Here is a 69,690-nt window from a genome sequence, read left to right as displayed (position 1 = left end):
GCTCTCAGGCTGTCTGGGAGGGTGTTTTCCCAGAGAGGAATGCACTTGTCAGAAGGCGAGTGAAGGACACTCACCCTTGTCAGAATGGGGGGCACTGTCCAATCCGCCGAGGGTCTGAGTAGAACAGGAGGTGGAAAAGGATGAGTCCTCTTTCTCTCTTGCTGAGCTGGACACCGTCTCCCGCCCTCAGACATCAGAGCTCCTGCTTCTTGGACCTTTGGGCTCAGACAGGTTTTCATCACCAGCTTTCCTGGTTCTCAGCTTCCACAAGGCACATGGTGGGACTGCCTGGCCTCTGTGTTTGTGAGCCAGTTTCCACAGGGTCTCTCCTCTGGGGTGTATATATGTCTACATCCTCCATACCCGCTGCTTATATACATCTACATCCTCTGTATTTGCTGAGTATATACGTCTATACACGTCTGCATCCTCCGTACCTGCTGCGTATACATGTCTGCATCCTCCGTATCTGCTGCATATACACGTCTGCATCCTCTGTATCTGCTGAGTATACACGTCTGCATCCTCCGTATCTGGTGCGTATACGTGTCTGCATCCTCCATATCTGCTGAGTATACACGTCTGCATCCTCTGTACCCTGCTTGTGTACACATTTGCATCCTCTGTATCTGCTGCGTATACATGTCTGCATTCTCTGTATCTGCTGTGTATACGTGTCTGCATCCTCCGTATCTGCTACGTATACACGTCTGCATGCTGGAGACAGACCTCTCATCACACCTGCCCTGTCCTCTGCAGCCTCCTCCCTCCTCTCCTGATGTGTGCAAGGTCCTCACCTGTCGTGATGGTACCAACTGTGGAACCTAAAGAACGTCGTCCACTGTGGGGGGATAGCGTCTGCCCGGCCTCCAGGCAGAGGACCCCACGCGCGTCCAGGTTAATTACAGGCACCAAAACTTAGAGGATGAGATGGCCGGATGGCATCACCAAGTCAATGGAAATGAGTTTGAGCAAACTGCAGGAGATAGCGAAGGACAGGGAAGCCTAGAGTGCTGCAACCCATGGAGTCACAGCGAGTTGGACACGACTGAGCAACTGAACAACACACTTGGGTTTAGGAAGCCACCTGCTCCTAAGAACGCTCTCCCAGCATTTTGTCTTCCAGGGACCCTGCCCAGCCCGGTGGCTGCCCCCTCGGACCGTCCTTCCCTCCATTGTGAAGAGTCCGTCCCCTGTGATCCGAGACGAAGGGATCCAGGCCCCTGCATCGGGTAAGTGACACTGCCAGAGGGCAGCAAGAGGGCGTGTGAGGAGCCCAAGGACAGGAGGACCTGAGCAGCAGCTTCTGTTTCCAGGGACGCACGGGGCAGTGTGGCTGGAACTGGGGCTGCCCAGGGGTGAGGCCAAGGGGGTCTCCAGACCTGGGAAGGGCCCCTGTCACTGGGGAGGCCTGGCCTGAGGAGGACGCTGCCCACTCTGCCCCCTCGGCTGAGCCTTCCGGGCGGTGGAGCCCGTCTCCAGGCCGGCTCAGCCATGCTGCACCCCGCTCTGCTCCGGCGCCAGCTCCACTCTCAGTGTCTTGGCCCCCGGGGCCTCTCCACTCTCCTCCCAGGGGCGCCCCTGAAGCCACTTCAGCCTGTGCTTCACTTGTAGTGAAGTCCCAAGGCAGCTGAGTTCAGAGACACGATTATACATTATGGAGAAGTGGCAGCTTGGCACCGCATGAGCTCCACGGCTTCTGCTGGTGACCCAGGCAAGCCTGGCCTCTCCCCAGAGCCAAGGCCCCTCAGTGCCCACAGCCCAAACCAGGCCCGGCCCTGGCGGCTCCCACCGGGGCCTCCTACAAGGTGACAAATGTTGGTGACCTGCCTTCCTCATCTGTCTGTGGCCATCACCAAGATGCCCCCAAAGGCATCCCAGACAGTTAGTTCTTCTTTCCTTTTCCCTTTTGCTTTTTTTCCAAATATTTATGAAGAGATTTTCCATTTATCCTCACATCTTCTCCACCGTGGGTGTCGGCTGGGAGGGCTCAGACAACAAACTCCAGAAGGTATTTTCCCCAAAGCAGCATCTGGCTCCATTGGCAAGTGCAGCGGGCAGCTTGCTGGGAACTGGCCGAGGCAGATGGAGGAGGAGCCCAGGGCGGTGGCCCCCAGCCAGGCGTGGAGGGCCCAAGCTCCCCGAGAGTGGGGCCCGTCCACCTCTTGATTCCCACAACACTGAGCCCCGGTGGGAGCCCCGAGGCATCGCGGGGCCCCCCCAACCCCCATGTGAGCCCTGAGCCCCCATGGGAACCCCGAGGCATCGCGGGGCCCCCAGCCCCTGTGGGAGACCTGAGCCCCCATGGGAACCCCGAGGCATCGTGGGGTCCCCAGCCCCCATGTGAGCCCTGAGCCCTCGTGGGAGCCCTGAGGCATCGTGGGGTCCCCAGCTCCCATGTGAGCCCTGAGGCCCCATGGGAGCCTCGAGGCATCATGGGGTCCCCAGCCTCCATGTGAGCCCTGAGCCCCCATGGGAGCCCTGAGGGATTGCGGGGCCCCCAAACCCCATGTGAGCCCTGAGCCCCCATGGGAGCCCCGAGGCATCGTGGGGTCCCCAGCCCCTGTGGGAGCCCCCCTTCGTTTCTCACCCTTCAAGCCCTCTGACTGCTGGCACAGCCCCTCCTCTCTCCCAGGTAAACCGTGCAGGTGGGGGGGACCGGCAGGATGCCGGAGGGGAGGGAGCTGGCTCGGTCCCCATGTGCCCAGGCCCTCCCATCGCAGGGCCTTCTGGAGTCAGAGCCACAGCTCCCCTGTTCTCCCACCTGCCAGGTGGAAAGGCAGGCAAAGGCAGGACAGTGTGACCCACCCCAGGTGGAGGGGCACCTCCTAGAATCTCTCAAATCACACCCGATGGACAGCTGCCTGCCCTGCTGACCCCAGGGCACAGCCGGCTCAGCTGATGCCAGGACTGCCCCCATCATTCCCTGTGAGTTACCAGAGACCGAGCCAGGCTGCAGGTGCCAGCGGCGAATTCAGCTGGGAATCAAGTGCTTTCCAGGAGGACTTGGGTCCAAAGCTATCCTGGCCCTGTGCCCTGAGCCTTTGCCCGCCTGTGTATTAGGAATCCCTTGGTAGCTCAAAAAATATGATGCCCAGAGTGCACCCAGAGGGGTCAGGGCCTAAAGTCCCTAGGCCCTAGGACATTTCTAAAGTCCCCCTAGGCCATTGTCAAGGGTGTTCAGAGTTGAAAAGTACTGCGCTGCAGGAAGAACAAGTTCCTTGGAGTGCCAGTCCTAGACCAGGACTCAGCTCTCCTATCTGCTAGCTTTGACCTTAAATAAGTTACCTGAAGCCTCGGTTTCATCATCCATAGAATGGGGATGACAACGTCTTTCCTGTTACAAAGTGCCCAGCAGATTAACTGCTCAGTAAGTTAGAGCTTGTGTTCACCCTCATCCATCATGAACCCGCCTTGTGGGATAGAGACTGTTGAACACACAGAGGAGCCCAGCAAGGCAGCAGGTCAGGGGTGAGATGCACAGGGCATCTTCCTGCAGACCTGCCCTGGGCTCGAGGCCGTGAGTGGGCAACTCTGCCACCCAGCGGTGCTGCCCCCAAGGTGACCCAAGTGATAGCATTCCCTGCAGGCTCAGCACGAGCCCAAAGAAGACACGTCCCTGAATTGTAAAAGCTCAGAGCATTGGAAACAGCCCCTCTAGGAAGTCCACTCATTTTCCATCCTCTGTTTGTGTGGAAATGGTCTGGTATCAGATCCAGTGAGTGAGGAGGCAGAAGAGAGTGCCTGCGAATTCGCTGTACTGCCAGGGCGGGACAGAGGGGTCCCTGAGGGCATGGCCCTTGAGCCAAGGAGCAGCTACTACTGGGCGGACACACCCAAGACCCCAGAGAGTCTTCAGACCACTTCCAGAGGACCCCAGAGGCCTGGCTGCCTCGTGCACCCACACGACAAATGTTACTTCATAGCTCATGTCATCTGCATCTAGCAGCGACTCTGCTAAGGTCCCCCCCCACCCCGCCCGGGTCAGCGGGGCCCCTGACTTGTCTCCGGCGGCAGCTGAACGAGGAGGAGCTGCTCGGTGCCGCACAGCAGCAGAGGAGCGCTAACCCCAGGGCTGTTCTGGCACCAGCCCGGTGCTCTGGCCACGAGATCTCCAAGGGTTCTGGCAAAGGACAGCAAGGACTGTTTTTGGCCGCACAGCACAGCATGCCGGACCTCCCAGGACCAGGGATCAAACCCATGTCCCCTGCAGGAGGTGCGCAGAGTCTTAACCACTGGACCACTAGGGAAGTCCAGGACAGCAGCGATTTTAACAATGTCTTTGTCACCCGGGAGATCCACGTGCAGAGGTTCCTATGGGGACAGAATCCACATTCAGAGGTTCCTGCAGAGTCCCACTGAGGAACCTCCAGCATTTCTAGGTTGGATACATTCGCGGGTGATGGTCTACGTCACAAAGAGCATGTAAGTCTGGTGAGGTCCACGATTGTTGATGATGCTATGGAGGGACTTAAGCCAGATTTTTAGGGAGTATTGACAAACAAGATAAAGCCACCACTTAACAGGACATATTTGGGTCAAAATTATAAGTGCAGGCTTCAGAGCCTGACCGTGAGGTACAGCAAAGGGCTCCATCCTGAGCAGCCCAAACGGGATGATCTACCTCCTACGAGCCTCTGCCACCGCTTTGGTAAGATGAGACCCACCACAACCTATTTCAAAGTGTTCTGGAGAAGCTCAGATGCATTAATACAAGCTAAGGACCAAGCCTGGTGCTTAGGAAGCTGAGGAAAGCTTAGCCTCTGGCCGCATTGTGTCAATGCCGTGTTCTGGCTTCTTTAATTTGAGCAAAAAGCCCGCGAGGCAGAGGCCTGGCTCCCCATTTTACCAAGCCCCAGAGTGGGGCGGCCACGAGCCCCAGGCCATATAGCTGCAGATGGCAGAGCAGGACTGGAAACCTTCAGTGACCCGACTCCACCAACCTCCCCTTCCCTCTTCAGAGGAAGAGGCCTTGGAGAAAAAGACAGCAGAGACCCCTAACAAAGAGAGTGGGAATCGCCATCAGGAGGCAGAGCCTACATTCGATTGATTTCCATGATTCACAAAGAGGTCTGGAGGATAAAACAAGTTCATCCACACAGGGGCAAGCGCAGCTCCAAGGGGGCCGAAAGTAGCCACAGCTCCGACCCCAGCAGGCAGCCTGGAGCTGCAGGAAGCAGGAGATGAAAAGCAAGGTGGCGTCAGGAGTCGAAAGTAGCCCGACCAACTCTGCACCACAGTTTCCATTCCGCTGCAGGTGCTCGACAGCAAAGTTCTGCAGGAAAAGCTGCCTTTTCTTCGAGCTCCCGCACAAGGCTGTTATATTTTAGGAATTAAAAGCTGTGCTTTGATAAAAGCACAAATGATCCATGTTTGCAGCAAAATTCACTGTCACTGACCATCTTCCCCACCCACATTCACAAAGGTTTCCGCCTCCTGCTCCTCCTCTCATACCCTCCTTGGAGTTCTTCTCAACCCTTTGAGCTTCAGCTCGGTTTCAGAGGCTGGCTGCGGACAAAGGAATCTCTCAGCCTGTTTGTCGAGTGTTTTGAAAAGAATGTTCTCAGAATAACTGGCTAACTGTCAGCGTGCTGGGCTGAAAGCTTTGGCCAAGTCAGCTTGTTCGTGTCGAAGTGCTGATCCATGGGGCTGGGTCTCAACAGGTTCCGGTTGTTCGTATCAACATGCTGATCCATGGGGCTGGGTCCCAACAGGTTCTGGTTGTTCGTATCAACATGCTGATCCATGGGGCTGGGTCCCAACAGGTTCTGGTTGTTCGTATCAACATGTTGATCCATGGGGCTGGGTCCTGAATAGATTCTGGTGAGAAGAGACTGCCTTATGGTATCTAGTTTGAAGACAAACAGGTCTGAATGAGCCCACATGCCCAGGAGGGTGGCAGCCCAGCGCCGGAGCTGGCTCAGAGAAGCCACGGGCCCCACCCCAGGGGTGGCCCCTGCCCTCTGCTCTGGCAGCACCAGTGAGCATCTGGAATCGGGGGCAGCAGCGGGAAGGAAGAGACAGATGGGGGGCCCCTGGGGCTGGTGGCTTCCATCACCTGCTGTCAGTCCAGCTCACCACCCACCTTCCCGGGAAATGCAGAGTCGTCTTCACCCCACCTGGGCTGCAAGGGGCAGGCCTTTCTTCACCGCTCCACACTGCTGTGACTTTGAACCTGATTTCATCTGGATAACTACAGGAAGGAGGTGGAAGGAAGCAGACGTGCCCAGAGGGCTTTGGAGACTTCGCGGGCTGGGGTGCAGTAAGTAGCTGACAGAGCCTGGCCACACCCCAGGCGGAGCCAGTTCAAAGCCCAGCTGGGTCGCTGACTCTCTGTTTAGCTGGAGGCTTATCTTCTGCATAACAGGGTAAAGATCTGCCTTCCATAGTTGCTGATGCCCACATCAGAACCGGCATATGGAGGGCAGCTTCCTGCCCTCTGCACTCCTAGGGCAGCTAGTGTGGAGACAGCGACGTGCCCACTGCTCCGCTGTGGAGGGAGGTGCCCGGCTCCAGTCACCGCGCCTGGGATAGACGCGATCAGCAAATGAAGTGGGGGTGAACCTGAATACATAAAGCCAAGTACCATTTTCTCCTCTGCCCTGTCTGTCAAAGGATCTTGCTGACATATTGAAGAAAAAGAAAACGTCACCCTTGCCGAGCGCCTGATCTGACGGCGGGGAGGCTGTGGGACACGGATCTGGAGGCATTCTTCTCGGATCCGAGCAGATCAGATGGGCTGCCGATAAGCCTCCACACTGAGCCGTGCCCCGGAACCTTCTAAGACTCATCCCCAACCCTTTGCTATGAAAATGCAATACCACCCTTTATGTCTATTCATTCACGGTATCTCCTAGCCTCTCCATATCCCCCCATTAAGCCTTGGGAAATCAGCTGAACCATCGCTTGGGGCATGGAAATGAAATATTACAAAAAGCTGCCACACAAGGTCATTATTTCTGGAGGACAAAGGGGGAGAACAAAGCCTTTGAGAAAGGCTTTTGGAGCCACTTCTGCAGACCAGCCGCCGAGGGCACCTCCTTTCCTGCTGCCTGTCCTCTGCCTACGACTGCCCGTGCAGCCTCCTCCAGCTCAGACGGGCACCTTACAAGCAGGGAGCTGCCCACTGCTGTATTCCTCTCCTAGGGCGCTGCCTGGCTGCATCACCCTGGAGGTGGTGTTATCAGCCGGTTCTGAGCTCATTAAAACTTTGTCTTCACGAACAAAGTACAGTGAAGAATTGTGTAGTTGTTGTTCAGTCACTCAGTCATGTCTGACTCTTTGCGACCCCATGGACTGCAGCACGCCAGGCTTCCCTGTCCTTCATTGTCTCCCAGAGTTTATTCAAACTCATGTCCATTGAGTCAGTGATACCATCCAACCATCTCATCCCCTGTCATCCCCTTCTCCTCCTGCCCTTCAATCTTTCCCAGCATCAGGGTCTTTTCCAATGAGTCAGTTCTTCTAGCCACGTGGCCAGAGTACTGGAGCTTCAGTTTCAGCAATCAGTCCTTCCAGTGAATATTAAGGGTTGATTTCCTGAAGACTTGAAGAATTGTGGGGACTACCTAAATGATCTGCTAAGGGGAAAGGCACCACTCTATGTTGGAAAAGACAGCTTTGGAGGGGGGTCTGCACGCCCCTCCACCTGCTCGGCTGTCCAGAGAAGTCACGACAGGTATGATGACTTGTTCCCCCTCCCCCAAAGGAAAACGCATCCCGCGCAGCTCCCCAGGGAAGACACCAAGCACCCAGCCTCTCTAGAACAAGGTCAGTCCAGAGCCTCCTCCCCAGAAACTGGAGGACATGTCCCCCTCAGATCTGGAAATGTCACTTGGGAGAAGCTCCAGGGACCGCAGGCAGGAGTTAAATACTGCCATTTAGAGCTCTCTAATCCGGCTGAGCAGAAATTTCCAGATTTAAATTGTGCTCACCCAGGCATGAGGAACGGTCTCAGACAGTCTTGAGTTTGCTCCTGTTCCCTTTGCCAGCGGTCAAGTCCTTATTTGACTCCACAGTCTACGCCCTCACAATCTCCGGACAAAGCAGGCTCGACAGTTGGGTGTCCACGGACAGAAAGGCAAACCGCCAAGCTCCCACCGGAGTCCACATCCCTTGAGTGAATTAACAGGTAAAAATAACAGTCAAGCAACCCTCGACAAGAACAAAGAGGCCGCTTCATGTTCTTGGGAAACTCTGGCCTTGAGGTCATCAGGGTCTGAGCCGGATCTTCCAAGGCATGAGGCCTCAGGGAGGTCACCGTCTAGGGCTGCAGTTTACATTTTCTGTTAGTCTTACTATTATCCACCATCTGAGACCGTGGGAATTTGAGACACAGAGGAGTTCAGTGATGTCCTTGGTGGTCACCAAGAAAGGCAGGGAGGGGAACACCACTACTTATGCTGTGAAGGGTCGCTAAGTGGACGCAGTGCGCGAGGCTCTTTATTTGATCCTAAAACAGCTCTGAAAGGAGGACGGAGCCATGCCTTCCTCCCCACGGCCCCGGCCACCAAGGTCGCCCTGCTGGTGGCGGTCTTGGCTCCTAGACCAGTGCTTTCTCACCTCTTCATACACTCCTCTGAGGGTGGCGGGGTAGGAGCTGGTGAGTCCGGGCTCCGAGGGACAAGGAGTTCTGTCTCCATGGGACTAACCCAGAGGTCGCTGGGTTGGAGAAGGCCCCCCACCCATCCCCCCACCTTTGACCTAGGGGGACACTAGGGAAAGCGACTCACCCCACTCACCGCCCCCCACAGGTCAGATCCGTTTCTCTCTTTCATTCATTCCTCACAAAGCCCCAGAGGAAGGCTGCAGGAAGAATGGAACACAGGAGCTGAAGCTGAGTGACCCAGCACATGACCGAGGGAGTCAGTTTCCAGTTACACCACGTTCCTAGACGCCTGCATCCACAGGGCTGCTTTGGGGGCTGCAGGGGGTGTGGGTGGGTCCCCCACTCCACAACAGCAATGCCAGCTCTTACCTACAGGGCTAACTGGTGGGAGAACTGGCTTATTTACACTGGGATGGGCTTCCCTGACAGCTCAGCTGGTAAAGAATCTGCCTGCAATGCAGGAGACCCCAGTTCAATTCCTGGGTTGGGAAGATCCACTGGAGAACGGATAGGCTACCCATTCCAGTATTCTTGGGCTTCCCTTGTGGCTCAAACAGTAAAGAATCCACCTGCAATGTGGGAGACCTGGGTTCGATCCCTGGGTGGGGAAGATCCCCTGGAGAAGGTTCCGAACGGCTCCCCATTCCAGTCTTCTGGCCTGGAGAATTCCATGGACTGTATAGTCTGTGGGGTTGCAAAGAGTTGGACACAACTGAGTGACTTTCACTTTCCTTTACTTTTCTGTTTTAAGATTTAATTTGAAGCAAAGATTTGCTGCTTAAAAAAAAAAAGAGAGAGAGAGAAGAGAAAGAATAAGAAAAGAGAGTCTTGAGACCCACATGTCTGGGAGCTTCTGAGAAGAGAACCAGCAGTTATCCTTGTGGGTGTTAGGGACAGGTCGGTAACCCTCTTCTGGCCCAGAGCAAGCCGCCCCACACCTAGTGCACACCTTCACACACACCCTGGGCACCAGGTGGCAGGTGAGTGAAAGTGAAATACACATAGATGATTCTTGTCCTCTGAGACTTGGAAGAAGTCAAACACCCAAAGGCAGAGAAGGGACCGACAAATGGTAATTAATGCAACCAGTCTCATCTTGGAATTTCCCCCTATTATTTATATGCTCTATTTTCCCCAATCAGAATGTCATTTTCCAGGGGGCAGGAAATATTTCTTGATTAAACACGTATCATGTATCTCAGACTTGGGAAAGGCTCATAGTCTCATGGAAGAGAGACCAGTAATTCCAGCATGGGGTAATTAACTTTCTTTGGGTCGTAGGGGCCACGGAAAGTGGAAAAAGAGGGTGAAATCTGCATCTTCCAGGAAGAGAGCCGTTCTCCATAGACCTTCCTGGGGTCCAGGGCTGCTTCCTACAGAATGCTGCTTCCCACAGGATGCAGGGCAGTGAAGAGGACCACATGGGCTCTGGGAGGGGAGGAAGCAGAGACAGGTTGGACATTCAGATGCTGGCCCCCAAGGGCTTCCTGGAGGGAAGAGTTCCGACCTGGGTCTTAATGGAGGAGGAGCTTTGCGGGTTCTGGAGAAGGGAGCTTGTCCAGGTTGGAATCCTGCCAGCAGCTAAGGCAATTAAGTGAAGTCAGCAGGGCCTGAGGCAGAGGCTGGCAATAAAGGGAGGAGGTGAGGAAAGCCAGTTAAGCTCGAGTAGAGTGAAAGGGAAAAAGAAATAAAGGTATTGAAGGGGGAGCTGGGGAGAGAGGGAGCCAGCAGTGGGTGGAGATGTTTGAATCCAGCACAAACGGGGCCCTCTGTACTGGCAGTAAAGGACCGTCAGAAACCAACGGCGGGGGTCACGCAGCTTTCACCACGGCCGCCCCATCCGGCCTCAAACAGGGACCTGGTGTCCCTCCGGAAGGACCTCCGGCTGCCACCTCCCTTCTGCCTTAGCCCCGGAGTCGGGTCCTCCAGACCCTGCCCACTGGGTGCAGGAGCCACCTGGCGGGGGAGGGGGGCGGGGGCCTGGCCCCGGCCTGGCTTGGCCTGGAACACGTCTCCCGGCCGAGACCCACATCTGGTGCTTCTGGAAATCTGACCTGAACTCTCCCACTCCCGCGCTCACGCGTGTACATTCATCGCCAGGTAAAGGAGCCGTTATGTGCATGCGAAGCGGCGGATACAAGAGCGCGCGCACACACACCCCACTATTAAAGAGTCCCCAGGGCCATTTAAGGAAGATGGGGTGTCCTGGGCTGGGAAAGCCGGGAGGCTGGCAATGCCGGTTCCTCGCGCTCCTCCTGGGGACCGGACAGTAGCTCCCTTAGCTCTCGGGATGTGAATGAGCTGGGGAGAGAGGCCGCAGCGAGCGCGGAGAGGCGGGGAGGGGGGCGCGCAGAGCCGGGAGCGCACGCCCGGCGGGGCCGAGGCTCGAGGGGCGGCGCCGAGCGGCGGGGCGCGGGCCGGGAGCGCGGCGGCGGCGGCGGCGGCGGCGCGGAGGGCGCGGGGCGGAGGCGCGGGCCGCGCGGGGAGGGCGGGCCGAGAGGGAGGAGCCCCGGTCGCCGCCGCCAGCCCGCCCGGCGGCCCGCGCAGCCCGCACTCGCCGCCGCGCCTCTGAGTTTGAGCCCCGGCGCGGCCGGAGCGCGCGGCGCGGCGCCGCCCCCCGGGCCTCGGCCCCCAGCCCCGGCGCCCCCGGCGCGGCGCGCAGAGGGAGCAGGGCGGGCGGGCGCGGCGGGCCGGGCCGGCGGGCGGCGGGCTATGAGGCGCCCACCATGGTGCGATGCGACCGCGGGCTGCAGACGCTGCTGACCACGGCCGGAGCCTTCGCCGCCTTCTCGCTCATGGCCATCGCCATCGGCACGGACTACTGGCTCTACTCCAGCGCGCACATCTGCAACGGCACCAACCTGACCATGGACGACGGGCCCCCGCCCCGCCGCACCCGCGGCGACCTCACCCACTCGGGGCTGTGGCGCGTGTGCTGCATCGAAGGTACGGCCGGCCCGGCCTCCCCCCCCCCCCCACCCCGCGCGCGCGCCCAGACACACGCGCGCACACACACACACCCGGCTCCGGGCGCCGGCCAGGAACGGGTGGGCGCGGCACTGGCTCCGCGCGAGACACAAAGGAGCCAGAGCGAGCGGGCGGGTCCCGTCGCGGCCACGGGGGGCCCCCCCAACACACGGATCCCACAAACTCTCCACTGGCACACGCACACCCCCTCGCACATTGACACAATGAAACACACAGAAACTCACGCGCGCGCGCGCAGCCCGAGACCAGAGCGATCCCGAGGGGCCGCGCCGGGGCCCACAGGGGAGGTGGAGGCTGGCGAGGGGGCGGGAGGAGGCTGAGGCTGGGGGGAGCGGACGCGAGAGGAGGGGAGGGAGGAGGGGGAGAGGTTGCTTGGCAACCGGTGTCTGTGCGATTGCTATGGGAACTGGCCATTCTGGGGCGGGGCCGGCCGGGGGCGGGGAGCGCGAGGGCCGCTCCGAGATCGCTCCGGGCCCCGCCGAGGGGTGGGAGTAGGGGCTGGGCGCCGAGGGGGTCTGGGAGACCCGGGTCTCCCAAGCCTGATGTCTGCCGAGACCTTGCTCCGCCATGTACTCTTCCCGGGGCTGCTGGCCGCTCCTGCTGGCTCGATGGGGAGGCGAGTGGATGGGGAGCGTCACCAAGTCCCCCCGAGCAGGTCCCGAGGCCGGGGTCTGCAATTACCCGCGGACCAGGGGCGGCCTGGAGGGGCGTGGCCGCCGGGCGGGGCAGGAGGGACGCGACGCTGCGCTCCCAGGTGCGCGGCGGGCAAGCTAGTAGGTGTTGTAAGGATGGATGCCTCCGGGGGCCCGGACTGGGTGCCCCCGGGCAGTGGAGACCGCTCGCTCCGGGGGACCCCGCCAATGGCGCCGTGCGCCGGAGCTGAGCGCCTCCCGCCGGCCCTGCTGCGGAGCTTGCACTAACAGGTGGCCGTCGGGCGGCGGGGTCCCAGCCGGGTTGTGGACGGTCCCCGCTTGGTCTGGGCTTTCAGGTCGGAAAAGGGGTGAGGAGCTGGGGGAGGGTTCCTCCCCACGATCCTCGAACAGTCTCCTCTTTCTTCCTGGTAACCTTCCCGTGTGTTCGCTCCGCCCTCGGGGGGTCGGGAAGTTCGCCTTCAGCCCTACTTCTGCCTGCGGCCCCAGCCCCTCAGCCCCGGCGCAGAGTCCGGCATGGCTGGGACTTCGTGGAGGAGCGCGGAGCTCGGGAAGAGGTGGCCCTTCTTCTGGCTTTGGGGTCGTGGTCACGGAGGCCGCGTAGAGAAGGGCGGCCAGGTGAGGCGGCCTTGCACCTCCGCATCCTGCCTGTTCTCGCCTGGAATCCCGCCCCCCTCTCCCTCTTCCTCTGCCCCGCACAGCCTCCCCACCACACACATCCCCTTCCAGCCCAGGCTGCTTTGCCTTTTGAGCCTGAAGCTTATTGCCAAGGCCTAGTGGAGTCTTCTGAGAGCAGGAATGTGCAATCAATAGTTTGGGAAACAGCCCCGGAAAAGCCCCAGAAGGATCTGTGGGCTCACGATGACACCCCCTCTTTTCTTTTGAAAAACATCATTCCTGGGGTGCAGTTGATCAGATCGCGAACACCTACTCCTCTCATCTGGAGGACGCACCCACGTCACTCCCCGCCACAGCACCTGAGTTAGACACAGAAGGAGGCTGCCGGCCCCGAGCTCTAACTCACAGGCTCTGCTGGGCGCTGGGTATGTACATGATCCTGTTAAGCCATCCCCCGGTCGTCACCCACACCCACGCATTGACCCCAGGCCTTCCAGTTTTCCTGTCATAAACTGGAACTCGCTTCTCCACACCGGCAAGCCTGGCCTCTACAGACTGGCTCGCATGCCTCCTTTATTAATTTCTCATCCTAATTAGGATTGATGCTGCACTTAGCATCTTGCCAGCTGCCTCGAGCCGTTTGCACTCGATGTTCATCAAGAGAGCCCCAAGCTGATCTGGGCAGCTGGCTCCACTGGCAGAGGGAGGGTGGGGTGTTGCCATCTGGGGGACTTTACTGAAAGAGCGGGGCTGCCTCTGTCACCACCAGGAGCTCAGGGGTTCTGGGGGCCAAACCAGCCCACCCTCAAGGGCCAGGACATCCTTGGACCCACCCAGGGCTGGGAGGGCTGGTTCAGGATTCCTCGGTGTGCTCAAATCATCCTGACAGTCCATCAGCCCGGGCGAAAACTGACAGCTTATCTTCTAAAAGCACTTCGTAGAATCCAACAGCCTCTGCCTCCTATGACCCCCCAACACCCTGCCAGCAAGCATTCAGGCTGAGACCCCGCTGGCACTCCCTGGGGACGTGGTCTCCTCAATATTGGCTTGTTTGGGTACAGGGCATTATTTCCACCTGCTTTCTAGCCAAGTTCCCCAAAGGGTTACATGGGGGGAAATGAAAAGCTCAAAGCTCTAAGCTGAAACTGAAGAATGGCTGCAGCAGGTAGCTAATAAAGCGCCAGTGGTGAGTGTGGGGCTCTGGAGGGTTTGCTGACATCTCCCAAGCAGCAGGTCAGCGCCCTGGTTGTTTCCCGTGGATGGTGGTGTGGGCAGGAGCGCCCCGCCCTCAGTTCCTCAGGCGTCCTTGCCGTCTGGCAGGGCCGTGTGCAGAACACCGCTACTCCCACCTCACCACGCAGACATCCCCTCTTCCGCCCCCAAAGCCTGGGCTCCCCACGGCCCCGTGTTAGGCAAGCGTCCCAGTCCTCTCGTGCACGTTGTGCGTGTTCCCGCACAGCACACTCGGCACAGCCGTGAGGGTGCTGTCTGCAGGGAGGAGCAGGTGTGCCGAGAGGCACCAGGTAGGAGCCTTTGTCTCACTGCAGAGCTCTTCCTACCGCGTCATCCTGCCCTTCTCCAAACTTCTTCTGGGTTCCCATTAAAAATAGAACCAAGCACCTTCCAGGCGGCACCGTGGTAAAGACTCTGCCTGCCATTCCAGGAGTCATAGGAGACGAGGGTTCGATCCCTGGGTCGGGAAAATCCCCTGGAGAAGGAAATGGCAACCCACTCCAGTATTCTCGCCTGGGAGATGCCATGGACAGAGGCGTCTGGTGGCTACAGTCCATGGGGTCGCAGAGAGTCAGACACGACTGAGCACACACGTACACGTGACTACCTAGCGGAGGAGCCCAGCTCTGAGACTGGCTTGTGGCAGCATGAAAGCATTTGGAAGTGAGAATGTTCAACTGACACACACACTGGGTAACACACACACTGTCCCTTCTCTCTCTTCCCACCACACTGGGGACCAGCCTGCTCCCCCCCAGCCAGCCACCCACTCCCTCTGTCCCCTAGACCTCCGCCCCCTTCCTTCTTTGTGTCTTTGCTCTCAGCCCAGCGCTGGGGACGTGGGAAAGGAGTAACAAGTCTTTGTGGGCTTTTCCATAAAGCTACCACCACCCCACATTTGTTCAGTCTCTAGTGCATCCTGGAATCAGATGAGGTGTATAAGAGAAACAAGCATTCCTGAGTGTGTGCTATGAGCTTGAGACGGAGTTGGGGGCCTCCTGTAGACTCAGGAAGAGAAGAGCAGACTCAGGTCTCCGAGTGCAGCAGCTCGTGTTGGCAAAGCACCCGCGACCACGCTGAGATCAGATGAGGTGTAGAAGAGAAACAAGCATTCTGGAGTGTGTGCTATGAGCTTGGGACGGGGTGGGGGGCCTCCTGTAGACGCAGGAAGAGAAGAGGAGACTCTGGTCTCCGAGTGCAGCAGCTCGTGTTGGCAAATCACCTGCGACCACGCTGAGCTGCTGGATGCTGGAGGGACCCAGTCACTGTGGTGCCGTCAGGGGAGCTCCGGGCCGAGAATAAAGGTCCTGGCAGAGTTCAGCGCCCCCGCGTCTGCCAGGTTCCTGTAGCAGGACTGCCCCCAGCACGCCCACAGCACATCTCCAGAGCACAGCCTGGGTGCCGGGGTTGTCCATGCCTGCTTCATGTCAGCTTGTCCCAGGCGCCTGCTGGGGAGGTGGGGAGACCCTGGACCCTGCAACCTTCCCACTCCACCTCAGGCAGCACCTCTCACACCAGGGACCCAGACCTCACTCACCATGCACACTGAGGAAGAGAAGGTGTCAGTACTGCCCCAGGGCAGGGCAGGGGGAGGCCAGCCAGGGAGGACCGCCCAGCGACAACCACCCAGGCCCCGCCGCCCAGGGACGCGCTTCTTGCGTCTGGAACCCTCTCTCGGCGGGTCAGCAGGAAGCCCTGCCTTACACCACGCTGCTGACACGGATCCGCTCAGGGAGGTTTGGATCTGAATACCGTCCTTCGCCCACCCTGCTCCAGGCTCGTCCTGTCTGTTTTGCGTCTGTCTTCTCTTGCGCTGACTCATGGGCAGCCTGTCCAATCAGTACCAGGGGTGTGGGCAGAGAACAGGCTCCCCACAGTGCCCAGCTCTCCAGCTGGACCCCTGGCCCCTCCTGGTCCCCCAGGTTTGCTCGCAAGTCATCACACTGGCCTCCAGGACCCGACATTAGTCTGTGTAACTGCCAGCAACTCTGCAGTGCAAGTCTTCAGGATCTGCCTTTGACAGTGGGGCCGGGAGTGAGGGTTAAGAGGGCCCCAGCCCCTGGGTGTCGGGGTGCCTGCCCACGTCTGGATGTGATTGGAGCTGAACAGGTGGGCCCAACTTTCTACCTGCCGGGGGAACCCTGTGCTTGAACCACACAGATGGGGCCAGGGTGGGGGCTGTTTGAGTCAGCTCGGCTGCCGTCACAGAATGTGGTCAGCAGAACGGCTCAAACTGCAGACAGTGTTTCTTGCAGCTCTGGAGGCTGAAGCCCAAGACCAAGGTGCTGGGCAGCTTGGTGCCCGGTGAGAGCCGCTTCCTGCCTCGCGAGCGGCCACCCCCTCCCATGTCCTCAGAACGGGGAGAGCTCTCTGCTCTGCTCCCTTATCCCGAGGACACTGACACCTTCGTGGGGACCCCACCCTCATGACCTCACGCGTCAGCTCACCACCCAGAGCCCCACCACCGAGTACCCTGGGGGCAGAGCGCCAGCGTGGGTCGGGGGAGGACACAGCCTGCAACGGTGTTCTTCCTTCTCTCCCTGCTCTGTAGCTGGTTGTTCTTGTTCAGTCCTGTCTGACTCTTTGTGCCCCCGTGGACTGCAACACACCAGGCTTCCCTGTCTTTCACCATCTCCCGGAGCTTGGTCAAGCCCATGTCCATTGAGTCGGTGATGCCATCCAACCATGTCATCCTCCGTCACCCCCTCCACTCCTGCCCTCAGTCTTTCCCAGCATCGGGGGCTTTTCCAGTGAGTCGTTTCCTCCCGCCAGGCGCCTGCTCTCTAGTCACCCGGGTGGGCCCTGGCAGCCCTTCTTATGCCTGCCTCCCCTTCACGCCCTGCTCCATCTCTCATCCTCCTCTGTCCTTCACTCCTTTCTCTTTTCTTATAAGAAAAGCCCAGCTGGAGCCGGCTGACTTAGAGAAGACGAGCTGGGGTTCCTGGTGAACCCCGGCCTGACTTAACGGTCTCACTGCAGACCTGGCTTTGGAGGCGCTCCCTGGCAGGGGCTTCAGAAAGGCTCAAGAGAAAATTAAGCACCCTTTAAAATGAATCTCCAGTGTCCATCCGGATGGCCAGGACTCTGGGGACTTCGAGGACATAGTAACAGAAGCCCAGAGTAGGAAGCAACCTCAGGTCATCAGATCCAGGGTGTCAGAGAGCCTGGCAGCCTCTGTCTCCTCATCTGGAAGTGGCTGATCTGGAACGTTCCTCCCACCTTTGACCTTCTGCCACTCGAGCCCCAGAGAGCCCCACCCACAGCCTGCGGGCTCCGCGTGGCCTCGACGTGAGCCTGCAGGAAGCTGGCTCTCCAGGTGGAAAGCCTTTGAGACAACTTAGTTCAGTGGCTCTCGGCATATATAGGCTTCCCTGGCAGCTCAGATGGTAAAGAAGCTGCCGATGGTGCGGGAGACCCAGGTTCGATCCCTGGGTCGGGAAGATGCCCTGGAGAAGGGCATGGCAGCCCACTCCAGTACTCGTGCCTGGAGAACCCCATGGTCAGGGGAGCCTGGCGGGCTACAGTCCGTGGGGTCACAAAGAGTCGGACACGACTGAGCGACTGACATTTGCACTTTCACCACACCTAGAAGGCTGTGCCCCCGGCCTGCCCGGCACACCTGTGTCCGTGCCTTCGTCCACTCACGCTGCCCCTGCTCACGGAGCAGCTGCTCTGTCGGCGTGTGGGAGCCGCCGTTCTAAAGGGGCAGCTGACACTTCCAGGGACTGACGACTGCTTGATGTAAACAGTGTGTCCGGGCTGCGTGCTTGAGGAGGCCGGGGAGGGTGGCCGCTGGTTGGGGGGACGGGAAGGAGCTGTCCGAGAAGGGCTGGAGGGGGCGCTTCCAGGAGGAGACAGGCGAGGCCAAGGCAGGAGGGAGCCTGGGGGGTGGAGGGGCCTGAGGACCCCCTGAGCCGCTTGTTCTTCACTGTGAGGCCTTGTGAGTGTGGATCGTTCAGCAGCATCTCTGGCTTGACTGACTGGAAGCCACTTACCAAGCCACCCACCAAGCTGTGACAACCAAACTGTCTGCAGACTTTGCCAGACGTCTCCTGGGCGACGGGGAGAGGAGCAAGCAGAATTGCCCCCGTGGAGATCTCTGCTCGAAGGGAGGAGTCATTTAGGTTCAGGGCAGGAGCATACCTGATGCCCGGTACCTGATAGGAACTCCACTATTTCTCTTTTCTTCACGAAAACATGTGGAGCGTCAGTTGGGGGCAGAGAGCATCTCTGCTGGGGTCAGCCTGGAGTCTGCTTTAGGTGATGGGAGGCGTGAATGGTACCTGGCCCCATTCCCTTTGATGAGTGATGAATTGCAGGTGGGCCAGTCACCTGCCTGGGGGCGTGGCTGCTGTGGCCGGCTCCCTCCACTCTGCAAGCAAAGGAGAGAGAGACTGGAGAGGGCAGGGGCCTTGCTCGAGGTCACACAGCTCGTTAGTGACGGAGCCGGAGCAGAAGCAGGTGGGAGCTGCCTGGTCAGGGCTCCGTCTGCCCAGCCTCACCCAGAGGCCGGCCCCTGCCTGGGCACCTGGAAGCGTGAAGGAACCTTACTCCCTCTGGGCCTTTCTCTGCCAACCTGCTCCTTGGCATCTTGAAGGCCCTTGAGGAGTCAGAATGGGGCTGGGGTCCACATGGAGCCCCTCATGGAGCTCCAGGGTCTTTGTAGAGCAGACAGCATGTGTGTGCTCAGCCGTGTCTGACTCTTTGCGACCCCATGACTGTAGCCCCCAGTCTCCTCTGTCCATGGGATTCTCCAGGAAAGAATACTGGAGTGGGTTGCCATTTCCTCCTCCAGGGGATCTTCCTGACCCAGGGATCGAACCCACATCTCCTGCGTCTCGCAGGCAGATTCTTTACCACTGCACCACCTTGCCTTCCCCTTATTTCCTCAAACTTGGAAGTTTTCCCCAGAAAAAATAAGTCACCCAGCCTTTTCAGCTGAGCTGAGTGGGGCCCCAGGTTGGCTCACTGGCCTCCAGGGTCTAGGAATGAAAGAAGCTGAGCATCCCTGGGATGTTCAGGCCCGTGTTTCATGCCCTCAGAGGCAGAACCACACTGAATGGCTTCTGTGAACCATGAAATCAGAACCCAAGGGCCCTCAATTAAGAGCTGAAATAGGGTCTAGCTCCAAGGCCGCACCCAGGGGGTGATGGCAGGCACCCAGGCCACGTGTCCCCCCTCCTGTTTCCTGGCGGGCACCGAGGCTGCAGCCGGGAACTCCAGTGTCACGGGAAAGGGGCTGGACAGAGGAGGACGGGGGGCTGGCTATGGAAGCATCAGGCGGGCGTCGGCAGGCCTGTGCCCGGGCCAGTGCTGCCGCCAGCATCTGGACGGGCGTGTGCACCCAACCCTGACCTCCTGGAGCCGCTGAGGGCTCGGCTGTCAGGTGGCAAGCGATACCCTTCTTTCCCTCCCTCCCCCTCCCTCTTCCTCCCCTCCCTCTATCCCCCTCCATCCCCCCTCCCCCCTCCCCCCTCACTCCTCCCCCCTCCCCTCCCCCCTCCCCTCCATCCTCTCTACCTCTGTCTCCCTCTTTCCTCCCCCCTCCCTCCATCTTTTCTTCCTCTTCTTCCTTCCATCCTCCCGTGTCCTCTTCTCCACTCCCCTGGGTTGTGTGACTCTCCAATGAGAGGTCACTTGGGGACTGCTCTGCTCCACGGAGGCCCTGCAGAAGGTCCAGGATTTCAGGCTCATTTTCTTGGAAACACTTGGCTTGGCCTTTTTTCACCCTGACACTCAGCGAGGACTGGCATGCTGGTGGCAGCCTCGTCCTCAGACACGCTCCTGCGTGTTCCCACCTCCAGAGTCAGCCGGCCCCTCTCCCACCCACTCAGTCACTGGTTCTCAGGAAGCACTGGTGACCTGCTCTGTGCTCAGCCCAGGGCCGGCCACCGTAGAGATGAGGTCAGACCCCTTCCCCGCCACATCCCCACCGGGTTCCTCACAGCCCCCAGCTGGCTCCCAGCCTCTGTCATTTCTCGTCTGGGTTCCCCAAGGAGAGTGCTGACCAGCCTGCCTGCCCCTGTGTGAGCCCTTCTCCACACGCAGCCAGGAAGACCTTGTAAGAATATAAACCAGATCACATCACCCCCAGCTCGATGGCCATCGATGGGACGACGTCAGGCTCGTTCCCCAATCTGTAAAGCCCCAGACACCTAACAGCTCCCAGCAGGGGCTTCACCCTCAGGAAGACTCAGGGCAGGTGATCTCTGAACCAAGTCCGCGTGATGCTTAATAGGAAGGCTGGGGGGTGGGGAGGGAGTCAGAGAGAGCTGCATTTGAACCCTGCTCTGCTTCAGCTCTGTGACCTTGGGCAAGTTGCTTGGCTTCCCTGAGCCTCCGTTTTCTCGTCTGTAAAATGGAGTTACAGCAGTCAACATCCCCAGGCAGTGGAGCCATTCCCTAAGACACAGAAGCAAGGAGGACTGCCCTAGGGTCGGGGACAGGAGGCTTCTGGTGGGCTGGTCAGAGGGCTTCCGCTCCCTGACACAGGGCAGGGGCGTGGGGACCAGGGGGCGGGGCATCCGCCATCCATCACCGAGGGATGCTGGCAGGGGCTTCCCTGTGACAGGATGTCAGGCCGTGACTGCTGACCCACCGCCTCCAGTTCTGCAGCGGGACAGAGAGCAGTGGGATCTTTGTATTTTCTGAACCAAAGTTCTAGATAAAATAGCAGAGCAGAGGTTTCTCATGTGGTTTTATGTGCGTGAGGCGGTATACGAAGTGTTCTTGGATCCTGAAATGCTGGCAGTCTTAGATTCGGGCGGGCAGAGATGGTGGAGTAGGAGGGGGCACAACCCAGAACATTTTACATCAAGACTGGCCTGGAAAGACCCCAGGCCCCAGTAACAGGCCATCACCAGTGGAACATTCTCGGTCATTTTTGAAGAGGAGAACCCACATTTTCACTTTGCACTGGATGCCCCCTCCACCCCCCAGATTACTGGTGGGAGAAGGTGGGGCAGGGGAGATGGGCTCTGAAGCTTCAGGGAGGCGGTGGCTGGCCTGCAGGGCAGGGGAGGCTGGAGCCGCCGCTCCTGTTCTCCCCTGGCCCCACGAATGCAGGGCCGGGCGCTTCCTCAGAGAGTGAAGCGTGCACCCTGGGCCATCACGGGGCCCCTGCTGAGGCCTGGCCTTATGCTGGGCTCGGTGGGTACCGCACGGCCCGGGAGCTTGCTGTCTGGTCCTGGGGACCCACAGGAGGAGAGGACGCGGCGAGGACAGAGCCTCAGAACACACCCAACGGCAGGGCCGCCTCCTGTGCTTCTGCAAAGGCCTGTCTCAGGGTTGTCAGGAGGATAGATAGGAAACACACAGGGCTCTGCACACACCTGCCTCACGGTAGATTTGAGATTTCTAGCAGCTGAGCGGCTCCTTGGAGGACGTGCTGGTGGATGTGAGGTGCGGGGCCCAGAGTGAGTCAGGGTTTGAGTTCAGCTTTGCCTCCCAGTGGCGGCGAGCCCTGCGACCAGTCATTGCCTTCTCTCTGAGCCTCAGTTGCTTACTCTGTAAAATGGGTACATTAACAACACCTACTGGGCAGATCTGCTGGCAGGAGCTGAGTGGAGACATTGGTGCTTGGGTGTGGCCCAACGCCCAGAGACCGCCCTGCACAAGGAGCTATGGGGGGGCCCCATGAGGGTGGGTCTGGAGGCGGGAGCCCGGCTCATCTCCAGCCCCCAGACCACACCGCAAGCTGGGAGGAGACCGTGGCTCCCCAAAGACTCCCTGGGGACATCTCAGGACACCCAGGCTTCCTTCCAAGGGCCGGGCAGTCCAGCCAAGGCCGTGTCACCAGCTCGTCTGGCCGTGCGGTGGGAGGGGGACACCCCACACTTGCTTCCGGACGATAACAAGCTCACATTGAGGGCTGGCTCCCCGGGGCGAGCGTGCCGTCCCCGCTCTCATCCGAGCCCTCACCCGAGACATTCTCTCGCTTCAGCAGTTTGGCATGTCATACAAAGGGGCTCTGATTTTTCCTGATGTCCAACTCCTCTTGCATGAAAAATAGCTTTTGTTATCTTTCTGCCCACGGATTCCTGCACGTGAGTCGAGGCCAGATGCCTGGGGCTGGAGCTTCCCCACGGGCTTAACCATTTGGAGGGCCTTCCCTCTCCCACCTTGGCGGCCCCTTGTCACCCACGGCCATGGCCCTGGCGGTCTACTTCTCGGGGCGTTGCCTGCTGGCCCCTGGCCTGCCCCCCACCACTGGCAGCGCCCCCTCCCACTCGGTGTCGCTCTGCTGCGTGGCCCCAGGTCCTTGTTTGGGTTCTTCACCACCCCCATCACCCCGTCCTCCAAACCTGCTCCTCCGTTCCTGCCCATCTCCCAGCCCGTCCTCCCCCACCCCCACCCGGCTCCCTTTCTTTCTTTCTAACTTGTATTTCTAATTATTTCTCCCTTTCCCTGTCTTGTCTGCCATATTTAAAGCTTACAAGCCCTCTCCCTCTTCCTGTTCAAGGCAGTCTTTTGAAAGTTCTTGAGACATTTACTAGATAAAAATGTATTCTTTTAACTCTGTGATTATTAGGAGGGTTATTAAACATGAGGAGAACTCTATTAAATAGCAAATTGAGTGAGTGAAAAACCCACAGATAGGAAGCCTCTAAAGGTCATCTGTACAAATAGATGTGAATGAGGCTCTTGCTGTTCTGTGAGGTCTGAAAAGAATCTTGGGGAAAAATTCACCAGAATTTTTTTTTAACGATGGTCACCGAAACTCTGAGTGGTTTATCTTATCTCCTGTCTTTTTCTGATTTTCTACCATGTTGGGGGTGCGGATACATAAACATGACACAACTTTGCGAAGCCCCGGGCCAGTCTGCAGCCCCGAGCAGGTGGACGCCCCTGTGTGCCCCTCGGCACCCGGGGTGTCTGCTTTCTTTCTTCGGAAGCATATCCAGGAACAGCCCCAGGCACCCTGCCCAGTCACCTCGCATCAGTGTTTTATTTCAGGTGACCCCTGACTTATAACCAAATCGATTCCTGGATGAAAGCCTTTCAAAGCCATCTACCATCAAATCTTTATTTCCTATAAGCACAATTTGCACACTGGTTTCCATTCCTAGAAATCCACCTCACATAATAGAAGTGCCCCCAGTGACCGCAACGGTAAGTGAAAGGCAAGTAAACCCAGATAGATGCTCGTACAAACTTTTATCACATATGTAAATACAAGTCCTTAATATAAAAGCTCCACCATGATATCTTCCTTTGGAGGCACTTTCCTGCCTGAGCCAGACTGGCCAAGGTTTCTTTAAATATGAATCCAATGAAGTTTGAACAGAAGATGCTTTTTGTTTTTTCCTGAAAAATCACCTCATGGCAAGTTTAAGCATGCTTCGTTGCACCAAAAAAAAAAAAAAAAAAACCAAACCTCAAATGCTTTAAAATAAAGAATTCTGTCTCAACATTTTTCCATTGCCGATTCCATTAGTGTAAATTCTTTAGAAAAGGTCTTTCCCTGGGAGATCTTGTGAGGAAGGCAGAGTCCACTGTGACCTGCGCCACCTCCATCCCCCTCCTCCCCGACCCTGCTCTTTATGCCAGCTCGGCCACCAACCCACCAAATGCCAGTCAATGCTGGGGTATCAGCTTCCAGGGGTCCCCGTTGCCAAGTTAATGGTCCTCACTGCTCATTAATGGGAGGAGATGGTGACCCACTCCAGTATTCTTACCTGCAGGACCCCATGGACAGAAGACCCCACAGCTACAGTCCACGGGATCGCAAAGAGTCGGGCACAGAACACACACACTGCTCATTAATGTGGCTTTTAGCCATTAGCAGCCATCGTGGTCAGGATAAAAGTGCCAGTGGACAGTAGGCAGAGAGCAAGCTGCATGTCCAGCCATCTGTGGCCGAGATGGCCAGTACTTGAGCTAGTTATTTCTCAAATCTCATCAGCATCTCTGGGCCTTTCATGGTGATGCCTGTTCCTCCTTGTTCAGTCTTTGCTGGAGCTGAAAACAAAGCCCTCATCTTCAACCTTAAAAGCCCTCATCCTCTCCAAAGGCGCGTGTAGGCCCGCCTTCTATCTCCCCCTCCCTGGAGGATGGGGAAGGAAATCGACTTGGTTTTCTTGTGTCTTTAAATGGGGTGCTCTCTCTAGCTCATTTCTGGCTGTCAATCAACAAGTCTTTGGAATGTGACCTGTGCAGAGTGCTCTGGAAGGTGCTGGGGCCCAAAGACACGGAGGAGACCCTCCTCTTCTAAGAAGTAGAATGCCGAGACACCCACAAGCAGGAAGGCGGCCAGGCCAGCCCTGCTCAGTCCTAACAGCGCACTTGTGCCCCCCACCTTCCCTGCGTATCCACCCCACACCCTCCAGCTCACTTCTCTGTGTAAGAGCCAAAGCACGAATACTTTTAAAGCAAGAGCAGATGCCTCCTGAGCACTCACGGTGCCCCAAGGGTGCTGTGCATCATCGCAAGAGCTCTCCATGTGTTCGCTCAGCCTCGTAACTGCCACGGTTTCATTCAATTAATTGTCAAACAGTCATAGCTTGAGCTGGTACTTACACGGCCTTTATTGCGTGCCAGGAACTGTCCCAAGCACTGGACAGGCAGACGGATAGATGGACAGACTGGTGTGGTTAGTCCTCGGCAGCCATGGGTGCCTTGCTGTCCCTGCTTCCATTGTGCACATGAGGAGACTGAGGAACAGAGAGGTTAGGCAGCTGCCCTGAGGCCACCGAGCTGGCAGGTGTTGACATCAGGATTCAGGCCCTGCATCTAGCCCCAGGTTCCTCTCCTCATCACTGACCTATGACCTCCGAACCTCTCTTATGCGCGGGTGCCTCGCATAGTCCATTTCGTCCATGCGGCCGCACTCAGGTAATGCCCCTGTGGGCAGCGGCGAGGCCAAGGTGGGCTTCCCCACCAGGACGTGGCCAGCGCTTGGTGTCCGGCTCTGCCCCTGCTCGTCCCCAGCTTCTTCTCCAGCCTGGAGCTCACAGCCCCATGACTGCTGCACGTGGGGAGAGCTGTGGGAAGCTCGGGGTCTTGTAAAGACCTCAGACCTGCTGCAGGGACTCTGGGACACAGGGCCTATGCTGACGCTGCTGGGGCTGGGGGGTGAGAGGTGGGGTGTGAAGGCAAAGTGAGACCGTCCCCCCCAGTGCAGCCTATGGGTGCCGGCTGCTGGCTGTGGGCCAGGCTGTCACGGCGGGCTTCTCGGAAGAGGTGGGGACGGCATCGTGACAGAATAGAGCACGATGCCGGGCCCTGGGTCTGACTCACGCAGCCCGGAAAGGAACGATTCAGCTGTCAGACTGAGGGCGGCTCTTAAGATGGGGTGCTCTCCTCAAAGAAGGTGGAAATTGTTCTGCTCAAGACAACTCCCCGGCGGAGGCAGTAATGTGCACTTCAAACCCCGGAACCCACGTCCGCGGTGGGGGCCACCTGCCAGCCCGCGTTCACACCCAGATTGCGATGGTTGGCGTTCACATGGTGACTCCCGGCTCACAGAAGGCAGATGGAGAAGCAGAGTCTGACCCCGTCTGCCTCCATTCACGTCAAGTTCACGTGCAGGCAGAACTCACCCGGGCGAGGCAAGTCGGCGTGTGGCTCCCTTTGTGGAGCCTCCAGGGGGTGGACGTGGTCTGCACCTCGGTCTGGAGGTGGTCACACTGGTGTGGACACACGCCCGCCAGGCTGTGCCCTTCGGGCTCCTCTCTGTGTGTATCCTCGTAAGCATTGAAAGCAGACGGTGCGGGTCTGGGGTGGCAGGGACCCTCAGGCCCTCACCCGCCGCACCTGCCTCCGTTGCGCGCCCGCCCCCCACTGGCCTCTGTTTTCTTCAGTTCTCGTTCAGCCAGCAAACACTTGCTGGGAATGTGTGTGCTGACGATGCTAAGTTCCGAGGATAGGAGCATTCGTTCATTCATTCATTTGGCTGTTATTTTGGTGCCTGGCCTTGTGGGAATCTGCTCAACCTGCTAAGTGAAAACACCTTCCTGTTTCCGCGAGTTCCAAGCTCAGAGACGCACAGGGTGCCAGGTCCTCCCACTGTCCTGCCTGAGGCAGAGCCTCTCCCGGGACCCTCACAAGGCCCAGGGACCTCCTCACTCTTGGCCAGGCCACTGTGCCTCTGAGAGGCTGTTTTGTCTCTGCCTGGGGGGCTCTGCCCTGGGGGCTGTGCCCTGGGGGCTCTGTGGGGGGGGCTCTGCCTGAGGAGCTCATGCCACCAGCCCTTGTTCTGCCCATCTGCCCCCCGACGCTCCACCGGTATGTTTTCAAGTTTCTATTCAAATCCAGCAAATGTTCATTGAGAATTTTAAAACCAGCCCCCCAGACTGAATCATGGGCACACAGAGATTCATTTATTTATTCATTCAACAAACATTTTTCGAGAGCCTGCCATTAAGCAGGCAGCCTTCGAGGTAGTGGGGAAACTTTCACAGCAGTGAATGAATAAAACAGACGACTCGTGCAGTGTTTATATTGTCACAGGGGAGACACACAGGCATCAAGAAAAACCCGCAGCGTCAGGGTGAAGGCTGAGATGGCAGCGGCTTTGGAGGCCTGGAAGGGGCCAGAAGGCCAGGCTTGTGGGGGCCTCGGAGAGACCATGTCAGGCAGCGGAAACACCAGGTGTCACAGCCCCTCGAGAGTCTGTCCAGGGCCGGACCGGCTGAGCGGGCAGCGGAAGATGAGGCTCAGAGAGGGGACTGTGGCCACCAGTGAGCACTTGGCCCTCTGCTCTGCGGGAGGAGCCCTGGGCGGCTTGGAGCTTTCACCAGGGTTCCAAAGGGTCCCTCTGGCTACTGCATTGAAGACGGCGGAGCCTGCCCTCTGGCGGCTCCTAAGTGGACGGGGCTCTTCTGGGATCCTTCAGTTCACTTCAGTCACTCAGTCGTGTCCGATTCTTTGCGACACCATGGACTGCAGCACACCAGGACTCGCTGTCCATCACCAGCTCCCGGAGCTTACTCAAACTCATGTCCATTGAGTTCGTGATGCCATCAAACCATCTCATCCTCTGTCTCCCCCTTCTCCTCCCACCTTCAATATTTTCCAGCATCAGGGTCTTTTCCAATGAGTCAGTTCTTCACATCAGGTAACCAAGGTATTGGAGTTTCAGCTTCAGCATCACTCCTTCCAATGAATATTCAGGACTGATATCCCTTAGGATTGACTGGCTGGATCTCCTTGCAGTCCAAGGGACTCTCAAAAGTCTTCTCCAACACCACAGTTCAAAAGCATCAATTCTTCGGTGCTCAGCTTTCTTTATAGTCCAACTCTCACATCCATACATGACCACAGGAAAAACCATAGCTTTGACTAGACAGATCTTTGTTGGCAAACTAATGTCTCTGCTTTTTAACATGCTGTGTAGGTTGGTCATAACTTTCCTTCCAAGGAGTAAGCGTCTTTTAATTTCATGGCTGCAGTCACCATCCATAGTAGTTTTGGAGCCCCAAAAAATAAAGTCTGACACTGTTTCCACTGTTTCTCCATCTATTTGCCATGAAGTGATGGGACCAGATGCCATGATCTTAGTTTTCTGAATGTGGAGCTTTAAGCCAACTTTTTCACTCTCTTCTTTCACTTTCATCAAGAGGCTCTTTAGTTCTTCTTCGCTTTCTGCCATAAGAGTGGTGTCATCTGCACATCTGAGGTTATTGCTATTTCTCCCAGCAATCTTGATTCCAGCTTGTGCTTCATCCAGCCCAATGTTTCTCATGATGTACTCTGCATATATGTTAAATAAGCAGGGTGACAATATACAGCCTTGAAGTACTCCTTTCTCGATTTGGAACCAGTCTGTTTTTCCATTTCAGTTCTAACTGTTGCTTCCTGACCTGCATACAGATTTCTCAGGAGGCAGGTCAGGTGGTCTCGTATTCCCATCTCTTTATGGATATTCCACAGTTTATTGTGATCCACACAGGTAAAGGCTTTGGCATAGTCAATAAAGCAGAAGTCGATGTTTTTCTGGAACTCTCTTGCCTTTTCAATGATCCAGCAGATGTTGGCAATTTGATCTCTGGTTGCTCTGTCTTTTCTAAATCCAGCTTGAACATCTGGAAATTCATGGTTCAAGTACTGTTGAAGCCTGGCTTGGAGAATTTTGAGCATTACTTTACTAGCATGTGAGATAAATGCAATTCTGCGGTAGTTTGAACATTCTTTGGCATTGCCTTTCTTTGGGATTGGAATGAAAACTGACCTTTTTCACTCCAGTGGCCACTGCTGAGTTTTCCAAATTTGCTGGCATACTGAATGTAGCACTTTCACAGCATCATCTTTTAGGATTTGGAATAGCTCAACTGGAATTCTATCACCTCCACTAGCTTTATTTCTAGTGATGCTTCCTACGGTCCACTTGACTTCGCATTCCAGGATGTCTGGCTCTAGGTGAGTGATCACACCATCGTGATTATCTGGGTCATGAAGATCTTTTTTGTACAGTTCTTCTGGGTATTCTTGCCACATCGTCTTAGTATCTTCTTCTTCTGTTAGGTGCATACCATTTCTGTCCTTTATCGAGCCCATCTTTGGATGAAATGTTCCCTTGGTATCCCTAATTTTCTTGAAGAGATCTCTAGTCTTCCCCATTCTATTGTTTTCCTATATTTCTTTGCATTGATCGCTGAGGAAGGCTTTCTTATCTCTCCTTGTTATTCTTTGGAACTCTGCATTCAAATGGGTATAACTTTCCTTTTCTCCTTTGCCTTTCACTTCTCTTCTTTTCACAGATATTTGTAAGGCCTCCTCAGATGGCCATTTTGCCTTTTTGCAATTCTTTTTCTTGAGGATAATCTTGATCACTGCCTCCTGTACAATGTCATGAACCTCCGTCTGTAGTTCTTTAGGCACTCTGTCTATCAGATCTAAACCCTTGACTCTATTTGTCACTTCCTGTGTATAATCGTAAGGGATTTGATTTAGGCCATACCTGAATGGTCTAGTGGTTTTCCCTACTTTCTTCGATTTCAATCTGAATTTGGCAATAAGGAGTTCATGATCTGAGCCACAGTCAGCTCCTGGTCTTGTTTTTGCTGACTGTATAGAGCTTCTCCATCTTTGGCTGCAAAGAATATAATCAATCTGATTTCGGTGTTGACCATCTGGTGATGTCCATGTATAGAGTCTTCTCTTGTGTTGTTGGAAGAGGGTGTTTATTATGACCAGTGTGTTCTCTTGGCAAAACTCTATTAGCCTTTGCCCTGCTTCATTCTGTACTCCAAGGCCAAATTTGCCTGTTACTCCAGGTGTTTCTTGACTTCCTACTTTTGCATTCCAGTCCCCTATAATGAAAAAGACATCTTTTTTGGGTGTCAGTTCTATGAGGTCTTATAGGTCTTCATAGAACCGTTCAACTTCAGCTTCTACAGCATTACTGGTCAGCGCACAGACTTGGATTACCATGATATTGAATGGTTTGCCTTGGGAATGAACAGAGATCATTCTGTCGTTTTTGAGATTGCATCCAAGTACTGCATTTCAGACTCTCTTGTTGACTATGATGGCCACTCCATTTCTTCTAAAGGATTCTTGCCCACAGTAGTAGGTATACTGGGACCCTTAGTTAAGAGAAACTTGTCATGGTGCTCTTGATTCCCGAGAGAAGTCAGGGAAGGCTTCCCAGAGGTGGTGACATTTTCTCTGCATCTTGCAGAACATGCAGGTGTCTCCAGGCAGGGGGGTTGAACACGCAGAGTCACCCGTCTTCATTCATTCACACATTCATTCACTCATCTATTCATTTTTTATTCATTCAGAGGACATTGTAATAAGCACCGGGGTTAAAAAACAGAATCCAGCCCTGATCCTTGAAGAAGTCAGTGTCCAGTAAGGAGAAGGGAGACAGAAGGAAGCCAGATCCATGACACTTCCCTGAGGCAATGTGACAGTATATGCAGGGCCAGGGAGCTGCAGCCACCAGAAGCCGGGAGCGGGGTGGGGCCCTTCCAGGCACAGGAGTCTTTCTAGACAACAGGTCTGCTGAGCCACCATTGAAAGGTGAGCATGAGTCTTTTAAGAAACAGGAGGGAGAAGAGTTTGGAGCAGACAGGGGCCCGGGCACAGGTCTGAGGCCATGTGCCTCATGCCCCTTGTCCTGAGCGGGCACTGCAGAGGCGTGGGACATAGCGAGTTCTGGAATGCCGAGACATTCGGGTCTGCTGACACAGGAGGAGGCCCAGGAGCCGGGCAGGCCAGCAGCTAGGGTCCTTCAAACACGCAGATCAGGGGCTGCACTCAGTCCTCAGCCAGAGTTCCTAGTGGAGGGTTTCAATGGGGCGAGTCCAGATTCTGCGACTCTACAGCTGAGGACAGGGTGGAGGGGGCTGGGCTGGGGCAGCAGACCCGTTAATACACACGGAAAGAGTCCAGACCAGGAGAGCTGAGCCCTGAAGAGGATGGGGTGGAGAGGATGCAGGTGAGGCCCATCCTGCAGATGGATGGATGGGGGGAGCCCATCATGGGGTGACAGGTGGATGGTGTGCCCCCAAGTGAGAGGGACACTGGGAGCCTGTGAGCCGAACCTTGAGGAGCCTGCAGCCTCTTGTACAAAGCATCCATGTGTTCATAGAGACAGGAAGCGGATCAGTGGTTTCCAGGGGCTGGGAGCAGAGGGGAGTGGATACAAGGTTTCTGTTTGGGGTGATGGACATGTTCTGGAATTAGGAGCCAGGGGCTTGGAAAGAGTAGGTAACATGCCTGCAGACAGAGCTGAAGTGAGTAAGATGAGATTTGCCCCAAAGCTTGTGTTGTTTCCATATGGAGTTCACATGGAGGTTTCTTTTGGACAAGTTATTTAAGATCTCTGAGACTCATTTTCTCATCTACAAAATGGATTCAATAATCAACCCCATCTCTACCCATGTGAGAATTCATGTGACATGTACAAGGGCCGCCTGGTACATGTACTGGTACATTCTAAGTGCTTAATCGTCGTCTTTCCTCTGCTGGTCACGGTCCAGGACGACAGAAACCACTGTGTGTCTTTAGAGGAAATATAGCAGAGGGAGTCGATGTCAGGTGACAGAAGAGCCAAGGCGCCAACGAGCACCCCGGGGTGAGTAACTGCAGAGAGCCCAGCCGTCCATGCGGTGGATAGAAAGCCGGAGGGCGTGGCGTCACCAGAGGCCAGGGAGAAGCAGACTGGCAACTAACCCTGAGTGCATATGCATTGTGGGCATACCTCCCTACTGTGTGCACGGGGTACTTGCAGCTGCACACAGTGGGGCCGCAGAGCCACAGGCCCAGCTGGACACAGCCTGACCACGTGAGTCCCCGCGTCCCAGCATCTGGAGCCCTGGGTCAGCATGTGGACGGCGTCTGCCTGCAGCCCGTGGGCCCTCACGGCAACGGAAGTGCCACCCTGGGTGCAGGCCCAGAGCTCAGAGCCGCCTTCACGGGCCTGTGACTCGGCCAGGCTGGTCATCTGAGCCACTGGATGCGTGCAACCTGCTGCTGTGAACTGCCCTCTGAGCAAGAGGACGTGCAGCCACGGAAAGGGGAGGAGGCGGCCGGAGCCTGCAGCCTGGCCTCTCTTTGAAGGGAGGAGGCAGTCTTTCTGTTTCCCTCAGAAGCCCAGCTCCCCCAGCAGAGATTCTGCCGCAGCCGCCTGTTGACTTCAAAGGTCGGCCAGGCCTCCTGCGGGCCCGCCGCCGGCCCCCGGCCTCCCATCGCCGCTGCGACGGGCACTTCCTCCTGCCGCGGGCAGCACAGGACCGCTCACGGCCTCCACTGCTCTCCAGGTCCCCAAGGATGGGGACCTCAAGGGGATCTTCAGCTCTCAGGATAGAACGTTCTAGAAAGTCCTGGGTGGGGGCTTCTGGTTTCTGGTTCTGTCTCCTGGAAGGCACTGGCAAGGCAGGAGATGAGAAGAGAAGAGGACGATGTTGGGGGATTCTTTTCCTCCCAACACCTTTCAGCCCTGGGTGTGAGGTGAGCTAAATTTGTGTCCCCCAAAAATAGATGGAAGTGTCCTAACCCTGGTACCTGTAGGTGAGTCCTTATTTAGAAATAGGGTCCTTTCAGATGTCATCAAGTTAAGATGAGGTCATAACTTGGATGGGCTTGAAGGTAACAGACTGGATTCTTAGAGGACGAGAAGAGACACACAGGGTGAAGACCGTGTGGACGGAGGCCACGGTTGGGGTGGCACGGCTGACAGCCCAGGTGCACAGCAGGTCGCTGGCAAACACCAGACTCTACAGAAAGTCACGGACAGCTCCTTCTCTGGCCCTTCAGAGGGCAGGGCCCTCCCGACACTGTGATTTTGGACCTCTAGCCTGTTGTTCAGTCACTCAGTCGTGTCCAACTCTTTTTGACCCCATGGACTGCAGCACACCAGGCTTCCCTGTCCTTCACCATCTCCCGGAGTTTGCTCAAACTCATATCCATTGAGTCAGTGATGCCATCCAACCATCTCATCCTCTGTCGCCCCCTTCAATCCTGGGAGGGCAGAAGAACACATATCTGTTGTTTTAATCCCAGCCTGTGGTGCTTCGTTACGCAGCCCTAGGAAACCAACACAGGGAAGTTAATGCAGCCCTGCAGATGGCAGGTGGCTGTGATAAACTCTCTATGTACAAATGAGCTCCATTCCAAGAGTACATTTGTAAGTCCAATTTGTTCATTAGTCCAACAAAGTTAGCCTAGGTACCCAACTCACACAGTGGCTATATAGTACTGTACTGTAATAGGCTTATAATACTTCTCTACTACTTAAATAATACACACGTAAAGACAAACACACAAAATAAAAGCATCTTTAATCTCACACAGCACCTTGAGAAGCACAGTAGCGCAGTACAGCAGCGGGCACACAGGGACCGGCACGCCTGCCTGCCTCTTTCGAAGTTCACGACCTGAACTTGAAGGTTAGTTTGTAGGGGATGTACACTACCAAATTAACCAGCTTCCTGAAACGTTGCCCAAGTTACTCACCAAAAGTGGTAGCCTTGAGTAAAAGACGCGATTTGTTAGCAACTGTGAGTTGAGAGCTCACCACATGGGCTGTGGGGTCTCACTGACCCTTCTACCAGCCCTGCGAAGACGGTACCAGGATGAACCCCATTTGCAACTGAGGAAACTGAGTCTCAGGAAATGAAATAATTTCCCCAAGGCGACTGGACTACTGAAAGATGAGACATATATTTGCTTTCTATGTGCGGGTATGCGTCTGTGCTAAGTCACTCCAGATCAGATCAGATCAGATCAGTCGCTCAGTCGTGTCCGACTCTTTGCGACCCCATGAATCGCAGCATGCCAGGCCTCCCTGTCCATCACCAACTCCCGGAGTTCACTCAGACTCACGTCCATCGAGTCAGTGATGCCATCCAGCCATCTCATCCTCTGTCGTCCCCTTCTCCTCTTGCCCCCAATCCCTCCCAGCATCAGAGTCTTTTCCAATGAGTCAACTCTTCGCATGAGGTGGCCAAAGTACTGGAGTTTCAGCTTTAGCATCATTCCTTCCAAAGAAATCCCAGGGCTGATCTCCTTCAGAATGGACTGGCTGGATCTCCTTGCAGTCCAAGGGACTCTCAAGAGTCTTCTCCAACACCACAGTTCAAAAGCATCAATTCTTCGGCACTCAGCCTTCTTCACAGTCCAACTCTCACATCCATACATGACCACAGGAAAAACCATAGCCTTGACTAGATGGACCTTTGTTGGCAAAGTAATGTCTCTGCTTTTCAATATGCTATCTAGGTTGGTCATAACTTTCCTTCCAAGGAGTAAGCATCTTTTAATTTCATGGCTGCAGTCACCATCTGTAGTGATTTTGGAGCCCAGAAAAATAAAGTCTGACACTGTTTCCACTGTTTCCCCATCTATTTCCCATGAAGTGGTGGGACTGGATGCCATGATCTTTGTTTTCTGAATGTTGAGCTTTAAGCCAACTTTTTCACTCTCCACTTTCACTTTCATCAAGAGACTTTTGAGTTCCTCTTCACTTTCTGCCATAAGGGTGGTGTCATCTGCATATCTGAGGTTATTGATATTTCTCCTGGCAATCTTGATTTCAGCTTGTGTTTCTTCCAGTCCAGCATTTCTCATGATGTACTCTGCATATAAGTTAAATAAACAGGGTGACAATATACAGCCTTGACATACTCCTTTTCCTATTTGGAACCAGTCTGTTGTTTCATGTCCAGTTCTAACTGTTGCTTCCTGACCTGCATACAGGTTTCTCAAGAGGCAGATCAGGTGTTCTGGTATTCCCATCTCTTTCAGAATTTTCCACAGTTTATTGTGATCCACACAGTCAAAGGCTTTGGCATAGTCAATAAAGCAGAAATAAATATTTTTCTGGAACTCTCTTGCTTTTTCCATGATCCAGTGGATGTTGGCAATTTGATCTCTGGTTCCTCTGCCTTTTCTAAAACCAGCTTCAACATCAGGAAGCTCACGGTTCACATAGTGCTGAAGCCTGGCTTGGAGAATTTTGAGCATGACTTTACTAGCGTGTGAGATGAGTGCAATTGTGCGGTCGTTTGAGCATTCTTTGGCATTGCCTTTCTTTGGGATTGGAATGAAAACTGACCTTTTCTAGTCCTGTGGCCACTGCTGAGTTTTCCAAATGTGCTGGCATATTGAGTGCAGCACTTTCACAGCATCATCTTTTAGGATTTGGAAGAGCTCAACTGGAATTTCATCACCTCCACTAGCTTTGTTCATAGTGATGCTTTCTAAGGCCCACTTGACTTCACATTCCAGGATGTCTGGCTCTAGGTCAGTGATCACACCATCGTGATTATCTGGGTCATGAAGATCTTTTTTGTACAGTTCTTCTGTGTATTCTTGCCACCTCTTCTTAACATCTTCTGCTTCTGTTAGGTCCATACCATTTCTGTCCTTTATCGAGCTCATCTTTGCATGAAATGTTCCTTTGGTATCTCTGATTTTCTGGAAGAGATCCCTAGTGTTTCCAATTCTGTTGTTTTCCTCTATTTCTTTGCATTGATTGCTGAGGAAGGCTTTCTTATCTCTTCTTGCTATTCTTTGGAACTCTGCATTCAGATGTTTATATATTTCCTTTTCTCCTTTGCTTTTCGCTTCTCTTCTTTTCACAGCTATTTGTAAGGCCTCCCCAGACAGCCATTTTGCTTTTTTGCATTTCTTTTCCATGGGGATGGTCTTGATCCCTGTCTCCTGTACAATGTCACAAACCTCAGTCCATAGTTCATCAGGCACTCTATCTATCAGATCTAGGCCCTTAAATCTATTTCTCACTTCCACTGTTTAATCATAAGGGATTTGATTTAGGCCATACCTGAATGGTCTAGTGGTTTTCCCTACTTTCTTCAATTTACGTCTGAATTTGGCAATAAGGAGTTCATGGTCTGAGCCACAGTCAGCTCCTGGTCTTGTTTTTGCTGACTGTATAGAGCTTCTCCATCTTTGGCTGCAAAGAATATAATCAGTCTGATTTCAGTGTTGACCATCTGGTGATGTCCATGTATAGAGTCTTCTCTTGTGTTGTTGGAAGAGGGTGTTTGTTATGACCAGTGCATTTTCTTGGCAAAACTCTATTAGTCTTTGCCCTGCTTCATTCCGTATTCCAAGGCCAAATTTGCCTGTTACTCCAGGTGTTTCTTGTCTTCCTACTTTTGCATTCCAGTTCCCTATAATGAAAAGGACATCTTTTTTGGGTGTTAGTTCTAAAAGGTCTTGTAGGTCTTCATAAAACCATTCAACTTCAGCTTCTTCAGCGTTACTGGTTGGGGCATAGACTTGGATTACTGTGATTTTGAATGGTTTGCCTTGGAAACGAACAGAGATCATTCTGTCGTTTTTGAGATTGCATCCAAGTACTAAGTCACTCAAGTCATGTCCAACTCTTTGTGACCCCATGACTATAGCCCACCAGGCTCCTCTGTCCATGGGATTCTCCAGGAAAGATTACTGGAGTAGGTTGCTATGTCCTCCTCCAGGAGATCTTCCCGACCCAGGGATTGAACCTGCATCTCTTATGTCTCCTGCATATGCAGGCAGGTTCTAGCAAAAGCGTCACCTGGGAAGCCCTTGTTTCCTCTGCTTCTTAACAAATTAGCACGAGTTCAGCGACTTAAAACAGACGGACCATCTCACAGTGTCCCTGGACTGGGAGTCTGGCCTGTTGAGCAGGATCCTCTACTCCAGTGTCCCAAGGTTGTGAGCAAGGTGTCTGCAGGCCGCATGCCTCCCTGGGGTGGGGTCCTCTCCCAGCTCACAGAATTCGTGTCTGGCGGCTGGCAGAATTTGTGTCTGGCAGCTGTGTGACCGAGGCTGTTCTCTTGCAAGCCATCATCCAGAGACAGCTGCCATTCTTCACCACACGGCCCTGTGGCAGCTCACGGGAGGCGGTCTGCTTTCTTCGAGGCCAGCAGGGGTGTCTCCCTGACTTCTCCCCCTCCAACCTGCCCTGGTGCTGCCTTATATAACACAACCCAGCGAGCCTGTTCTCAGGGGCCGCCCACACTCAAGGGGAGCACACCGAGGGTGGGACTCTGCTACCAAGTTCAGGTGAACTTGACTTGGAGACCAAAGTGAACTTGGGCCCGGGCTCTGTCCCTGACACGGGGGCAATCTTGGGAAATTTCCTCCTGCACCCTTTAAATCTGACCCTCCTCATTTATGACAGCAGGATGGTAATGCTAGACTCCGGGGGTGCTCTGAGGTTTAGATCCGTGGAATCCTCAAGCACACGCGGTTGCTAGGAGCTCGGTGAATGGCAGCTCCCTCCCCGCTCTTCGCCAGGGTGTCTCCTTCACACAGGAAAACACGGGGTGGGGGTGGGCAGAGCACGTGGGAGGCTCCTGGCCCTGGAGCAGGAAGGCCCGGGTGTCCTTGGGTCCGCTGCCCCTTCCCTGCTTCCAGGCCCTAAGACTCCCTCGAGTTTCCTGTGGAAAGAGAAGCTGAAGTGAGACCCTCAAACGAAGCCTCCACCTTGGGAAGGCCTTGCTCCCTGCACAGTGTGAGGCCAGATCCCACGGGGAGGGGTGTCAGTGGGGTTGGGGTGGGGAGAAGAGGAGGGGAGTGTGGAGGGGGAGCGGGAAGTGGGCCGGGCCAAGGCGAGCAGTTGGGAAGGGGGCGTCGGCGGGTGGGGCAGGCAGTGGGCGGGGCCGTCAGGGGGTGGGTGGAGCCGGAGAAAGGCAGCGGGCGGGGACTGGGAAGTGGGTGTGGCCTGACAGCCAGTGGGCGGGGCCGGGTGGGGCAGTGGGCGGGGCGGGCTGTAGCAGGTATCTCTCCTCCTGTGTGGTCACTCGTTGTGCCTTCTCTGTGCTGACCCTCAGGAGAGTCCCTTATGGACCAGGGATATCCGGCCCAGACGGGGCATGGACCCCCCCACCCCATGCAACCCCGTGGGCGTTAGCCCCACAGAGGACCTGACAGCTCCTGCCCTCACGTTCGGTGATGATTCCCGGCAAGGCATCCTGCCATCCAAGGGCCAGAACCGCATCCGTTCAGGGCCCTGTCTGGCCTGAGGTGGACGCGAGGGGGTCGTGGGGTCAGAGGCGCCGAGGAGGTGCGGTACCGTCTGCCCTGCGTCTCCAGCCTCACCTCCCTGGGTGAAGGTCCTCCAGGGGGCAGGGGGCTGGGGAGGACTTGCCGCCCAGCTCCATCCCTCCTCCAGACTCACCTGGAGGGGGCCTCCCCTCCACGCCTCAGCCCCTGTTCATCCATTCGTCCAGGCGTTAGACCCAGACTGACCCCCAGGCATGGGGTTTGTCTCTAAAAAGAATGTCCTCCAGCTGCACAAGGGGACCCAGCCCTGCCCACCACATGTCCACCTTCTCAGGAGCCGCCCTGCCGTGGGTGGGCGGGAGGGTCAGACAGGAACAGCCTGTCTGCACCCTTTGGGGGCATCCCAAGGCTCCCGGAGCCTGACTTGGAGACCACCGGTCTGGTGGGGGCTTCCTGAAAGGCTGACAGCTGGGAGTGGCCGCAGTGTTTGCACTGCTTTCTCCGGACGAGATCAGCACAAGGTGGGCTCTTCCTGACGCTGAAGAAGCCGGAGGTTCAGGTGCTCCCTTGCACGGGCCCTTCCCAGGCCTGGATTCTAGCTGCGTGTTTGTGCTCTTTTTCCTTAAGAGGGCTCGTCCAGTTGCCCGACAAAACTTGGATCTGTCCTGGGTGGGCCACAGATAGAAACATGACCCAAGCAAGTGTCTCTGGAAGGTGGGATCCCTGTCGGTGGTAGTGCCAGGGGGCCCCTGTGGGAGTGCCTTCTCTCCCCCAGAAGGTCTGCCCAAATCAAGCTACATGGAGGGAGGGAAGGGGGCCTCTGGCCCTGTAACCTCACTCCCCCCAGACCCCAGACCACAAGCAGGTGTCTCCTAATGTGGATTATGTGTCCTCCTTCCCTGTTGTCTGGCTAACCTTTCCAACGGCAGCTCTGTTCCCATCAGCAGACAGACAGCCCTCTGTCTGCCCCCGCCATCCCCAGGGAAGCCCCGAGGGGATGCTCACCACCAGGAGCATCAGCCCCACGTGTCTGCAGCTGGCCGGGGGTTGCCAGCCTGGGCTCGCCCTGGTCCGGAGAGCTCTCCACCAGCCTCACAGCCCGAGGCTGCCTGGCCTGGCTTGTGGGGGCCGCACAGCACGTTTTGGGCTCGACATTTGCTGAGCGGTTTCCATCATTTATTAATGAGCGTTGGCAGCAGCCCTGTGAATTAGGGCTCAGCGGGAGAGCTCTGCGTGGTTGGGCAGGCCTGGCCCCTGGCTCCGGGGCTCCGCATCTGCTCTGTGCTGCTCCTGCCGGTGGGTCACCCCGAGCGCCTCTGCACCCAGAGCGAAGTGCATGCATTTGGGGGCAGAGGGCAGCTTTCCACACCCACCCCCGGGGCTGGGCTGGGCAGGGACACACCTGTCCATCTCCCTCCCTATCGCCACCCACACACAGGCAGCTGGGCACGTCCTGTCATTCAAGTACAAAAGCCTTTCGAGGTCGGGGCCTGTGTGACAAAGTGCCTCTCCTCTCAGAACAGGTGCTCGTGGAGAAGACGTGCCAGGCCCTTGCCAAGGTCCTCACCACTTCCCCTCATCCTCACCCTCGGAGGGGGCTGGGGTTATCCTGGCTGTTGGGAGCAGAAAACAAGGCACAGAGGGGAAAGCACCTTGCTGAATACGAATAGTAACAGACTCAGCCTACTGCCAAGCAGGCGACCTGGGTGGCCGGGTCGTGGTGACCGCCAGCTGGGTGTTGTGTCAGTAAAAAGCGTGCACTTTGGGGCCACATGTTTGAGTTGAGGTCCTGGCTCCCTCCTCTTGCTCTCCACAGCGCTTCCAGGAGCCTCAGTTTCCTTCTCTGTGAAATGGGGACAAGTAACAAAAAGAACAGATAGAACACAGGGCGGCTTGCCCTCACACCCCACTCTTGGCTCCCCTCCCTGCCTTCCTTCTCAGAGCCCAGGGACAGAGGGTGAGGGAAAGGGTGCTATTTCAGGAAGGGGCTGCTGACGGACCGGGAGGCAGGGCGTTGATATGCGGAGGGCTGGGACATTCTCCCCGGATTATCCAGAGATTCACAGCCTCGTGAGCGCCGGTGGTAAGGGCCGCTCAGGCAAGCATCCGAGACTGCATCTAACATCTTTATTTCTCTTTAACAAATGTCCCCTGGGGCCAATTTCAAATCAAGTTTATTCTGGTATCTAAAGGTATAAAGCCCATAACTCAGAGGCATTAGATGTAAAATATTCAGGCCTCCCCGGACGAGGCACTGGCTGCCAGCCACGGCTGCACTGCTGCCCTGGGTCCCGGCACCTGAACAAGCTTTGTTCTCTGGCAATTACTTGAGGCTGGAGGTGGGCGGCCAGGCTCTGTCCCCAGATGGAGGCACCAAGGGATCCTGTGTTGGGATCTGGGTCTCATGGGGAGGTGTGGCTGAGTGCATGACCGCAGTCCTGCCACCTGCGGTGTCAGCTGAGAAGTGGGGGCTCAGAGCCCCAGCCTCGGCAGGCCAGGACCCTGGAGTCTACACCTCTCCGTGGGGGCTGGTGTTGCTTCTGAAACATCGAGACACTAGCGTTTAGGACAGCTGTTTTGTATTGAACGTGGGATCCATACAGACCTGGGGGTTTTCCTTTCTCCTGCGGCTCTCACTTCAACCCTTGGTTTTGGTGCTGCTGCTGCTGCTAAGTTGCTTCAGTTGTGTCCGACTCTATGCGTTTTGGAGAGGATTAAAATGGAGCTGGTCTGGCAGCCGGTCACGCTGGATCCCAACCATGGTTCTCAGAGGGCGAATCTACAGGGGATTCTCCGCGAGCACAGTCGTATTCCTCACGTTACCGTCGGCTCGCGCTTCCGGGGGTGACGTGTTGACCGGGGGGTCGGTGACAGCGGCGGTATCGCTGACGTCTCGGGAGCAGAGGCCGCGTATCCTCTCGGCCTTATTGCGGGGGTTCTGGGGTCGTCGCTGGAGGGGAGGGCGGAGGGCGGTGCAGCCTGGATGCTCTGCCCACCTGCCCTGTGGGCCTGGAATCAGGGGCCAGGAGAGAGCAGTGCCCCTGACCCCCCAGCCCTCAGAAACCCCTCTGGAGACAGAAGTTTATGCAGTCTCACCAACCGGGATCATGGCAGCTGCAGATTCAAAGACAGACAAGCCTCAGATCCTCCCTGACTCAGGGACACACAATTAAACACAAAACAGGAAGCTGCATAGAGCATCATGGGTACTCACGAGGGAATGGGAAGCTGGTCCGGGCGGGCTTCTTGGAAAGGGCGGCGCTGGCCCTGCTGACGGGGAGCTCCCCAGGTGGAAGGGGCAGGAAAGCTCCAGGCCAGGAAAGCACAGGAAGCAGAACACGGTTCGGAAGAGCAGGACAGAGCCGGGAGCCCTGCTCAGCTCAGTGCCACTGAGGGGCAGCCAGGGCGCAGGGTTTGCGGGAACAGCCCGCGAGGGCTGCCAGGCCCAGACCTGGTCCCGGGGGAGGTCGGAAGCCCCCACGGTGCCCTGGTCAGAGTCCGGAGTCACCAGGTCACCTTCCGAGGAGGCAGCGACAAGGGTGCCAGTTAAGAGAAAGGTCAGATGGGCCCGGAGGAGAGGGTCTGAGGCTCCCTAGGAGGTAAAACTGCTGCAGATCGGCTGACAGAGGAATTACCAGCAGGATGGGGTGGGCGGCCGGGAGGGCAGGAGCACAGGAGGGGCTGGAGGGGGGCCCGGCGGAGGAGGGGGGTGGAGGGGGGCCCCGCGGGAGGAGAGTGGGTCCCTGTGGACATCGGTGTCCACGGCAGCCACAGGCTCAGCCTGCAGTGGGGACGCTGTGGACAGCACTGGAGGCCGCGGAGTGCTGAGAACCTGTGGAGAGGAGGGTCACCGGGGGTGTTCAGACAGGAAGTGGGGCAGCAGCACCAGTCCCTCCAAGGAAGAGGGGCCCAAGGGAGAGCCCTCGAGGGGCCGTCTGGGGGTTAGGAGCAGGGGGGGCGGAGGGAGGCGGGGAAACCAGGAGGGCCCCATGCAGTGGGGTGGGGCCGCCTCCCTCCACAGTCAGGGCCCAGGGTGCTCACAGCCACTCTGCCCAGAGGACCACTGGTGGGGACGTCCGTTGGTGGCCCCGGAGCAGGGAGTCCTCCCAGCAGGTCTCAGGCGCACCCTCGGGTGCGTTCCTGAGCCCGATGGGCTACCTGGGTGCGTGCCCCCACCCCCACCCCCCAGGCAGCAGCACGGGGTTGAGCTCACCCGGGGCCAGGCCCGGGGACCCGTCCAATCCCCTCCCTGCCTTCCGCTCCGTTTCCAGTTCCTTCTCCCTCTCGAGGCTCTGCCTCCCCCACCCCTCCAGAGCCCTCTGCACACGTTTCCAAGAGACACCCCCATCTCATCCACTTGGGTGCCTGGTCTGGAACAGGCCGGGGAGAGGCAAGTGCTCCTGAGACGGCCCAGGGAGCTGGCGGGGCATGATTGCTGGGGCTGGGCCCCGTAGCCCTTGCCTGGGCAGCTGGTGCCTGAGCGTTTGTATGGTGTAAAGTGTGATGGACGCGGAAGGCTGAGTGGGTTCCGGCTTCGAGAGACGACTGCCTGTGTCCTAATACCAGCTCTGGGCAGCCCTGGGCAAGTCACTAACCCCTCAGGGCCTCAGTTTTTCCACCTGTAAAATGGAGCTGACAGTAATAGAGCCCCCGCAGGATACGGTTTGTAGTGAGGACCAAATGATAAATGTGAAGTGATGAGTATTAGCTGCTGGTGACAGCGGTAGTTATCCTAGTAACAGGGCTAGTTAGTGTGGGAGCAGCTGCTCATCGACCCCCAAGGGTCACCTCTGCAGACTTTCATCCTTTTGCATCTCCAAAGTCTGGCAAGAAAGGGGAGCATCTGCAGACCGTCAGGAAGGAGGAGGCAGTGCTTCGGGCTGTCCAGGGGCGCCCTGCGGGGAGCAGGCTTCAAACAGCTCATTTAGGAAGGGGCTGTCTCCTCTCCCCACTCTCAGTGGGCCTGGGACGCAGTGTGGGTGAGAGACACTCACCCACAGGTGAAGCGTCAGAGATGAGAGAAGGCTGGGCAATGTCCAGACACTGGCCGCTTCCTCATCAGGTGATGACCAGGGCCCCTCACCGGCCTCACCGGGCCCCTTGGAACAGAGTCGCGCTGCGTGCTGGCCTCCAGCCTCTTCTTTGTGTCTCCCAACAGCTTTTCTCCTGCTTCCTGGGGAGGAGCTGCAGTGTGGCTTCCCATTAACTGTTATCCTCCCCATAAACGTCCTGCTTGGCTCAGAAGGACCATTGCTCCACTCCGTTCCTGGGCTGAGGCTGCAGCGTCCCAGCCCACCAAGCCCCTGCTCGCCCCTGCTCCAGCCAGCCCTGCTGTGCCCTGGAGGGAGGGAAGCTGGCTTTTACATTTTGTTTCCTTTTTTCTTTTTCCTGAAAGCAAAAGCCCCAGGCCTCACTCCATCCTCCTGGAGGATGGGGAGGGAAGTTGAGCTGTGCCTGGAATTAAAGGGCCTGGAGCCGGGGAAGGGCACCTGTCCCGGAACCCAGCTGAGAACAGAGATGGGGTGTGGGCCTGGCCTGTGGAACCGACTGAGCGGCACGGGAGGGCTGGTGGGCAGGTCCTTGGGGAGTCTGGGCACAGGCGGCCCGGGGAGGCCGCCTGGGGGGTCACGTGGGTCCCTAAACCAAGGCTGCTTTCTTGGCGGGGAGGACGGGGCTGCGGTCAGCCTGGAGACAGATGAGGAATCCGCCCTCCCTGCCCCACACCAGCCGGTACCCCGAGTGAGGCTTTCATCCCTGAGCCTGGATTCCAACTACTTCCTGCCCCACCCTGGGGAGGGTCAGACCATCCAAAAGCCCGTCTGGTGGCTGGTCTAACCCCTCAAGGTTCCCTGCCTCTGTGGCCCCACCTCCCGTCTCCTCCTCATCCTCCACCTCCAGCCGCTGCCTGGCATCCCTGCCCACTGACCTCTTGCCCTGGGCCTCTGCTGTGCCGTCCGCTCCACCCGTTCCAGGCTGTGCTCATGGCCGACTCCTGCTCATCCTTCGGGGCTCAGCTCAAGTGCCAGCTCCTTGGGCAGCTTTCCTGACCCGGTTACAGGCTCCCCTGCACTTGAGTGCCTCGGCAGAGATGCTGGCCGGCTCCCCGCCGCAGCCCAGCGCCCACTGGCACTCACAGGCCCTCAGAGTGGGGCTGCCGCTTGAATCGAAGGGGCTGGACGGCTGTGGGTCCGTAGATGCTCTGCCAGCACCGGAGCAGGGGCGGGAGGCTCCTGGGAGTGGGGACTGACGGTCTCTGGTTCCGAACAGAATGGAAGTTAATAAAAATCGTGAAGCTTTTCCTGGAAAGTTGCTGACAGTGGCCTGGGCACAGGCCGGCCCAGGTGCTCTAGGGGTCGGGCACAGAGGGACAGGGTGCTGGTTAGCTAGGGGCTGTGCGTCCCGTTTGTGAGCAGCAAATTTACAACTTGGTGTCTCCTGAGCGAGCGCCCTGCCAGCCCCAGTTCCAGCAGGTGTGGGAGAATTGGAACCTGGCGCTCCAGACTGCAGGGGCGGGTCTTGAAAACTGGGTTTGAACTCAGTCTCCGGCTGCCGGGGAGTTGTTCCCAGCCTGAGGAGACTCCGGGGGCAGACACGCACCACCCCAGCCCCTTGCCCCCAGGGCATCAGGAAGCACGGGGGCCTCCTGGACACCGGCTCCTCTGCCTCTCTGTCTCCAGTCTCAGAACCAGGAGTGGGGTGGCCCCGAGGGTGGAGCTCTGCTTCTGGAGTCGATCAGAGAGGAGAAGGGGATGTTTCGGCCTTGGGAAGTTACCTGCCTTCTCGAGCCTCAGCTGCTCTGCATGTAAAATAGGGGCTCCTATTTCATAGGATAGTTTGAGGTGTAAATGAGAAAATGGGGAGAGCTTAGCACCGGGCTTTTCAGGGAGCCGGTGCCCAGTGGGAGCCAGCCCTTGCCTGTTAGTCTGTCAGTCCCGGGACTGAGGGGCAGTGGTCATCTGGCTGGGCCTTCTGGGAGTCGGGGCCTTGCCCATTCCGAGCTGAAACATCGCAGGCGCAGGAGTCCGAGGCCGTCCTGGGAGGGCATGAACTGGCCTCCTCCCTCTGACGCGCAGCTGCCTCAGGCACCAGGGCTAATGTCATATCAGCTGAAGGGCCGTCCCGGGCTCTGGGATGTTTACGGCCAGCAGTGCCTCCTGGGAGCCCCCGAACAGCCCTCTGAAGGTTTCCCAGTCACGATCCCCATCCCACAGACAGGGCAAAGGAAGCACAGCAATTAACCAGGACCCGAGACGATGCAGTGAGCAGTGACGTCAGAGCCAGACTCCGCCCGGCAGGGTGACTTCAGAGCCTCCCGTCTCTGTGGTGTCTGGCCTTGGGATGATCGAAAGCTCTGGTCTCAACTCATAGCCTCTGCGTGGAGGGCTGCACTGAGAGGGCTTTAGGCTGTGATGGGGAGAAAGGCACGGCGAGAGATTTGCAACGTCTGCCGCGGGCGTGGGGAGGGAGGGTTCGGGCCACTTGCACGACGGTTGGGGATGCGCCCCTCTGTTGAGGGTAATGCTGTCCTGTGCGCTGTTTAGCAGCACACCTGGCCTCCCCCCGCCAGCAGCACAAGGCGCCCCCCTCGCCACGGAGTTCTGACAGTCGAAGCTGTCTCCAGAAAGGCAAACCCTTTACCGGTTGTGAACAAGCCCCAGAGCGGGCTGTGGGGATGGCCAAACAGCCCTGAACTCTGAGCCCAGAGGCCAGTCGGCCTGTCACCGCGGAGACGGGCATCAGGTTCTTCATGCGGGAAGTGAGCAAGAGGCGTGGATGGTCTCAAGGGCTCCTTTTGGAGGTCGTGACCCTACCCCCTCACCCCAGCCTTCATTCCCAAGGTCCGCGGAACCAGACCAACAGGAAAGCCTGGGCTCTGCAGAGAGCCGTTTCGCCCCTGGAGCTCCGTGTTGGCTCATTAAGGGAAAGAAAGAAAGAAAGAAAGAAGCAGCAGAAAACCCTGAAGCCTGGTACAGAGATTTTGTCCGAGCAGCAGTCATCAAGCAGATTCAAGTGGAGAACTCGCAGAGACAATAACTGCACTCCCGCTTCCCTGTGCGGAGACAAGCGAGCTCCGGGAAATCTCCCTGCCCCGTTCAATTATGAATCTCGGCAGGAAGCCTGGATAACCTGTGCTCTGGAGACAGGGGCTGGAGGAGGCCGAGGCTGGGGCTGGGTCCCCAGGGCACTTGCTTAAAGAGACAGGGGCAGAGGGTGGCGAGAGTGTGACGCAGGGGTCCTGCCCGCACCTGTGCCAGGAAGCTGGGCGTGAGGCAGCCGGGCCTTGGGGAGGGGGTGAGCAGAGGCAGCCCTGGGGTCCTGGCTGCTCAGCAGGCCTTCCTTCCAGTGTAGGGGGAGCACAAGGTGGGAGGGGACTGGGGCCTTGGGTTTGGGTCCTTGGCCCCCGGAAGTCAGAGGGCTCTGTGTGGTGGAGATGGAGGAGCCCCCAACAACGGGAACCTTCTCCCTGCGGGGGTCCCCAGCTTACAGACTGGGACCAGCCCAGTGAGGGCTTCCCCAGCTGACTGAGATCTCAAGAGGTTGAAATTCACAGGCCACACAGCTTCCACACTGGAGCCTTGGGGCTGACGCTCCGTATTCCCGTCCCCCGAGATCATGCCTCCTATCCCCCAGGTCCCATGGTCTCCTAGGAACCTGCACTCACCTCTATGTCTCAGAAAAGCGTTGCACACCTGCCCTGAGGAATGACATGTGACCCAGGCCCCCGAGAGCTGGGCTGGAATCTCTGATGAAGGTGTGGCCAGTTGGGGCAAGAAACCAAATTCTGACTTGATCCCAAAGGAAGACATTATTGGAAGGACGTGGAGGATTCTGTGGAATTCAGAGTTTAGCAGCCAAGACTAGGAAGGGGAGAGCCCACATCTTCTGAGGCTGGCCTCACGAACCCCTGACAACACCCCATTCTCAAGCTCCCCAGAGTCAGTCGCTTCACCCTTGGGTGCCCTCTGCTTCTGATCCACAATCTGGACTCTGGAGGGAGCATCCGGGCACCTGCAGGAAGTGGTCCAGCTCAGACCAGATGTGCACCCAGCATCCCTGGCCAGGGCTGTTGTTCAGTCGCTCAGTCATGTCCGACTCTTTGCGACCCCATGAACTGCAGCACGACAGGCTTCCCTGTCCTTCACCATCTCCCCACGTTTGCTCAAACTCATGCCCATTGTGTCAATGATGCCATCCAACCATCCCATCCTCTGTCGCCCCTTCCTTGTTCTTCCTCTTGCCCTGCGTCAGGGTTTTGTCTAATGAGTCGGCTCTTCACATCAGGTGGCCAAAATATTGGAGCTTCAGCTTCAGCATCAGTCCTTCCAATGAATATTCATGATTGATTTCCTTTAGGATTGAGTGGTTTGATCTCCTTACAGTCCAAGGAACTCTCAAGAGTCTTCTCCAGGATCACAGTTCAAAAACATCAATTCTTTGGCACTCAGCCTTCCTTATGGTCCAACTCTCACATCAGTACATGACTACTGGGAAAACCATAGATTATTTGACTATATGGACCTTTGTTGGCAAAGTGATGTCTCTGCTCTTTAATACACTCCCCTAGCCTGCTGGTGCAGACCAGAAGCATCTCTCAGAGGCCTGTCCGCCAGCAGCTTACAGGCCAGAGCCCAGGGAGGTCTTGGTGTCAGTAGAACCCATTCTTCTCTTTTGGATCTGAAATGGTTCAAGTTGAGGACCATCACTGCTCAAGACATTCTCTGCTCATGACTGCCTGTGAGCAATGGCTGAGGCCGGCCAGTCTGTGGTCCCCCACCCTCCCCCCACGCTGCTAACCACCATGCAGACTGAGGCTGCGATGGTTGGTTGGTCTGGCAGCTGCAGGAAGCTGCCGACTCTAAGCACCTCCCTCCTCCCAGGGTGCTGCAGCTCAAGGGGGTCAATGAAGGGAGAGCTTGTTAATCCCGGGGCAGCCATCTCCCAGGCAGCTGGCAACCTCAGGGACTAAAATAAGATGCCCAAGAGGCCCTGGGGTGAGGCCTGCATATGTAACAGGTCGAATCTCCCCTGAGCCAGGCTGGGAATAGAATCAGCAGCACGCCAGGCCGTTAGGAGCGAAAGGGCCCTGCGTTCATGGGGACCCTTCTCCAGCATCGGAGTCAGGGAGGCACCTCGGAGCGGACGGCCTTGAATCCAGGCCGCCCTGTGGTGGCTGCACCAGCCACTTCTCTCAGCCTGAGCCCACCGCCCCACCGCCCGCCCCTCACACAGCTCTCCTCCAGAGGCGCACCCCGGCCGTTCCTCTGGGGCCCACTTCTCTCAGCCTGAGCCCACCGCCCCACCGCCCGCCCCTCACACAGCTCTCCTCCAGAGGCGCACCCCGGCCGTTCCTCTGCCACCCACTTCTCTCAGCCTGAGCCCACCGCCCCGCCGCCCGCCCCTCACACAGCTCTCCTCCAGAGGCGCACCCCGGCCGTTCCTCTGGGGCCCCCACCTTCACTGCTCAGCTCTGCTGGGCCGCAGCCCTCCCAGAGCTGCCCAGCACCGTCCAGCACTCAGCCCTCACGCCTGATGCGCCACTCGCCTCCCCAGCTAGTGGTGGGCTCTTGCCAGCTGGACTGAGGCTCTGGGCTCCACAGGGCCTGGGATCAACAGGTAGACTCTGACCTAAAGGAAAGAGTGGGAAAAGGGCTGAGTGGGTAAACCACTCAACACCGAGGAACACCCCAAGCAGGTCAGGCGCCTCAGTGACCTAAAGGCCCGTGTCAGGAAGGAGACGAGATCACAAGGGAATCTTCTCCCGGGCTCGGGCACCCAGGCTCTGCATCCCAAGCACTTGGCTGTGGGGAGGACGTGGAGGGCTCCTCCCTAGACTCCAGTTGGAGCTCAGTCTGGTCCGAAGGCATCTCTAGGAAGTGAGTTTAAAACTACAGATTCACCTTCCACGTCACCAGGGTTGATCCTCTTCAAAATTCTCTGACCACAAGGGCCTCCTCAGGCTCCACTTCAGCTCTGAAAGGCTGTAAAGACACTTCCCGTCTTCCGGTTGAGGAGAAGCTGTCTGACCTCTGGATTACATGCTCTCGGAAACTCTGGGCTCCCTGCTCAGACCCCTGTCCTCGTCGTCGCTGGATGACCGTGCACCTGGACAGCTCCAGGTCAGCAGAGACCGTACCTGTCTTATTGATTATTGCTGCAACCGAAACACACCAATGCGGGCTTACTGCCCACAAGGCAAACGGGGCAGTCCTCTGCAAGGTGGCCCTCCTCCACAAGGCATCAGGGATCCAAGCTGGCCCAGCCTGTGGCTCTACCATCCCCTGGGCTGACCAGTGTGGGGAGGAGACTGTCTGGGGGAGGGTTGCAGCACCTGCCCAGAGCCCTCTCCAGGAAGGACTCCCGTCACTCCTGCTCATGTCCGGCTGGAGTGGTCACACGGCCCATCTGACTGCAGGGGGAGCCATGAGGCCCAGAGCAGCCATGAGCCGGGAAGCAGGCAATGATCTTCCAGGGTGGGTCCCAGGTGGGCTGCTGCCCCTGCTGAGCCCCCAGCACCCAGCACGTGGCAGGGGCTCAGACATGGACGTTGGATACAGGCGCTGCAGGTCAGAATGGTTCAATGGGGCCTCACGGAGTCACTCACGAGCCAGTGAGCTGAGGCTCCCCAGGAAGGTCCAGCCCGGCCATGCCGCCTCCAAGCCCAGAGCTGCTCTGTAGGAGCAGGGTCTGCTCCATAGGACCCAGGCCGCGGTTTTCAACAGCCTGCCTCCTCAAGGCTGGAGAGGGGAGAGCCCGTCTGTGCCAACAGGGAGGTCCCAGTTACAGGAGGGTGGCCGCTCTGCAGGGACACCCGGGCTGCTTCTCCAGGATGCCAAAGGCTTTCCTTCACACCCAGGGCAGTGCTTCCATGCTCAGCTCGGAGCAGGGCCCCTGCCCCAAGGCTTGGGAGAGCAGGGCTTCCACATCTCTAAGCCTCCTCCTTGCATCCTCAGAGGCGTGTTTACAAAGATGAGAAGGGCTGAGAGCCGGCTTCCATCTAAGCCCGAGCCAGGGCCTGCGTGCAGGTGCCGTGTCCTAGGTGGGAGGGGCAGTGGCGTGAAACCCAGGCTGGGGCCCAAAGCGGTGTGAGGGGCGGCCCTGAACTGCCCGTCACTGATTTGGTCCTGCAGGGGCCCACCCCCAGAAGCAGGCAGAAGGGGCCCCAAAGGTAAAGGATGGGGACGTCTCCCCAGCGGCTCCCACCCTCCTGCTCAGAGGTCCCCGCGGAGGTGGGGGTCCTGATCCCCAAGCCTCCAGCTCCATAAGCGTGGAGCGTGTCTGCAGTCCCCCCGGTGACCTTCCCAGTGCCACGGGTCAAAGGCAAGAGTAACAGGAGCGGGTGATGCTGCGCGGGGCTGGGGGCCGCTCTGAGGAGCGAAGGTGGGCAGAGAGGTGAGTGTGGGCACGTGGGCGTCAGCGAGGAGCGCAGGGTAGCGAGGTGAAAATGCTCCGCAGGCCGAGAGGGAGCGCGCTGAAGGTCGTCATCACACCACCTGACGCTCTTTCTCCAGGGCTCTCCCAGGCACCACTGACCTCCCAGGAGGCCAGTTGTGGAGGCTCGCATCACCCCTGAAGCGACTCACGGGGTGACCAGCTCTCCTGGCTTTCCCGCAGCGTCCCCAGGTTTAGTGCTGAGTCCTGGTGCCCATCACCACCTGAGTCCTGGGGGCCGGTCACCCACTGTCCATCAGGGCACAACTGCAGGGTGGGACCGTGACCGCCCAGAGGGGAGGAACCAGGAGACTCCCCCGCACTCCTGCCCGCTACGGTCACAGCCCCTCCAGCCTCCGCAGCCTGCGGCCCTGCGGTCACCGCAGATGCAGACCCACGCTTCCCTTAGAGTCAAAGACCTGGTTTCCTTTGTTTTTCTCAAGAAACCTCACTGGTTCATTTTCAGACATTGTAGAAAATTTACAAAATAGAAAAAAAATGTAAAGAGGAAAATCTGAATTCACTCAGAAACAAAACATTTTAGGATATTTCTTTCTCGATATCTCCTGTGCTGGAGAAATGCCTGGGACTTGATGGACATAGAGAAAGGGTACTTGAGCTGCTGCAGGCAGTCCTGAACCTTTTCTCCACAAAATCTGCCCGGAGTCTCAGGGCAGGAGGGCTCCCCAGGACCCGAGTCCTGAGTTCTCTCCGATGAAGGAATAACTCAACAGAGGCCATGTGTCCCACGAGATCTCTTCACATGGGGATCTCCGACCCCCAGAAGGAGAGAACCACTTGTCTCCAGGAGCAGAGACCACGACCCCGGGAGGGCCTTGGTATTCCTGCGGCCTGGCCAATCTGGGACCCCCAAATTAACCACTGCCCTATGCACCACCTAATAGCCCGGGGCACGCAGGCTCTGCTATGTCCGACTCTGCGACCTCATGGACTGTAGCCCACCAGGCTCCTCTATCCATGGGATTTCCCAGGCAAGAATACTGCAGTGGGTTGCCATTTCTTCTAGGGGATCTTTCTGACTCAGGGATCGAACCTGTGTTTCTGATGTCTCCTGCCTTGGCAGGCAGATTCTTTACCACTGGTGCCACCTGGGAAGCCCACATCTTAATAGATAACACAGCAAACCGCCTGATTACCGAGAGAGGACACACGTGAGGGGAGTCGGGCTGGTGGTCTCTCTTCTCACGTCAGCCATTAATTTTCTCCCTGTTCAGTGCCTTGGGGCCGATGCTAACAAAATTGGATTCGACAGGGATAAATGTGAAGTCCTTCAGACTAAACACTCCACAGAAACAGGTTGGTGGTGGTGAGGCTGGGAGGCTGAGTCTCAGGGACAGCAGGTCCAGGAGCAGAAGCTCTGGATCCAGAGACGGGGGGGGGGGGGGGGGGGGGGGGGGGAGGGGCAGGGCCCTGGGCTCTGGGCGTGAGACCCAGCCCCGGCGGGGGGCTGCTGTGGGGACTGTGCTTCCGGGTGACCCGGAGCCGGGAGCGAGGCTGGAGACGGGCCGGAACCATTGATAGAGAAACGGCCGAAGGAAATGGGGAGATACGACCTCGGGCATATCCGCTAAGGGCAAGTACCCAGGTTCTCGCCTTGGGGGGCAGGGGGCAGTCTTATCAGGCTCCGCATGTGCTCTCTGCGGCGCCCACTTCTTTAGGCTGGGATCGGGGGAGCGGGCTGGTGGGAGTGCGGTCGGGCTTCCAGCCCGTGATAAGGTCAGGCGAGGGGGACGAATCTGGTCCCAACTGTGGCAGCTTGCCAGCCACCTCCCATGCATCCTCAAGCCTCGGTCCTCACTTTTGTGCAAATCCCGGATGGCTGGAAAAACAGCTGGTCCTTCGTCCCGTCGGACACAGTTCCTCTCTTTGATAACTTGAAGGGCTGACACATGATAGATGATGGATTCTTTTATTCCCAGAGGTTACATGTAATTCCCACAGATGGAGTTTCATGGAGGCAGGTTGACTTCTCAGGAATTTGAAGTTAAAGCTGTTTGGACACAGAATGCCTTGGGAGGGGAGAGGTGCCTGCCACTTGCTGGGGGATCGGGGTCGGGGGAGCTCCGCACCAGGGGTTCTGGGAGCCTGAGAGTTTGGGTGTCTCACCGCACGCCCAGCTGGAAGCCCCTTCTGCAGGTGCAGTAATTCGGACCCCTGGATGTCGCCCAGGGGCCCCGCAGCTGATGGAGGAGCAGGAAGGCCCACACGTCCGTCCACCTTCTTGCAGGGCTGGCCTCCAACAGGCGAACCAGGAGTATTACACTTCCTCTCACACGGCAGCTCACCTGTGTTGGTCCCAGGGCTGCCGTGATGAACAAAAGGACACGGTCATCTCACAGTCTGGAGCCCCAGGGCCCGGCACCTCTGGGGCCGCGTAGGCCCCCTCCCAGCCCAGCCCTGGCTGGCGGCGCTGCCCCTCCGTCCCACCCCTCGGCTGGATGGTGAACCGTAACCACGCGTGGTGACACAGACACCTAAGACAATGTGTGAAAAAGTGTGTTAATATGTTGGACAGTGTGATTCCTATTTAAAATCTCTATCAAGTAGAAAATAGTGCCCTAAATGCAGAGTGGAGGTTGGAGAAATGCATTGGAAGGGCCTCCGGAGCTAGCGTGTCTGTGCGCAATGATGCTTCAAGCCTGTTTTCTTCATATACATTGTATTGAATATATAAATATACGGTTTTGTCGTTTCTGCCAAAACACAGTGTTAGCATGAGCCGTGTGGGGGCAGGTGCTAGTTCTCTAGTCCCTGTGCTGTTTCCTAAGATTTTCAGCAACTTTTGGATTAGTATCAGCTTATTACTTTTTATTAAAAAAAAAAAAGTCTTTTTAAAAGTTAAATCTGTAGGTATTGACCCCGAGAGCTGTGTGCACATGTCATTACATGAAAAGAGCAGGTGATGGAGTGAAGTGTGTTGCATTATCCCTTTTTAAAAATAGGGGATACAGCCATTCTGGAAACCAGCATGGGGGTCTCTAAGAACAAGCGCAGCATCACGACCCCCAGCAGCTGCACTCCCAGGCATCTAGCCCACAGAAGTGTGACTTTGATTCACCTCCAAACCTGTTCATAACAGCATTAGTAGAAACAGCTGGAAACCACGGGTGTGCTAGCTGGAAATGATCCAGGCGTCATAGACTGTGGTACAGCTGTGCCATGGACTATTGCTCTGCGGTCAGAAGGAGCAAGCTGATGATACCACAGCTGGTGAACCTCGAATTACGCTGAGTGAAAGGGCCAGTCCCCACAGGCTATGGACTGTCTGATTCTGTTTGTAGAAACGGAGGCCATCTCGGTGGTTGCCCTGGGTCAGGGAGCGGGTGTGGCTGTGGGTGGCATGAGGGGTCCTCAGGGTGGCGGGTGCCCCTGATGAGCATTGTCAGGACCCTGGTCATGATGTCGTCACTGGAGGAGACTCAGTAGCAGGGACACGGAGCCTCCCCGCACCGCTTCTTACAGCTGCATGTAAACCTGAACTACCTCTAAGTAGAAAGGTCGGTGTTTCAAGAGCAGGGGAGCCTCACAGACATGTGTGCAGGCCGGGGTGCGACAGAGAAAGAGGCGGGCAGATGCACGGCTGAGCGCTGGCCCCGGACAACAGCTCAAAGGGAGGCTACGGTCAGCCTCTTAGTGATTGTGCTGACGAGCATGGGGGACTTTGTGATTTTGTTTAGACCCGTAAAGCAGACGATGAGATGGTTGGATGGCATCACTGACTCAAAGGACATGAGTTTGAGCAAACTCTGGGAGACAGTGAAGGACAGAGAAGCCTGGCATGCTCTAGTCCACGGGGTCACAAAGAGTTGGACACGACTTAGCAACTGAACAACAACAAAAATAAAGTAGCCCAAAACTGTGCAGGGGGTGGGGGGTAAGGGCAGAGAGCGCCACCTCGCCACCTGGCCCACCATGCCTGGAAACACTGGCATGGCATCCCCCCAACGCCTGGAATTGCGTGTGGCCCCGTCTGGCCTCCGCGGCCCCCACTCTGGCCACCCTGACACCAGCCTGCCCGGTGCTGCTCCCTCTTGTCAAAATGCTCACGGCTCACCCCCAGCTCAGCCCCTCACCACCGAGGGAGACCCGCAGAGTGAAGGGGGTGGCGTCTGGGTCACTCTGCCCTGAGCCATCGCCGTGGGCCAGGAGGCATCTGCAGGCCTTTCGGTGTCAGCTCAGGTCCCAGGAGAAGAGGCAAGTGGTTGTCCCCATTCTACAGAGGAGATGAGGTGGGTAATTAAGTTGTTCGTGCCTGAGTCACACAGAGCATGCCATCGAAGCGTGTCCCACTTAGGGTGCCATCCCTGACACCCTTAGCTGTCCCCCACTGTCCTGACCAAGGCCAGCCTGCCCCACAGGGGCCCTGGAGACCAGCACCCCAGCTCTGAAGGCAGCAGTTCAGGACCCAACGGAGGGATACGGCCAGCTGTGGGCACATTCCCTGCTGAGTGGTCTGCCTCTGTGCGCCGACCCCCTTGCCGACCTCCCCGTCATGCCTGGGCTGCCCTTCTGCTTCCCCGAGCCCAGGGCCTGCCCAGAGCCAGGCACACACAGCACACAAGTCTGGGTGAACAGAGGTGGGGGCCCTCGGGACACTCACACAGCTCTTTTCCTCTGCTCCCCCAGGGATCTATAAAGGACACTGCTTTCGGATCAACCACTTCCCAGAGGACAACGATTACGACCATGACAGCTCGGAGTACCTCCTCCGTGAGTGTCAGGACCCTGCCTCCCCCTGTGTGTGGGACGGGGGACGGGAGGCAGGCAGGCGCTGGAGGAAGGATAGGCCCCGTGAGTGCAAAGGGGCCGGTCTCTGGGTGCTCCCGACACTCCCCTCTGACTCAGGATACTGAGTTCAGAGGATGGGGTATGGTTAGGCCTGCTGTGACATGCCGGTCACCCCCATGCAGTTACTGGCTGCGAGGACACACCAGCTCAGGGCTGGCAAGGGGGAGGAGGGGGGGCGTCCCGCTGCCCGGGGCTGCTACAAGTTGCTGCCTTCAGAGGAGTTGATCGCAACAGCTGGTTCTGAAGCAAGGACGTTAGAGACATTGGCTTGCCCAGGCCCAGCATCCCTGGGGGGCTGAGACACCCCAAGGATACTGCCCGGCCAGCACTGGACCTGCCCACTTCTCCCCACCCCCACACAGCAATCTATTCTTGACAAGTCAGATTAAATCACACACTGAGACAGCCGGTGGGTGCCAGGCAGCCTGTGGGACCAGCCTCGGGTCCATGGGCCTCAAGTCTCTCCAGCACCAACTGGTAGAGCTCCCAGCTCTGCCCCTGAGCCCCCTGCCCAGGTCCTGAGACGGGGCTGGCCCCCAAACTGGAACCAGAGGTCAGAGGACAAACCCAGCCCCACGCCCCAAATCCAGATCTCATCCCTGGGCTTTGGCTACCGCCCTGGGAGGAAGGATGGAGCCTCCTTCCTCCAGGGGAGGAACCTGGAAATGGAAAACCAGCATGGTTTTGAAGTCGTCTCCCTTTCCACATCAGCCCAGACACACGCAGAGCTGCTCCCATCCCCTCCCCCGGGAGCTGGGCCGGCTTCATTTATGGAGAATCGATACCAGCGTCCACAGAGGGAACACAATTCACTCTGCACCTGCTTATGGACTGTTTTTTCTAAGAGAAAGGACTCTGGTTCTGAGTCATCTCGTGAAACAGAACAGCATGTGGTTCCCATGGAGTCCAGAGCCAGAACCGGAAACAGTGTTACCGGATCTGCCTCCTATCCCTCCCCCTCCCCTTCTCCTCTTCTTCCTGCCTGTCTTCTCTTTCTGCTTTCTGGGGGTCAGTACTGAACCGAGCACATGCCTTCCATGGGGCACAACTAGGGGATGGCATTGGCATAGACCGTGGCATGAATAACACCATGAGTTGCGCGGTGTGCGGGCTGCACAGCCATCTAGGGTGGCCACTGGTGCTCAGCCCTGACTCAGAACCCACCAGGGCAGGCAGACCATTCCCAAGGCTCTGGGGGCAGATCTGCTCCACTGCCGGGCCTTGGGACTGTGGGGAAGGGGACACCAGAGAAGCATCCGTTCCCTCCCACTTCCCACTTGAACTTGAGGTTAACTGGCGCCAGCTCTTCCTCTTTACCTCCTGCCCTGCCCCCACCCTGGTCCACAGAGGGCTGGCATCTCTGGATGGGCCCCAAGACACGTCAGCCCAGAGGTCAGACGTGTGGCTTCCTGGAGTCCCCGCCAGAAGCAGAGGAGATGCTCAGACAGGAGGAAGGAAGGGCGTTTAGTGAAGGACTGACTACAGAGATGTGCAGGGATGGGGGAGGGGCAGTGAGCACACAGGCGGAAGCAGCAGAAGGACCTCTGGCCCTTGGCCTGAGCGGGTGACAGAGGCAGGTACGGGCTCCTGGACCAGAGGAGCTGTGAGGCCCGGGCCGCCAGGCAGGATCTGTGGCTTGACAAAGGAACACAGCCACCTCAGCCCCGTCCTCATTCTCAGGAGGAAGCCAGGGCAGTAATGTCTCCAAAGCCAGAGTGAAGGGACCCCAGTGATCCGGTCCCTGGTATCAGCCACCCAAGGCCCAGAGCAGAAGGGAGAAAGGTGGCTGAGGACCAGGAGCAGTAAACTGAGCCTGTGCCACCCACTTACTGCCCACTTACTCCCTGGTCTCAGGCTCACACTGCCCGCAAGCCCCCTGGGGTGCCCTGTGCCAGGCTCACTGTCCACAAGCCCCTCGGGGTACCTGGTGCCAGTCTCACTGCTCACAAGCCCCCCGGGGTACCTGGCATCAGGCTCACTGCCCGCAAGCCCCCTGGGGTGCCCAGCGCCAGGCTCACTGTCCACAAGCCCCTCAGGGTACCTGGCGCCAGGCTCACTGCCCGCAAGCCCCCTGGGGTGCCCGGCACCAGGATCACTGCCCACAAGCCCCCTGGGGTGCCCGGCACCAGGCTCACTGCCCGCAAGCCCCTCAGGGTGCCCAGGGCCAGATGTGAGGCTGGGAGGGCCCAGCAGTGGTTTCCCAAATGAAATGAGGGCACGTCAGTGATGGAAGCTAACAACCAGAGAAGGAAGTGCTTCCTCCATCGTGTGCTGTGGGGAGATCGGTGGGTTCATTAAGGAGCCCAAGGAAGAGAAGGGTGCTGGCTCCAGGACTGTGACCTCGAGTTTTGGTGGAGTGGGGAGGGCAGAACTGATCTCCATCAAGGGGCTGCTGTTCCCCTCAAAGCCTGCAGAAACAACGAGAACTGGCCCTGAAGTTGAGCTCCAGAGAGCAGATACCCGTAAGCTTAGAAAGTAGGCTGAGGAAGAGCTGGGCAGAGGAAGTAGGTAATACTCCAGGACAGGCCAAGGTCCCGGGCACTGCAGCCAGCCAGCCTGTGTTCCCTGATCCCCTGCCATTTCTTTCCCACCAGCCCAACTGGCCTCTGGAATCCCTGTCCCCCTTGCCTTGGGCCTGGCCGCCCCCCTTTCCCAGGCTCCGCATTTTAGGCTCGGTGGGGGTTTTCTGTGCTAACCTCAAAGTGCTGGTGTCGGGGCTGCCGGAGCCCACGGTGTGCCTCTGGGCAGACGCAGATCCTTGCCAGGGCTGGATGTGGCCAGGAGTGGGCTGGACATCAGCCCTGCTCTGTGTAAGACCCGGCCTGCCCTTCGGTTGGCGCCTGCATGTCCAGCGCTCCAGACAAGCCCATGTGGTGAGGGATGGCCCTCACATGACAGGCAGGCAGGGTGCACGAGGGCTCTGGGCCCGGCCGACCTCGGCGACGTTAGAGGCTCCAGGCTTCCCCGCCTCCAGCCCCTCAGACCCACCGCAGGACCAAGGCCTTGAGAGGGCCCCCGCTGCTGTGCTGGCCAGTGCACATCAGAGGAGCGTTTCAGAAGCCCACAGGAAACCTCCCCCAGGGCGGCGGCTGCAAGAAGGCGGGGGGGGGGGGGGTGCAGCGCGGAGAGAAGAGCCTCATTTGATGCCCCACACAGACCCCTCTCTGTGCAGCAGGGCACACACTGGTGGGCTTACAAACAGGGAGACAAGCGCTGCCTTCAGGGGCTGAAAGCAGCAAACCCACTCAGCTGGCTCGCAAAGGGGTCCTCCCAGCGCTCCAGTCCCATGGGCCAGCCTTTCCACCAGGCTGGGAGGCGAGCTCAGGGCTCCTTTCCCCCCCCCCGCGCCCCCGCCCCTGCCCTTCCTCCCAGCCAGGCCCTCCGGGAGCCGACGTATCCCCTGGGGCCCTACTAAGTGCTCTGTGTATCTTAGTCCATAGATTCTCACACAACCTTGACAAGGTAGCGTATTCTTTTCCTAAGGCCGCAGTAATAAACCACCACAAAGGAGGAGGCTGTGAGGGGTCGTCTCACAGCTTCTCAGTGGGCTCTCTGGGGGCACTGAGGGGCTCTCCTCCCGTCTGGCTGGCAGAAGTGTTACCCACACCCAGGGAGAGGCTAAGAGAGACCCGGGCAGAGGTGACCCCAGGCCACTTGGCATACGGGGGAATGACCGCAGGCCAGGGCCATCACTTGCTGTCCAGACTGCCCCCCACCAGCCACTCCCTCGCTACCTTGGGTCTACAGGGCCAGAGGGGAACCTTCAAGGTCAGGGGGCTCCCCTGTGCCCCACAGGTGGGCCCGTAAGGTGGGCCTGTAAGGAAGGCCGGTCTCACGGCCTCTCCGCTCTGTCTCTGCCGGCCAGGCATTGTGCGCGCCTCCAGCGTCTTCCCCATCCTGAGCACCATCCTGCTCCTGCTCGGCGGGCTCTGCATCGGCGCCGGCAGGTTCTACAGCCGCAAGAACAACATCGTGCTCAGCGCCGGCATCCTCTTCGTGGCCGCAGGTGAGCTGTCTGCTCGGGTCCCACTGCACGCAGTGCTCCCCCAGCGGTGGGGGGAGCAGGCAGGCAGACGGTAAAATCCCTGTGGGTAACTCACCTCAGCAGTCCAGGGGCGGGCAGGGAGTGAGGAGCAGAAGCCCAGTGGGTATCAGGCCTCCTTCTGGGGTGATAAAATGATCAGGAACTAGATACAGGTGGCGGCTGTACTAAATGACATTGAAGTGTGCACTTTAAAGGGTTAGTTTTATGTTCTATGAACTCCACCTCAATTAAAAATAATAATAGCTAGTCCAGGTGTGCAAAATACCACAGAGGAGTGCCTTACAAGCCTGTCTCAGGGGAGCCTGGCTGAGGCGGGGGTCAGGGAGGGACGCAGAGGCAGTCTCAGAAGCCAAGCCCTGAAGGAGCTGCCCACGTAAAGACAGGTGATGGGCACACGGCCAGGGAGGGTGCAGCAGCGGGGAAGCCAGCATGCCTAGGGCAGGGTGAGCGAGGAGGCGAGGGTTAGGGCTAGGGATGAAGCCTCCCCTGCCCATCCTTACTGCCCGCGTCTCCTGGCCAAGAGACACCACTCCCTTCCCGGTGGCTCCAAATGGCTTCACACTCGCTCGTCTGAGCCCGGCTGCAGACAGCACAGTATATGCCCCACCGCTGCAGACGCAGAGAAGACCCCGTCCAGTGGAGAACCCGGTGGGCCTGAGGTGCTGGTGTGGGCAGGGAGGGGGCTTCTGAGGGGCTCAGCTCAGCCATGACCTCCTCCGTCCCCCAGGGGGCCCCCAGGAGTGGGGAGAACGGTCCAGCCAAGGTCCCAGGGCTGCTTGTTGGAACAGGACACCTGATTTCTTGGCCTCGTTCCAGCAGATCGATGCCAGAAATGTAAGGAAGTGCAGCAACTCTTCCCTAAATTGTCATCACAGCTCCTGGCACTGTCCTAACAGTGGTGTTTTCCTTGCAAAGAGCCTTTTCTCTTCTACCAGCCTGTGGGGAGGAGCAGCACAGGGGAGAGGTGAGCGCGAGGCCCGACTCGGCCCAGGCCCGTCCGCTCCCTGCACCTGGCCGCTGAACCCTGAGTCCGCCGGGGTGCCCTGAGGGAGGCAGTGAGAACGCCAGGTGCCTGCGGCCATGCCTCCTTCCCTGGGCCCACGGGGCCTTGCCAGGTGCCTGGCCCACACAGCCAGCGGTCATCCTCACCCCCATCGCCTCTCATGGCGTCTCTTGGAGATGGAAGGTGCCTTTCGCTTCTTTCACAGAGCTAGGGCCAGCGCAGTTCAGGATCCGGCTCAGAACCTCTTGGCCAGGAAAGAAGACTTCCACTAACACCAGGTATTCTGTAGGCCAGCCCATCATCCCGGCTCCTGAGGAGGCAGGTAGCGGCCAGGTGGCTTTCCTGAAGTCACACGCTGCCAAAGTCATGGCTGAGCCCAGGGCTGTCAGCCTCAAAAGCGAGGTGCCCTTGGCAGCTGCCTGTGCCCCCAGGAGGAACCACTTCAAAGGCATCTCCAGATGCTGCGACTCACCAGAGGGGCCGCAGAGACAGAGTCCCGAGACATTCAGCTAAAAACACAGGTCCTGCCAGAGTGGAGAGGACAGGCAGCCACAAAGAACAAGGGCCATGGCAGGCAAGAAGGGGATTCTCGTCCATTCCCGTTTATTCCCAGGATCATGGGCTCTGACTGTGGGCACAGAGTCACGTGCAGGGGCCAGCAGTGAGGTGAGACAGGCCCATGAATAATTCCAGGTGGACTATGATCCTCAGGACAAGTACGGTCCAAAGGCTGGGAGAGTGAGAAGAGGACTGTCCTGTCAGGGCCCCCCCTCCTGGGGGGACTGTTAAGTGAAAAAGCAAGGGGCCAAAGAGTATTCTGCAAAGAAAAAAATGGAAGAGAGAGACAGAGAGAGAAGGACTGACTGTGGATATAGAAAGGACAGAAGAAACAAGACAATAGCTCCCTTCAGGGGAGGAACTGGGTAGCTCAGAGCCTGTGTTTTATTTTATTATTCACCAAAACTCTGTACTTTATTACTCATTCAAAATTAACTACTTTTACTTAAAAATTAGCAACCAAAACAAAGACATACCACATAGGGGAGCGGCCACCTGAGCTCTGCTCCGCCCATCAGCCCCTGCTCCGCCCACCTATCCCTGCCCCACCCACCAGACCCTGCTCTGCTCACCTCCCTGCTCCCCCCACCAGCCCTGCTCCGCCCACCTATCCCTGCCCCGCCCACCAGACCCTGCTCTGCCCACCTCCCTGCTCCCCCCACCAGCCCCTGCTCTGCCCACCTATCCCTGCCCCACCCACCAGCCCTTGCTCCGCCCACCTACCCATGCCCCGCCCACCTACCCCTGCTCCACCCACCTCCCTGCCCCACCCACCAGCCCTTGCTCCGCCCACCTATCCATGCCCCGCCCACCTACCCCTGCTCCACCCACCTCCCTGCCCCGCCCACCTCCATGCTCCGCCCACTTGCCCCGCCCTCCTCCCCCACCCCGCCCCCGCTGAGGGTCTAACCTCTCCCTCCCGCCCCTTCTCCGGATCCACTTTCAGGCCTCAGTAATATCATCGGCATCATCGTCTACATTTCCAGCAACACGGGCGACCCCAGTGACAAGCGCGACGAAGACAAGAAAAACCATTACAACTATGGCTGGTCTTTTTACTTCGGAGCCCTGTCGTTCATTGTGGCCGAGACCGTGGGCGTCCTGGCGGTAAACATTTACATTGAGAAGAACAAGGAGCTGCGGTTTAAGACCAGACGTGAGTTCCTCAAGGCCCCCTCCTCGTCGCCCTATGCCAGGATGCCGAGCTACCGGTACCGGCGCCGGCGCTCGCGGTCCAGCTCTAGGTCCACCGAGGCCTCGCCTTCCAGGGACACGTCGCCGGTGGGGCTGAAGATCACCGGGGCCATCCCCATGGGCGAGCTGTCCATGTACACGCTGTCCAGGGAGCCCCTCAAGGTGACCACGGCCGCCAGCTACAGCCCGGACCAGGACGCTGGCTTCCTGCAGGTGCACGGCTTCTTCCAGCAGGACCTCAGCATGCTGAGCCGGAGGACCACGCCCGTGTGAGCCCTGCCTGGCCTGTCCGCGCCAGCCTCTCCCCAGATCGGCTGCCTGGGCCCCACGGGGCCTCTGACCGCTAGGACGGACGGAGGACAGACTAAAGCCAAACCCCACCCTCCCGGGTCCCCAAATGCTTGGAGGGCTGGCTTGGAGCGAAGCCTGGGGGAGACAGGAACTGGAAGCGAAATGGCTGACTTTATCCCCAAATGTGGCTTTTGATGCCGGGGCGTCCCGAAAGCTCCCAGGAGGCCCCAGAGCACTCCAGAGGCAGCATGGCCGAACCCACCTGGGAAACAAAACGGAGCCATTATCTCCTCTTGGGAACAAATCCTGCCTGAAGAGCAGCGTTCCGGGGCCCCCCTCCCTGCCCGGCTTCCTGGCCCTCTGGAGCCTTTGGTCGCTGGTCAGCTGCTTTTGGACGTGAGGTTCCCATGTCTGTGAGCCACAGGCGAGGAAGCTGAAGCTCGTCCCTGCCTCTCTGTCTGTCTGTCTGTCTCCGGCAGCCGCCAGTTGTTGAGATGGCTGCGATCCTAAGGACAGAGCCTGTGACCACCTGGTGCTTTCGCCTTTGTGCTGTCCTTGGCTGCTGCCCTCGGCCTGGGGTCTCTGAGGCCTGTGGAGGTATCTGAAGGTGGGGGGCTGAGCATAAGTTAAAGGCTTTCCTCTTCACTTCTGGAAGTTTCTGCTCACAGAAAGGGTGGAATATGCTGACTGTACTTCAGAGTCTGGAAGATTCTACGGTCAGAGGAAAGGTGGCCGAGCGGCCTCTTACTGTGTCCCTTCCCACCCCTGCCCACTGGCCTGAGGAGCAGCACTGTCCCTCCTAGGGGGTCAAGCTGGGAGGGATAGACCCTCCTCCCAGGGGTTGGCAACAGGAGCCTGGACTTTGTGCAAGAAAGGGAGACTTGAGGGTGAACAGTGAGGAAAAGCCCCATTTCCCGGGTGGTCACTCATCAGAAAAGCCAGGACACTCGGTCCCTCTTGAAAAGTAGGAGCAGCCCCTGCCCCACTCCTATGACTGTTGTTTATTCTGCCAGCACCCAAAAGCATCGGTGAGGAAGTGCGGAAGCAGCAGCTAAGTGGACGTCCCGGCCCCGGGAAGGGAGGCTGGCAGGTTCCACGGCTGGTGATTTTCCTAGCTGTTTCTCCCCTAGAAGCGAGCAGAGAACCTGGAAGCCTGTCGGTCTCAGAGGATCGCTTTCTGGAGCCGACCCTGTTTTATACAAATGCGGGCTTTCTAACGACAAACCCTTTCTTACTTTTTGAAACTTGGCGATGGCTCTAGAGCAGCTGTCGGTAATCCCAGTAGCCGTCGTACTTAGAAGTGACGAGCAAACTCTTACCTCAGCCACCTGCTCACGGACCCCTGGGGCGGACTCGGCCCCAGGAGTTCAGTCTGGGTCATGGTCACTGCTCTCCTCTGCCGCCCCCAGAGGGTGCCCCCACCTGTCCTGCCCCGGTGACCGCGTGCCAGGGCCCCTCCGCTTGCTCGAAACCCTTCCCCTGCGTCGAGGTTGGCTTTGTGTGCTCCGTCCAAGCATGTGCGGCCGCAAGTGCTGGAGTGTCCGGGCTCGGCCCGCCCCCACCCTCCCTCTCCAGGCACTGGCACCGTCTCACCAGGCTGGAAGGACAGGGCGAGATCTGGGGGCCCGTCCCCCAGCAAGGTCACCTCGAAAAGCAGGCAGCCTTGTCCTTCCTTCCACGTCAGCCACTTCCTCCTGCCTTCCCGGGAGCATCCATCATCTCATGGAGAAAGCTGTGTTCCAATGAATCCTACCTCTCACCCAGTCCCAGCAGAGAACATGGGGCCCACTCTTGGGACCAGGAAACGGATCGGAGGGACGGAGAGCAGGGAGCAGAACACCTCAGCGCCTCTGGTCGTCACAGCCTTTCTCCACCCCCCCACTCCCGCCCGGGCACCAGTCGCCCCCCCTCGAAGCCCGCCCGTCCCTGCGCCCAGGGGTCTGGGCGGCCCGTGCCTGTCCCCCCCCCCCCATGCCCCATGCCCTCCACCCTTCCATCCTGCCCTTGTGTCTCTCCAGTTACATACCTGTGAATCCTGTACTTACTACTGGTTTGGGGTTGTTAGTTCCGTCTTTTTTTTAATTAAATAAAAACATTTTTAAAACATTCTCCTCTTGATGTTGGGCGGGGAAGGGGCGAGCTCCCTTCAAGTCCTTGTGGGCAGTCAGTGTCCTTGGGTCTGGGAGACCCCCAAGAAGAAGGGGAGGGGAGGGTGGATCCTGTGCTGGCCAAGGCCAGTTTCTCTGCTTCTTGTCCGGGCCACTGGCCGCCTCCCTGTCCCCACCATCTGGGTTTAGGCTCCTGGGTGGGTCCATGGAGCTGCCTGTTCACAGAAGAGGGACAGGCCACCCCTGTGTGGTGTGGACATCTGAGAGCTGAGCAAACCAGGCCCGTCTTCAGAACCTGCAGGACGCATCCGGCCGGATGGAGCCACAGCGTCAGGGGTGCCAAGCTGCCCGGTGGGCTTCTGACAAGTCCAGTAACCAGCCTCCTTTCCCCTCCAGATTCCTGGATGAATGAGAAATAGAGGATCACTGTCCCCAGGTGTGAGCTTTATGCCTAGAGGAGCTGGACAGGAGGATGTGGCTCCAACCACAGGCCAAATGGGAAGAGGGACATGAGGGGCCCTCTGACGAGGATGCTGCACCTGCCAGCCTGTTGGGGTAATGCCAGGCCCATGCCTGCAAGTGGGCACCAGGAGAAGAACCCACAGCAGCACCGGAGCCCTGGTGCCCCTGCTTCATCACAGCCCCCTTTCTGGACGGATTCCGTGAGTCTCCTTCCCAGGAGCCGTGGCCTTCTCTGGTCTCTCGGAGCGGAGATGCACAAGCCTCTCAACCCCCTTCACGAGAAGGCCATTGTTGTGACTCCCGCAGGGAGGCTGGGGGCCTGGTGCCCCCGCATCCTGGCCCATGCGGCCGCAGGAACCCCCCCTGGCCTGAGCGTTCAGCCCTGGCCTTTTAACCCTCTTTCCTCCTGCCCAAGATGGGCCTCCGGAGAAACCGATGTTCCCAGATGCGCTGAGCTGCTGGGTCCTGGGGTGGGGGACCCGCCCCTCCACTGACCCGGCTGAGCTCTGAGCTCGCAGCTCCAAGTTGGAGCCAAGCCACCCCGCATCAGCGCCAGGTGCCAACAGTTCTATTTATTCTTAGCCCCGAGGAAACTCTGGCTCAGCACAAGCTCATCCGCTGCCCTGGGCAGACGCCCGTGCGGTCTGCATTTAGTGACACGCTGTGGCCTCTGTCCAATGTGGGGCTCTCGCCGTCATGCGTTTCAGTTCAGCTACAAATTCTGCCTCCATAACCTGCAGGGTAAAATCTGAGGGAACTGATGTAGAAGCGAATGTTCTAGGGCCCCAATCAAGAACCCCAGACCCCTCCTCCAGCCCCACCTCACCCTGCACCCATATCACTCAGACTAGTGACATAGCCAGCCACCCTGAATGCAAAGCGGCTTAATTAGTGCAAGTGTGTCTCTCACTCATGGGGTGGGTGGGAGATGCTCTGCTCCCCACAGTCAATCACGGGTTCAGAGCCCCACGCTGTGCAGGCTCTGCCATCTTCCCAACACGAGCGTCTAAGGTCGCCCTTGGCGTTGACCTCCAGTGGGCAGATGGAGAAGGGAAAGAACAGGTGAGCTTGAGTAGAGGGTGCTGTAAGAAGTTTTAATGGACCAGGAAGCTGTGGCTCCCCCTTCTGCCCACGTGCCACTGCCCAGAGCTCAGGGACACCGTCACACCTGAGAGCCAGAGGAGGGGGGACATGCAGTCTAGCCCCGGCAGGAAGGAATGTCGTTTGGGGCACAGCTGGTCACTCTCAGCTCTGGGTCTGTGTCTGGGTACCTCCCTCTTTTGCCTCCCCTTCCCCAATCTTCCTGGGGCCTGCTTGGAGCTGACCCCTTTACTAGGACTGCATTCACCGCTATGCGTCCTGAGTCCCTCCCTCAGCTCCAGAGTTGAAGTCTGGCCTCTTCTCTGCTCTGGATGCCACATCTGTAAAATGGGTCCAGCAACCCTCTTCCTGGATTAGAGGAGCAGGCTCAAGCTCAAGCCTTGACCCAAACAAGAACCGCAGAATTACTGGATGCCAGGACCAGCATGTGAAAGTGAAAGTCACTCAGTCGTGTCCAACACTTTGCAACCCCATAAACTATAGCCTGCTAGGCTCCTCTGTTCATGGGATTCTCCAGGCAAGAATACTAGAGTGGGTTGCCATTCCCTTCTCCAGGGGATCTTCCCAACTCAGGGATCCAATCCAGGTTTCCCACTTTACAGGCAGATTCTTCAGCATCTGAGCCATCAGGGAAGCCCAAGAACACTGGAGTGGGTAGCCTATCCCTTCTCCAGGTGGTCCTCTCAACCCAGGGATAGAACTGGGGTCTCCTGCATTGCAGGTGGATTCTCTACCAGTTGAGCCACCAGGGAAGCCCAGAACCAGCATGGGCAGCAGGTATTCAAGAGTTTCCTCATTCAATGTGCTCATCATAGAAGAGAAAGCAAGTCCAAAGAAGGAGGTGAGGGTGGTGGAAGGGGTAATAAAAGGAAGGAAGGAATGTGTTTGAGGATTTTAAACCCAAAGGGAGACAGCACTCGCCTGGAAGTTCTCGAGTGGGGCATCTTTACTTCCGGGACAAGTGTCTAGAGACATTCCTGGTTGTCAGGATTGGGAAGACGTGCTGCTGGCATCTGCTGCTGGGAAGATGGGCGGAGGCCAAGGATGGTTCAGTCGCTCATGACCCTTGCGACTCCATGGACTAGAGCCTGCCAGGCTTCTCTGTCTGTGGGATTTCCCAGGCAAGAATTCTGGAGTGGGTTGCCATTTCCCTTCTCCAGGCTAAGGATGCTGCTGCTAAATATCCTACAGGGCACAGCCCCTCCCCCACTCCCAAGAATGATCTGGTCCAAAATGTCAGTGATTCCCAGCCTGGGTTTTTCGGGGATGGAAACTGAGACCCAGAAAGCGTGAAGATCACACAGAGCATTTTTGGTACTTGCATATAGGCTGTGGACGTACTAGGAACCTCACTCATTTATACTTGGTGTTTCCTTCCCTGCAGTGAGCCAACAGTTTTGAAAATAGAAGTCAGGGGAGGAAGGAAAGGCTTCCCTCTGGGGCTGTTGGGAGAAGGGACAGACTTCACCTTCAGCAAACATCCATAAACTCCCCCTTGAAGGGAGCTCTCAGGAGTGTTGACTAAGGAAACAACACACAAGGAATTCCCCAGAAGGAAGTGGTCCACGAGAGTCCTGGGAGGTAGTGCTCTGAGAGCCCAGCCACAGCAAGTCTGTGTCCAGCACACTCTGGTTTGGGAGAAACCTGTCATCTGGCCCATCCAGGCACTGGGTGGTGCCCCCAGAAGAGGGCTGCCCTCCCGCCAGCTTCTCCGGCTGGCGCCGTCACACCTGCCTCAGTGGTCCTTGGGAAGATGCTTTCTCTGCAGACCCTGTGACCCCCACAGCCCCACAGGGACTTCCCAGTTCCATACAGGTGATAACTGCAAGGGGAGGGTCCTGGGCTGGGTCCCCAGCATGGAGCTGGAAAGAAGGCAGGCCTGCGGAAAGGAGACGCTGGGGGTGGGGGTAGGGGTGGGGGTGGGGGTGGGGCCTCCCCGCAGGGAGCTCAGAACCAGCACGTGACCTGTGCACTGGTTCCCAATATAGCACACGCCGCCTGCCCGGCCATCTGCCCCGCCCTGGAGCTGGAGGGGAGCAGGGACCGAAGAGGCCTCTGAAGCCAGAGCGGAGAGGGGCAGATACACCTGATGCTGATATTTTTAAACTTTCAGCTTCCAATAAGACTGCCTCAGGAGCAGAGGTCTGCGATCAAAGAGAGTGATGGACCCACCTGCTCACGCTCACAACTGCAGGAGAATGGGGCTGGAGGGACCTGGGGTCCTGACCTTTGTCCCCTGATAAGAGTCCTCAGAGATACATTAACCCCCATGAGATCTCCCCTGATGCTGGGAAAAATTGAAGGCTGGAGAAGGGAACGACAGCAGATGAGATGGTTGGATGGCGTCACTGACTCAGTGGACATGAATTTGAGTAAACTCCAGGAGATACTGAAGGACAGGCGAGCCCTGGCGTGCTGCAGTCTGTAGGGCCACAAAGAATCAGACATGACTGAGTGATGGAATGACAACAAGGAGACCTCCAGAATCCACTAATTACATTGCAAATAATCAAGTGCTTTTTAAAACAAATAATACTTATATTTTTCTCATTCTAAGAGTATTATACTTTACCTTTAAAAAATCTGCAAAACACAGAAAAGTTAATGAAGGAAACAGTACCAACCAAAAGCCCAGCACCTGAGAGGTCAGCACCTGAGAGGTCAGCTGAGGTCAGCACCACTGAAAGGTCGCTGCCCCCAACTCTGTGTGGGTTAGTTCCCCATTCACTGTCCCCATAAGCATCTTCCCACATCTTTAATTTAGATTATTCCTCGAAAACATAACCTTTCATGGCCAAATTACCCAAACATCCCACCTCTTCCCTAACTGATGCTGGGTTTGGTCCCTGAATCCTGAACGGCATCTGGATGGAACCGAAGTGCTGGGATGTTCAGGCTAGCTTTGGTTAGGATCTGGTGACTTCTCTGGAATTCTCCGAGCAGGAAGAAAAGTGGGGGTCCCAGAGGTGGCAGAGCATCACCCCCACAGCTCTTCCGGCACCCAGCTGGAAGCCTGCCTGAGGTAGAGGGGAGAGGAAGCAGACTCCACTTGCTGATGGGGGACGACTGGTCCTGGAGGCCGCAGGGGCAGGATCAGGCTGCAGCATGTGGGGAAGACACTCCAGCCCCGGCCTCTCCAGGACCCTCCCTGCCTCCAGCCTTCATCTCCACCCGCCAGCCCCCTCCCATCCTCCATCTCCGCTGAGCCCTCTGGAACTACCTACATCTTGAAAGCTCCTTACAGAGGTCTCTGTCCACCTCCTCCGACAGACGGAACCTTTTCTCCCCCGAGGACTCCCGTTTCCCCAGCCCTCCTGGTAGGAGCCATACATCCTCCTGCTGGGGTCCCTGCCAGACTGCCCGGCCCCTCCTCAGTCCCAGGAGGTGCGGGGCTGGAAAGGGAGAAAGGTGGCCTCAGGGGCCTCAGGGTCCAGAGGAAGCCAGGGCAGAGACACCTGATTCAGCTGTTTTAAAGTTTGCAGCTCCTGACAAAACCCAGGTGTAGAGGCGACCAGAGGCATTTCTGCACTCATGTCCCTGGACCCGTGACCGCAGGAGGAGGGCAGTGATTCCCCACTCCCTGCCGTCCTGGGGAAGAGCCTTCTCCAAGGCCTGGGGAGGCCCTCCTGAACCCTTCCTCAGCACTGACACCTCCTGAACGCCCTCCTGCGCACCCCAAGTCCTGCCACGTCAGTGTCCAATGTCCGACCTCGACTCCTGGCCTCACGGCTCCCCTGCAGTGACCTTCTCACACCCAAGCGCCTCCCCTCCGTCACTCTGACTGTCCCCCCGCCGTGGTCTTCAGGGCCCTCTGCCTCTCTAGGCATCGATTCCAGTGCCCCCAGTGCCTACCCCTCTCCCCCAAGTACACCTGCCTCCAGGGCCTTGACCTCGTCATCGTGACCCTGCTGTGTCCCAGGGCGACCCCAACCATGAGCTACCCGCCCCAAGCAGCCCAGACCCGAACACCGTCCACTGTTGCCTTCAGCCCCCTCGGCCTCGACCTCCCAGGTTCCCTCCTTCCATCTCACCTGCATCCCCACACCCGAACTTCTAGGTGAAGCCAGAGAAAATCAAATTCCATGTCAGGCCCTGCAGTGGGCAGAACAGTGGCCCCATAGACATCCGAGCCTGACCCCTGAGACTGTCACCGTTCGTGGCTAAAGGGACCATGCGGTGTGATTAAA

The 69,690-nt window shown here is 57.6% G+C and overlaps 1 protein-coding gene across 1 annotated transcript; it reads left to right on the top strand.

Annotated features, from left to right (window-relative positions):
- Positions 1–11,285: 11,285 nt before the first annotated feature.
- CACNG4 (calcium voltage-gated channel auxiliary subunit gamma 4) lies at positions 11,286–63,136 on the top strand. Its single transcript, XM_025279316.3, has 4 exons — positions 11,286–11,554; positions 54,580–54,663; positions 58,607–58,747; positions 61,294–63,136. Exons 1-4 carry the CDS (start codon positions 11,335–11,337, stop codon positions 61,812–61,814), a joined length of 966 nt encoding a protein of 321 aa, XP_025135101.1. The 5' UTR covers positions 11,286–11,334; the 3' UTR covers positions 61,815–63,136.
- The last annotated feature ends 6,554 nt before the right edge of the window (positions 63,137–69,690 follow it).

This window comes from Bubalus bubalis, chromosome 3 (assembly GCF_019923935.1).
Source record: "Bubalus bubalis isolate 160015118507 breed Murrah chromosome 3, NDDB_SH_1, whole genome shotgun sequence".
Classification (NCBI taxonomy): domain Eukaryota; kingdom Metazoa; phylum Chordata; class Mammalia; order Artiodactyla; family Bovidae; genus Bubalus; species Bubalus bubalis.
Note: the sequence above shows the minus strand (reverse complement) of the source record. Positions and strands in the feature narration are given on the sequence as shown.

Bases quoted from the DNA above. Each gene is read 5' to 3' on its own strand.
- CACNG4 (XM_025279316.3), top strand. From the start codon at position 11,335: ATGGTGCGATGCGACCGCGGGCTGCAGACGCTGCTGACCACGGCCGGA. The intron at 11,555-54,579 runs GTACGGCCGGCC...CTGCTCCCCCAG, and splicing joins GCGCGTGTGCTGCATCGAAG to GGATCTATAAAGGACACTGC. The intron at 54,664-58,606 runs GTGAGTGTCAGG...TCTGCCGGCCAG, and splicing joins CAGCTCGGAGTACCTCCTCC to GCATTGTGCGCGCCTCCAGC.